At 42.5% G+C, this 72,089-nt stretch overlaps 3 protein-coding genes across 3 annotated transcripts; 2 read left to right on the top strand and 1 right to left on the bottom strand.

Annotated features, from left to right (window-relative positions):
- Positions 1 to 33,987: 33,987 nt before the first annotated feature.
- LOC135087103 (muscle M-line assembly protein unc-89) lies at positions 33,988 to 38,620 on the top strand. The gene is made up of 3 exons (XM_063981944.1): positions 33,988 to 34,071; positions 34,329 to 35,753; positions 36,811 to 38,620. The coding sequence occupies exons 1-3, from the start codon at positions 34,002 to 34,004 to the stop codon at positions 38,439 to 38,441; spliced, it is 3,126 nt and encodes a 1,041-aa protein (XP_063838014.1). The 5' UTR covers positions 33,988 to 34,001; the 3' UTR covers positions 38,442 to 38,620.
- Positions 38,621 to 38,629: 9 nt separating this feature from the next.
- On the top strand, positions 38,630 to 40,374 carry LOC135087105 (cytosol aminopeptidase-like). Its single transcript, XM_063981945.1, has one exon. The coding sequence runs from the start codon at positions 38,653 to 38,655 to the stop codon at positions 40,264 to 40,266; it is 1,614 nt and encodes a 537-aa protein (XP_063838015.1). The 5' UTR covers positions 38,630 to 38,652; the 3' UTR covers positions 40,267 to 40,374.
- Positions 40,375 to 60,746: 20,372 nt separating this feature from the next.
- Positions 60,747 to 68,575, bottom strand: LOC135087142 (glycosyltransferase 25 family member). Its single transcript, XM_063981981.1, has 9 exons — positions 68,225 to 68,575; positions 67,400 to 67,634; positions 67,085 to 67,200; positions 65,842 to 66,059; positions 65,023 to 65,332; positions 64,048 to 64,122; positions 63,399 to 63,456; positions 62,061 to 62,182; positions 60,747 to 60,948 (listed from the first exon to the last, which is right to left on the bottom strand). Exons 1-9 carry the CDS (start codon positions 68,416 to 68,418, stop codon positions 60,747 to 60,749), a joined length of 1,530 nt encoding a protein of 509 aa, XP_063838051.1. The 5' UTR covers positions 68,419 to 68,575.
- Between the last annotated feature and the right edge of the window lie 3,514 nt (positions 68,576 to 72,089).

Below are 72,089 nucleotides of genomic sequence, written 5' to 3'. Positions count from 1 at the left end.
TGGACAAGCGGATGGACACCATCGAGGTCTGCCTCACGGGCGTCGGGCACGCGAACGCGGAGCGCCTGGACGAGGTCGAAAAGAGGCTGGAGGCGGTGGGGCGCGTGCAGACAGAGGCGGGCACCGGCGCCGGGTCGGGAGTCGTCGCGGCGCTGGAGCGGACCGTCGCCGAGCTGAAGCTGGAGCTCAACGACCGCGACCAGGACGCGCTCCTCGCGGACCTGGAGATCGGGGGCCTCCCGGACGAGAAGGGCGAGAGCGTCTTTCACAGCGTCGCCGTGCTCGCCGGCCGCCTCGGGGTGACCCTGGAGGAGCGGGACGTCGTGTTCGCGGAGCGCGTGGGTGCGCCCCCGGCCGAGACCGGCGGGGCCCGCCCGCGCCGCGTGGTGGTGCGCCTGGCGCGCCGCCAGCTGCGCGACGACCTGCTGCGGGCCGCGCGCGTGCGTCGCGGCTCTACGGGCGAGGGCGGCGGCCGGGTGTACATCAACGAGCGCCTGACTCGTTCCAATCGGCAGCTGTTCTACCGGGTGCGTGAGGAGTGTCGCAAGCAGCAGTGGAGATACTCTTGGACGAGACGGGGACGTGTGTTCGTTCGTAAGAGTGACGGATCGCAGGTCTTCCATCTTCGATCCTTAGATGATTTCGCCAGAGTGTTTGGACCTCTTGTTTTTTGACTTTTAGATTTCTGGAAGGTGAAATTAGGGTTCATGTATTTTATGCATATTTGTCATGTATTCTATACGATGCACAATGTCAATGTGTTCTTGCGCGCAACATTAAAGTCGCTATATTATTGCTGTGTAATATCGATTGGTAACTGTAATGATAATCTGTTTAAAATAGCTTATAATAATAATTATTATTGTTATTGTATCTTGGCTGTCGGCACAGTGCAAACTTGTTTATTCAAATTCATTGCCTTGAACACCTTTATAAACTGGCGTCATGTCTCATTAGTAAAATTATATCTAATTAATTCTAAATTCATTCTAATATCATTTGCTTTTACATTTCAATTTGATAAGTGTAAATATCTTACATTTGGTTTCTTGAACCCCGGATCACTTGGAACGCGGCATGAGGAGTTTCTGGCTGCGCTGGAGAGTCATTCTGTCGATATCATGGCCCTGAACGAGACGTGGTTAAGACATGGTGAGGAAGGGCGAGCGCCGCTGCCGGCCGGTTATAGGCTTCGCCATGTACCGCGTCCCGCGGGTGTCCGTGCGCGTGGCGGAGGAGTGGGCTTTTATATCCGCAACGGTATCTATGCCAGGCAAATTCAGCTTCCACAGGGATCCACTGTTGAGCAGATGTGGCTGAGCGTCACATTGAACGGGGTCAAGCTGGCCATTGGTACCGCGTATCGTCCACCTTGGTTGTGCGTGGATACCTTTATTGATGCGTTGGCCGAATCTGTGAGTTCACTTGCCACGTTTGAACATGTTATACTTATGGGAGATTTTAACATTAATTTACTTGCTTCTAATGACCCCAACACCGCGAAATTAACATCTTTCCTTCAATCCTTGAGTCTCGATCAGTACGTTACCCAGCCCACCCACTTCACTAATCACTCTGAAACCTTGCTGGATATAGTTTGTAGCACCACTAGAGTTTTCGAGGTATCTGTCGATTATATACCTGAACTGAGTAGTCACGCTTTTATATCATTCAAGTTGCGTTTAAATAAGCCTAAATCGGCCCCTAAGTGGATTTCTTATAGACCGCTCAAAGACATTGATTTCGTAGAGTTTGACGCTCTTGTCAACACTATCTTATGGGATCGGCTACTGGGTGAAGATGTAAATGAGGCAGTTCCTTCTTTTAATGCATATATATTACACATTTTCAATATTTATGCGCCTGTTATCAAATCATGTATTAAAAATCGTAGTTATCCTTGGATAACCCCGACAATCCGAGAAATGATAAAATTAAGAAATAAAGCCCATGCTAAAAGTCGCAATACTGGGCTCGAGAGTGACATTAAATATTATAAAGAAATGAAATCTGTGGTAAACAAAGCTCTGCATTCTGAAAAGTCCGCATTCTTCAAATTTGCAATTAGCCAAAAATCTAATAATCCAAAGGAATTATGGAAGAACATCAAAACGCATATTGCTGATTTCAATAATAGATCGTTTTCCTTGCCCTCTGGTATCGGTGGTCCAGATGAAATTAATCAGCATTTTCTGAATATTCCTGGCAGCAAAAATGTTCCTCTTTCTGAACTTACCTATTATGAGTTCCATCGTTTCGGACCTGCGTCCTTCAGACTCTCTCCCGTTGACGAATCCTGCGTCTCCAAAATAATTATGAGTATCTCGTCTAATGCGGAAGGTGCAGATGGTATTACACGCGATATGATACTATTGACTTTGCCAAAAACACTTAAAGTTATTACCGCACTTGTTAATAAATCTATTCAATCTTGTGTTTTCCCTGATGTATGGAAAGAGGCCATAGTGAAACCTATACCTAAAAACAACACCCCTAATGAGGTAAAAGACCTCAGACCAATTAGCATTCTTCCTTTCATGTCAAAGATTATAGAAAAAATTGTGTGCCAGCAGCTAACGGAGTATCTTGACAGCAGCAACATTTTGCCTCAAAAGCAGTCTGGGTTTAGAAGCGGCCGTAGCACAGCCACTGCTCTGTTGGATGTTGTCGACGATGTCCTGGCTGCGGAGGATAGAGGTAATGGGTCTATACTTGCCCTTTTAGATTTTTCTCGCGCATTCGACTCAATAGACCATAAACTCCTTGTTTCTAAAATGGCATATTATGGGTTCCACCGAAACACTATTGAATGGTTCTCCAGCTACCTCACTAATCGTTCACAACGGGTTGAGATCTGCAGCGAAACCGGTATCAGATCGCGGTCCGAGGCTGCCCTACTCACCCGCGGCGTTCCTCAGGGATCTATTTTGGGGCCAATTCTTTTTATATTGTACAGTGCGGATTTGGTGAACTGTATAAGGCATTGTAATTATCATCTTTATGCCGATGATTTACAGATTTACCACTCTTTCCATCCAGATGGGACTCTTAATGCACTAAGCATTATTAATGAGGACTTGACAAGAATCAGCAACTGGGCAAACAATAATTCTTTGCTTCTAAACCCTTGTAAGTCTCAGTTTCTGGTGCTGGGCTCTAAGAACCAAATAAATAAAATTAACACGTTTCCTCTTGAGGTCAGGATTGGAGAAACTGTTATCAAACAAGTGACAGAGGCCCGAAATCTTGGAGTTCTTATGGACAGTCGTCTAAAATTTCACAATCACGTTTTGGTGACAGTCAAAAACTGTTTTTATAGGCTTAAAGTTCTGTATAGGATTCGTAATTATTTAGATATCGACATAAGAGTTAAACTTTGTGAAGCATTAATACTTTCCAAATTAAATTACGCAGATACGGTCATGGGCGAGTGTATTTTCGGATATACGAGGAAACTTATTCAGCGCGTCCAGAACTCATGTGCTAGATTCTGTTTTCACGTTCCGCCAAGGGCTCACATCACCCCATTTCTTAACCAAGGAAACCTATTGAACATGACGTCTAGGCGCTCACTTCACTTTGCATGTATGTTATTTGGTATTGTACAAAGGAAATCGCCGCCCTACTTGTATGAAAAGCTTTCATTTTCTCAACGTAGAATCAGACTTGCTTCTCGGATGGTTTGTCCCAGTCACAGCAGTGCGGCATTTCGTGGCAGTTTTCGTTATTCTGCCACGAAGTGCTGGAACAATATACCACCACCTATAAGGTGTTGTCCTAGTATCGGATCTTTTCGTGTTAGATATAAGGGTTACTTGCTAAATTTACAAAAGGAATCTTAAATTATTAAAAAAAAAAAGAAAAAAGGTATTTAGTTCAGTATATCATATTATCACCATTATTATTTTTTCTGGGACCTACCATTTATTATTATTATTCTTACGCATGAATATTTTGATTATTTTTTCGCTTGGTGTGCGGACGAAGGTGCATCGTGTTAAACGCTTTGACATCATAATTACTTTCTTGTGATGGGAGCTGTTTTGCAATCGGAGTGTGTAGCCTGATGTGCTGTCGACTGTACCTACCTAGTCTTTGTTCATTAAGTAACAGTGTTGTATTCTTCGCCTACCAGTAAGGAAATCGGTGTGTTTTTTTAGTGATAACTGTGTTACTTGTACTGCAACCGGAGTAGTATTGCTGTGTTATAGCAGTGCCTCTTGCCCTCCGAGTATCCACGGAAGACCAGCGTCGTGGTGTCCCTTACGACACCTCGACATGATGCTGAGTGGATACCGTTTCGGTGACACGCACATTTCCTACTCTCTTTACTTTTGTTAAATATTTTTGATTTGTGTCGCTGAATAAAATATTTCATTTTCATTTTCATTTTCATTTTCATTTTCATTTTCATTCTTTCCTCTGATTTGGTTGGGATATTTCAGTCATTCGATGACTAACCCGATTGAAATGTAGTAGGTATGTTCTAAATCACCTGTCTAATGCTGTATACGCCTCATTTGCTTAAGTATCGCTATCATCAGCCCTTGAGTCACAGCAAATAAAAGTATAATCAATGCATCAGAGTCTAAAAAGATCACATTACGCACAGCAGACGTTTATCCATCTGAAGAGTAATGAGCGTGCAAAACAAACGCCAATTACACACCGCCCCGAAATAGCCCGGCGAGTAAGCCCTTCGTGACAATGCGCGCTGAACAAGTGGCATCCATGTACAGTACACGACAGTGCCGATTATGAGGGAATCATGAGTCAATCAGTCGGAGGCTGATTTACGCGAGTTGGCCGCGGCCCAGAGGGACGGGGGAGGCGTGAGTTTGCTCCTATGTTTAGTTTTATTCACTCGTAAAGACGACGAGCCGGTGCCAAAGCGCGAAAAATCTGCCAAGTGTGACCTGATTGTAAACGCGATGTGTTTCACTGTGCGAACACTAATTAAATAATTAGTGAAGACTAGGTCAAACGCGCAGTATTCTGATTTCTTCAAGATAGTATGACTTTTCATCGGTTTTTCTTACTTAACGGTTAATTTCTGGCCTCATTCACAACTAGGGGCGATATCTTTTTAGTAAATATTATAAAGTTGAAGAGTTTGTTTGTTTGGTCAAACGCGCTAATCTCGGGATCTACCACTACTTACCAACCACTATTTGGGATGACCTGATGTTCGTGTATTTAGTCGCTTTTTATGACATCTGCGGTATGAATGGGAATAGTTTTACTACTCTGCTGAACTTGCACCTATGTATTATTGAAATAAGAATTGATAATAACGAGTTTTTTACTTGCCTGTTAGTTTGTTACTTTACGGAAAAAGTCAGTAATATTTTTTTAAAGAATTGAAACAAAAATATTGTGAAACAGGCGTGATAAATATTAAAATTAAATAATATTCCGCCTGGCAACAGTGGCAGCACGCCACTTGCCGCGGTCGGATGAAGATTTCTTCATTGTGTGCCGACTAAGTATGCACAGATTCGAGCCTAATCGGATTCGAGACTATTTTTGCTTAACAGAGAATACGTTTCAGGTGATTCGTTTTACCCTATGGTTCAATGAGTGTTGTATGCGGAGAATTTCGATTTTGCATTTATTTCTAAATTCGACCATGACTATACCTTTAAAATTCTCTGAACCTTAATCAGGCTTCAGGCCCATGTTCTGGGGGTTTTGCTTCAATGTGCAGAAAGTATCTTTAAACTTGTATACCCTCCAAACTTTCCATCTAAAGAGAAGGACCAATTTAGCCATTACAGTCGACGGTGGCAGCACACGAAACCCGACGCCAGAGCTGTAACATCCCACGTGAAACAAATAAAGAGGATTCAAATCCAAAAGCTAATCACTTAGGCGTCTGGAGAGCTATTCGCGCGCACAGGTATGCCACCGGTGTTACTGGGTGAGCTATTAATACCGCGCTATATTTACCACTCCAGCGCAGCATCAAGTTTCAGCGGCCACTTTGTTTTGCCACTTACGAATCATGATGTACGTGTTGATCTTGGATTGTTCGTAAATATTATTAGTTAGCTATCCCTGTTCCCTGTCTGTCTACTGTTATTTTCAGTAGTCTATTTGTTTAACTCTAAATTGTTCCAATGAATCTTTAAAATGAATAGAATTTCCCCGAAGAAAATCCCCAAGAATAACACAGATGGTGATACAATCCGTTTTGCGTCCTCCAAATCCATCGGTTGTCAACATTTTAAAGTAAATGTCATGTAAATAAAGTGAATGTTAAGAGATTTTAATTGTTGACTACTGGACCAACTGCTGAAACTAACAGGGTGTACTTGGGGTGTACCTGTACACTTGCTGAAGTTTCACACTAGATTGGTGACATTCACTTTCAGTCAGCATTTTATTAACACCACATAAATAAGTGTAGGTATAAGTCACTGCCCGCGCCACCATCACAATGTAAAGCGCCTTTGTAGCTTCTATCATAAGGTTGAATACCAATGCCCTAGAATAAAGGATTAATCGTATCTTCATCTGCAAATACATAAATCTACGCAGACAGCCTCGACGGACATGCACGACACTTGCAGATAGCTGACGCTCTCCTGGGAAATACCAGGGTGTTGTCGCATCACAGTCGACACCCCCACACCCTCTCGCACATTTGATAAAGGATCTAGTGCCGGGTCTGATCGCGCAGAATGATCGATCAACACAGCAAGGAAATAGTACCACTGGGATTAGGTGGATTACCTCACGTCTGAGACTCGCCGTAGGGCCGCTTCACACTGAAATGTTGATTTCTATTCAATTTTCTTATAAACTAAATGAAAACTACTAAATATAATTTAAAAACGACGTTTAAGTCGAATCTGTATCTCTTATTTATGTAACTTGGCTTGTGTTCTGAAAAATAAAGTTTCAAGTCTTCATCCTCAGACGCATTATAATACAAGCCTAGTCAACCAGTAGTTAAGACCTACTGGTCTTCTAATATCTTTATGCCTAATTCTTTCTTTTTTGGCAGCAAGCATTATTAACTTAGGACAAAGATTAGACAAGGTTTCCTTCTCCTTAAACTCATAGGAGTATGTACATAGTACATTTAGGACCTCGTTCACCATCTCCGAGAAAAGTGTCAAGTATGTAGGCTATTCGTTTCTTAAAGTAACGAGTAGCAATATTTATCGCATTTCACCATCTCTGAATAACGCTACAATACTTATTTTACTTGTAAAGTGGTGGTAATCAGGAAGTAACTAATTCGAACTGTACTCGGAGACGGTGAGAGGTCCTAAATGTATTAGGTGTCGGAGTCGGTGTAATCGCGCCTTAGTGCTAGTGCGCGGGAACTACTGCGCTCACTTATCATCATCAAGCCCGTCTTAATGAGCATCGGGAAGTCTGGAGCACGTCGTTTATCATTACCAGCGCTTCTCTTCATCGTTAGCCAATTGCAGTGTTGCTGAATGTAGCGCCAATATAGGAACTTTGTGGGAATAAAAGACTACTGCAGCAGATCACAGGTGATAGCGTATTGAACATAGTCCCCCTTATTACAAAAAGTTAGACTCTGGTTGAACTCTGGTTTAAATTGACATTTAGTATGGAAATGTTATTTTAAACCAGTGTTCGACCCGGGTTTAACTTTTTTGTAGTATAAGGGGGAATGTGATCTCATGTGGGTCGGATACCTTTCGCTTATCGAGACTGTTTTGGAAACTCTTGGCGTTGTTATTGGTGTTATCGTTGCCGTTAGCGCAGTAATAGCAAACAACCTTAAGGTGAATTCAGAAAACATTATTCAAATTGTGAGCTGGGTACTCAGTTATCATCATTAAAATCGCTGCAAAAAGCAGTCTCAAAGTAGTTTTATATGAAATGAAATGAAACGAAACGGCAGCGTGAAGTTTATTACTTCCAGATATAATACCGAGCGACGATGCAGCGAACGAGGCTCGCCGGGATATTGAAAGCAGGACGAGGGGATCAAAGCGACCGATGCAGGCAGTCTTTATTAGCCGACGATTCACGTTTCACGATCTGCTGGACTGATTCGCGATTATTGCTGAGAATTGCCCGAGTGCGTTTCCAGTTGACTACTGCGAACGAATAAATGGCAGATTAAAATGTTTCAATGTAACAACTGAATTGCATTATGTCACATGCTAATTTACATCTTGTTTTCAAAGCGTATTTTTAGAGTTCCTGAAAATTCTCGGTATAAACACCAGATAGACATTTTCACTTTGTTTGGTAATTTATCCTGTTTGGACATTGAACTTGAATCATCCTGATGAATTTTATCTTATTACCATGCATACCTACTTAACTGACGAAAAATGCCTATTCAGGTACTTATGGTGAATTTTATATCTCAGTAAACGGTAACTCGATACAGTGGAAATTACATTTAATCGGCCATATTTGTTTAGGCAAACAATTTTAATAGCTAAATGCTACTTAAAATAAAGAAACAGATGATGACACTAGATAGTTAGTAATCAACTAGTAATTTCCTACTCGTTCCTACTTCTGCTCTAATACCGATTAAAATTATACGTACCTGCATACCTATCAACTATTTTTATGATGTCACAAATAGAATAATTCCAAGTCATATCGTTAAAAACTTGATGGAAAATGTCCAAACTTACCACAAGAAGTCAAATCTTCTATTTACTGCAGCGGTGCTTAATTGGATTTGTTCGGCGAGTCTGAAAAAAAAAACGGAGCCGACGAATGGAAACGAATCCTAACGGGATTAATGTGGGTAATAGCGAGCGACCGTCGAGCGCTCGCCGGCTCCGGCTCACACGGCTCCGGCTCGCACGGCTCCGGCTCGCACGGCTCCGGCTCGCACGGCTCCGGCTCGCACGGCTCCGGCTCGCACGGCTCCGGCTCACACGGCTCCAGACCTTTGTCGCACCAATCTGCGTGGCGGACGGGATTGCCACCTAACGCAATTGCGGACACCTCCCGCCTGCCACATCTGCACTAACTACACTTGCAAGATTTGTGACGTAACAACTGGTGGAATATCTTTTACGTCGTTCTCGCGTACTTTATGAAGTCAATGAAAAATCTTCTAAGCCTGAAACTTGAATAACAATAGCTTTGAAAGAATCTTTTTAGGTAACCAAATTAAGATATTCAATTTCACAGGAGAATACGACCTGAATCACTAGGTCTCTACTTAAAAGAGGCGACTAATTAAAAAATTGAAAAGGTTTCGCTGTTTAACAAAATGCGCAGTTACCCAAAACATATTACGCCTGTTACTTTCAAAAATAAAGTTCAATGTGGGCAGCAGCAATAATTAGCCATAGATGACATTGCCTGTGTGAGCTAACTAAATGAATGTCTCGTCCGGTCCATAGGTCCGTCGCTGCAGAGCCCTAACTTGATAACGACACTTCATCCCGGTTATCATCGCTGGCGTGCTAGGTAACGAGTTTATCTAATTGCACGCGTCGGCCGCCCACTCCGGCGTAAGTGGTTAGCCCTAACTCGATACTTCAGCTTGAAAGGCCGTAATCGAGTGACGCTGCGCGATGGCCGCAAATTAAGTTGTTGACGTCTGAGGACGCTTAACAACTTTCGAGGACAACCAATTCGATTACGTGTTATGAGAGAGAGCAAATGTACGTAATTTGCTTTTTACCACTTCAAACTGGCAAAGACACTAGTTAAACGTGATCGAAGCAATTACACCATGTATAATACTTGCCATCAGTTCACATACTTACGTATTATTAATACAAGTTCGACCACTTAATGGTAGTGGCACTGCATTTGAGCCTTGGTTAAAGACCCTGGCTACGCAGTTGAGAGTTCTTCCGCAGTACCTACTCTCTAGTTTCTCCTGGGAAATAAATCCATTGATAGTCACATCTTACTTAAGGAAGTCTTTTATTTTCTTAAGAAGGTAAGTTACAATTTGAATGTATGGTTGACCACAGCATCTGTGCAAATGCATCGAGCAGACATGGATGATCCATCAGGATATTAATAAAGTTTGCACATGCTCGGGGCTCTCCGGCCCGAGTTATGAGCAGGCACGGCGGGACGAAGGAAGGTTGATGGAGTGCGCGTGTTCCTACTCTTGCAGGACTAGGTCTCGTCCACATGAAAAAGTTCAAAATCTTTTGTGTATTTGTTACAGAACCAAATAAACATATGAAATGTAATGCAATTCGTTTGATAACATTTTATCTTCCTATTATATGTATTGGCCGCACATGCTACGGTCCAGTTTCGAATTCTAATATTATTTATTTATTGTTTTGTTTAAAGGCTGAAAAATATTTTCCGAAAAGAAATCATGACGAAGTAGATCGGAGGCCAGCTAACGGAAAATGGATATTTCAACGGATTTTGCATAATGAAAATGTTGTTGTTACAAGAAATGTAAAACTTTTTTAAAACTCGTATTTTATCAGTGTGTTGAAAATTCATTGGAGACGTAATTTTACCTCAAATGAAATGTTTTAAGTAAATGAAACTCATTAACTAAAGTAAATTAAAATCTAATTACTACTTACTTACTAGAAAGGCGTGTCTGTGAGGCAAAGAGGTGAGGATGCTGGCCGCATTTCCTCGCCGGATAACCTTTGCCTTTGCGCGAGGAATGAGCCTGCATTTTCATTTTCTATTTTGGTGTATTTAAAATAAAACTACGAACAATATTTTTTCGGTAAAAGTTATCTACTCGTTTAACGGTGGATTATAGGTGGGGCTTTTGAAAACTGTTAAATTAATAAGGTACCTATTATAAAGTCATACGTCTACAGCAGTGTGTGCTAAATTGTCGGAAATACTTAAAAAGCGAATTTGAATCACTTTGGCTCGATCCAAGTAGTGTCTCAATCTCAATTAATGTATGTTTTATGTTACTCTGTCTTACCCTGCAGCTCTGTGCTCGCCTTTACCGCATTAGGCGGCGTCACGCTCGTCCCAGCTCACGCAGCACGCGAGGAGCTGTGCGCGCTGGATCAGCGACGACTCAATTAGCTTCAATTACTCATGCGCCTCCAATTAGATAACTCGTCGCTTCTCTCGCCAAAAATAAGGAATTACATACAACTACCAATGAATAATTTGTGGTGTTGTACTTAGTTTTGGTAGGGAAAAAGGTAAGCACCTACTTACTTACTCATTGTCTTACTTATCGGGGATATTAGATTGTGATGCAACCTGAGTCGCCTGAACAAAACAATTTCGGTGTAGGTAACAGCTCTATCTTTCCTTTCACTTATGGCAAAATTCCGTGTGAGGGATAATAGAGGAGATATAACCGCATAAATAATATCTAAATTGAGTTTAAAATTAACTTACATTAAAAAAATTATCGAGTCTTTCCCATTAAAATGTCCTCGTATCATTAAAAAAAAATCCTTTTATTTTGCCGCCATGTATCAAGATCAGCCGGGTGTTCAATATTTAAGCGTTAAGCGGTTGTTTACAGAATAAATTCCAATAAAGCGGCTGTAAAAAATCGCTGCAATAATTTAAATTTGCGCCGAAGTGGGCGCGGATGTGTTTATTGCACTTCTAATCCAGCATGCAGCTGGAATGTACATTACGGACACCTCCCACTGCGCGCGCGCACTCCCGCTGACTTTGAGGCTGCTGTCCACTCAAGTTATTTTGGATATTTAGTAACTATTTTTTTCATGATCTGCAAGTTCTTATTGGCCATTGTTTTTACCACAAACACTTTAAGGTTAGTTACCCTACTTACTGAGAGATGTCTTAAATTTCTATAACTTGGAGCATTATCCAATACCACGGTCTCTAAGAGAAAATTGTGAGATTTCACGCACATCTTTTAAGAAACACGCTCATCGAAATCTCACAATATTACCGGAGAAGTGAAATAATTACTCTAAAAACGTGTCACCTTTAAAATACGACCTTATGAAATAATATTAAATTACCGACCCATCAACTAATTGAGAACTTCAGTATCGCAAACAACAAACAATTTTGTAGGTACTCAACTATATCTTCATTCTCCCAGCTGTTTGTAGACTAAGTAATACAATATGGTCTCAGTGTTAAAACTATCTTGGATTTCATAACTTTGGTATCCAATAATTAATAAACAGCGATTTTGTTTCGTAGAGTCTCGCGAATATTTAGGGTAGCCAATGCCATACTAGCCATACTTACTAGCCATAAGATAAGTGAGCAGACGAGACGTGCAGTTGTTAGCGCACACCCGGTAAATCCTCCACTTCCCAGTGGATTATTCCTTTACAACGGTTGTTCGCCTGTGCATTAGTTTCAGGCCGGTCTAGATGTTTCAGTTATCGCTATCGGCGAGCGGGCGGAGTGCTGGTGTTAACACGTCCGCTGTCTCGTAGTCGGCTCGTAGCCATGCATGACATCTAGTATTGAGCTTCTGGGAAACATAGATATTATTTACCACATCAACGCACCATGTTTATATCCACTGAAAACATTTAATTTTAAACCTATCGCTTAAAGTAATCTATTGATTTAATAATTGTTTTCGTTCAAGAGAAAGTAAAAAAGTAATACATAGCTTTACACGCCAGTGTTCATCTATGTCGAAATTTAATTAATGATGATGTTACCCACTTGCTTGATAATAAAGATAATTAACTAAATATACAAAATACAATTTATAATCGTCGGCTTGTCCAGTGGGAGGCAGTAAACATAGCCAGTAATTATTTTGTTTTCGTTAATTATTATTTATTAGTGTTGCTAAATCAACTCTTCCAAAGCGTGATAACTCTTCTAAAGTGTTAACCATTATGCCAAGTGACTTCTTATTTACTCGCTCTCGTCACGATCAATGACTGCATCGAATACATCAATGAATCTTCGCATGTAACTATTATTACAATAGAACTGTAATTTTGCCAAATACTCGCGTCATACGTTGAGTCACTTGCTCTATTATAATGTTTGTAAAACGCAACTTATAAATATACTTTAGTTCAATTAATTATTAACTCTCACATTGTTAACAAGAGGGTGTAAGCTTGCCACAGTTAAAATTCATTAAATATCTAGGCAACTAATTGGGCGAACAGAAACTTAATATGAAAATGAATATAAGTTTGGTATTAATTTCCACAAGTAACGTCGGTGCTCGGCGAGCAACCGCGCCCGCCGCAGACCGCCGGCAAAGCTAACGCGACCTCCGCCGCCCGCCCGCCCGCCCGCCGCGCGAGCTATGCAAGTATTCATGCTAAACTTCCAACAACGAAAATGCAACCATAAAACTAACGGAATTCATTTCGGTGGTAATGGCAGAGGATTATTGTGCCGTTGTTTTGCCAGAGAATACTTTGTTCTATTAATTACGTGAGAAAATCTTTCAAGCATAGCTACTTATGTAACTTGAGAAAGATTGTGTACTTATGAATACACATACTCGTAATATTAAGAGGAGATCTTTTCAACGAGAGGGCTTAAAATAAAAAGCAATTGTTGGACTCAGAATTGTTATACACCGTCGTTAGTCACTACCGAGATATTCTTTCCGTCTTGTCAAAAAGCCAATTCATTAAATAGAAAATAGAGCGAACACTATGTGCAACCAGGTGAATAAAAATTGTGTCATCCGCGTAAATAATTTCTCAAAAGAAGGTGACCCGCGGCGTTGCGCAAATGTTTACAGCGCGTTACTCAGGCGGCGTGGGCGCACCCGAAATAACGCCGCCCACCGCCCCACCTGCAGGGGTGTGCGGGCTCACTCGGATTTCACTAAACAATCAATTACTAAATCTTCAAGGTTCATATTGTTACTTTATTACAATCAACCAGGTGCCAGAGATATAATTTCTCAGTGTTCTTGATGCGACTTTCTCAATTATAAATACATACTTAGTTACTAAACAAAATACATAATCGTATGAACAGTCGATTTGTACGGCATGCCAATAGAAAGAACAATGTTACAATAGGCCTAGATAAAAAGGAGAGTGCAGAAAAAATATAACAACAAAAGTCACAAAAAATAAAACGCACTGTTTTGCGGCAGATGCAACACCCGTATGTTATAAATCGTAAATTTTATTTGGGTCATTTTCCAGTTGCGAGAACAGTATGTGCTTCTCAGAAAGTCACCTGTAAACTGTCACAGTCAGTGCCATGTCACAGTCGCGACGTTTTAACTCCGCGTCTTTCTGCGCCTCGTCAAACAATTTATCAGTAAACAGTTTCCCGAATGAACTGACAAACTCTTTAATTTAAACATGACTACTTTCACTTATTGCAGTTTTATTTCAACTTAAGCGCAAATAATAATGTACGAGTATGTCTATGCTCTGAGATCGCGGGTCCCGGTTACACTGTTGATACATGATCCTTGTCACGTATTACTTATTGTTTGGCACCGCATCTGTATTATCCAGACAATTACATTAATAGTAATTAAATAAATTCCGTCGGGCAGTTAATGTTTCTGAGAGATTCTTCATACAGTTTTCACAACATTGTGCAATAAGAAGCGATTCAACGACACGCTATTCCTGTAGAATGTATTTATTTCTGTCCGTCGTTCTATTAGAAGTTTAATACGCAAAACACCTTGATATCAATGATTCTTGAATTTCGTAAAATATTGGACGTACGAAATACATAAGTACCTACCTACATATTGAGATCGATCAAAAGTTGTTTAAAATCATAATCCGTTTTACTAGCAGTGCCTGTTCTTCGTTTAAGGGAAAATTGATTTTTTCGGTTAAGTATCTCCTAAAGTCGGATGTCTTCTGATTAATTCACACTCGTAAGTCATTCTCAGGTCCAAGAACTAAGAAAACGGGCAAATCAAAGAATGAATCAAAATAAAGGCTTCGATGTTATCACAAAACACTAGTTTTTTTTTAATGGCAGTGGTCTAATAAATTCCCATCTTCAATGCCAGCAAATTGTTATTGTACCATTATTCAGAAACCCGTTGGTGCGCGTTCTCGGCGAGCAGCGCTATAACTCAATGTTATAATTTGCGGCATAAAAACGTCGCGCCTTAGCGACACATTTTACAGCTAAAATTAAAGTGGTGCGGCAATGTGACCTCTTTGCAGCGAGAAGAGGACAAAGACTGCCCTGTTGTCTGACGTCTATTGCTTGCCGCAGCTCGCTGTGGCGGCTTTGTGCTCTGACTGCGTTGCTAACACAGTTTACGTTCTTTGAGGTTGCTAACTACATTTTCGCTGCCTGAACAAGAAAACTAAGAAGTAATAATACTGATAATAATAACAACTGAGTCTCTATTAAGTACCTACTTAATTGTCATGCGGTTTCATATTCTGAACCCAGAAGAGACTTGGTTAATAAGAGTATGTAGGAGTAGGTACTATTACCATAAATTGCATAAAATAAAAATCCGTAACAATAAACTAGCAAAGCAAGTAACAAAATAAAAGCTTCGATCGCTGAGTCCATCAGTTTTAATAAGCGGCATATTGGCCGGCCCTTTGTTTGTCGTCGTCCGACGTTAAAACAGTAGAGTAAAACCAACGCTGAAACTCGTTAAAAATTTCTGTTAGCTTTACCCAGTGGTGTGAAAACTGTACAGCAGCATAGTGCACAGTTAATAAACGTAAAACAACGCCCACCTTCGAAATTGCGCGCTGCGGTCCGGCGCAAAACAAACTTCCATAAAGCCGCGGAATGACATCCTCCGTTATCAGGAGTTTGCCAGCGGCGCAATAACTGGGCTATGGCGGCGCGAATGTCCGACGCCGGACGCCGGACGCTGCGGCCGCCGGACATGTGGCGGATAAGCAATAAATGCGTGCGGTTGGACCAGGAGGATTTCATTGTATCATTCATGTTTTGGTAACCTCGCACTACTCGTAAATATTTTTAAAACAGTCAAAAATTGTTTTGTATGTTTTGACTATTTTATTGCCCTATCAAATCGTCAAAGTTGAAAGACTCGAGAATAAATTATTACTAATTTTAAAAGTTTAACGTTGCACTAAGGTCAGCAAGCACATGAAAAGTAGAAGCTTCAAGACAAACATTTTTAGTCAGAACAAGAACTTCGAAGATGTGCCGTATGAAAGTCGGCAATGTTAACAGAATATAAAAAGGAATAACAGAAGTAGATTATATTTATTGATTCGGGGACTGTTTTCTAAACTAACGATGCGCAAACGAATGTGAAAGAATACGATCGTAATTCAATCTTCCCAACAGTTATTACTATTTTACATCGGCCATCTGTATTGTTCAAGAAATTCTGATGCACAGCTGATTCGTCCGAATGTTTAATTGTGCGCGGCGCATGAGATCACTTGCGGCGGGCCAAGGTTGACAAACACCCCGCTGACGTTAACTGTGGCGAAATAAAAATTAGTAACACAAACTTTTAAAAGTTCTCTCTTATTTTTTCTTTGACATATTTTGTTACGCTTCCTCATCTCTGGTTTTAACTTAATTACTTATTTGATAAAGCCAAAAAAGTTTTGCATGAAAATTCAGCTCGGGAATATCAAAAAGTCTAGCTCATATTTTCCAAGAGAGGGATAAGTGATAGATAATAACTGTTCATTTTTAATTGTTAACTTTTCCCCCAAAATCTTTGAAGCACAGCTTACTGGTGAAGATTTTCCGTTTTGAGCATGTATACCATAAAGTTTCATCCGACCATCGATCCATCGCCATCGCCATAAACTTTTGCGTTTATGATACTATAAATCACTTACACGACATACTTACTAACTACAAAAATATGGTTATTTTCCAGTGACTACAAGCAAATATTCGAATAAGCCGATTCTAAATTCGACTCAGGACTGACCTTATTTACGCGGACGATGAAAAATTCCTGGACGTCCCAAAAATAGGCCGCAGCCTCCAGATGACTCCTGCGCACAGTAACGGCTTCATGCATGCCTGCGCATGCTTTTACGAGCTTTACGATCACGGCATAATCATAATCAGAAAGATTTTACACATAATAAAAAGTTGCCATTTCTGTTTAACAGAAAGACAGTCTAAAACTAATAGCTTTGCTTGATGCCAATATCAATGACGAGAAAATATAACAGTATTTAACAGTTGTTTCCGAATAAGCGTAGATCACAATAATAATAACTCCTCAAGTACGACCATGAGACCATTTAGGCACGAGATAAGCAAAAAGATCCTTTACCATATTTTGCCCATCTGTCTTGCACCTTATAAAGAAATAGTTAGTAACTAACTTATTTTCGTCAAGTATCGTCGTACATATAGTTTGAAATCATTGTCAAATATAGGTACTTACAAGATAAACAAACAATAAATATAATAAACATACACAGCGAAACACCATTTCATTATTAAATGTCCAGTGGACGCCAGTAAATTAATTCGTGCGCGAAAATCAGCAAAATTTTGCAGTGGCTTTTTATCAGCAAATATTTTCGACCGAATAAAACGGAAGTGTAGGCGGCACTTAAGTAAAATGCGCTGCGGTAAATATTTGATTGTGCGGTAAATATTTCAATAATTTGAAGTGCAGGCTGCCTACATGCCGGTGGATGGAGGGATAGCTAAAAAAAGGGAAACAGCTCAGAACAATAAAATAAGACTAGTTTCCAAAGACTGCTTCTTATAATAGGCATGACAACATGTCAACATTTTCCCTACTTCTTAAAGGATAATACTTTTCACGCGATCAATATAATATACTGGCGTGGCGGTGCTAATAGATAGTCGGGCATTACGTGTCCACGCTGGTATACTTTCCTCTCCGTCCTACAGTTTAATTGCCGCGGCAATTTCCGAATTCCGATAATTGGGCGCATCACCGCCGCCGCAGAGGCCTGCAACACTGCTGCTGAATATTATCTCCATTAATGAACGGCACTAATTACCCGGGAATATATTCAAAAGTGAACTAACTTATTTATAAAAGGTGAACGATCTCGCTTTGAAATACGCGGCTACAAAACGAGAAGTTTTCATCAATACATCTCCTGAAAAAAGAAAATTCCACACAGATTTTACCCAAAGGACGCTGGCCATGCACAGGAAGCCTTTTAAACTCTATTCACGGCCAGTTCGTTCCGACGCTCACAAAAAGAAGCTTCGTCAAAAAATACTAGCAACATTTTTGCATCATCTTTTTCCATAATTAAAAAGATGGAAGTTGTTCGAACGGGCCCTTGTCCTAGTTTAAAAACGAATGTTGTTGAAACTCGACTGGAATTTCACAAAGGCCATTTCCGCTCGTCCTCTCTAATTGAAACATAGTTTGATTCACGTTGTGATTTTCTAGTGTTATTTGTCAACTACAAAGGGATTTCTCGTTTTCAGTTGCATATGCGCGCACAGTAAAGACTGAGTTCCACTAGATGCAAGATCATACGTTTTCATACTAAAGCTGTACCCATTGGAGAGCTTATGTTTTTTGCCACATCAAAAGCTCCATTCAAACATTATGAGTATTCTCGCGAAACGGCACCTTTTCAGTTTCGGTTCTTTTCAGTGAGAAATCTTCTGAATTCCCCTGGAGCTCAGTTCAGAGCGGTCCAGATCATATCATTACAGCTCGCACTCAGCTGTTGTTTACTCCATACGTTAATTAACACAGATCGTGTGTTAAATCTGTCAGTCGGTTAATCAGCCATCTCATTACTCGTACAAAGTCGTCTCTATTTTAGATTGCTTCAACTAAATAATGCCACTGAGCATCCAGCTGCGAAATGCGTTTTGCATTTTCAAATATTGTAGAGGGAAAATGTTATGAAGGGCATCTATCCGCTATGAAAGAAATTGTTAAATAGAATTTAGATAAGTATTCCACCTACAGGCTGAAACCGAATTTTCAGTAAGTTTATATTTCAAAGTAAAGTAAAAAAAACTGTAGGTAATATGTACCAATCGAGCTTAATTATGCACAGCCATCGAATTTCTTCGAACCACATTAATGTAGCCGTGTCCTGCAGCGCGGCCGGTGCGCTGGACAACCGCCTCGTGACCGCCGCCATATTTGACACCAGCCGCCATTGGCTTGCCTCCGGAAGCCGCCCCGTGTCGGCTTTGTCACATACGAGTATTGTTTGCATGCTGTCGCCGGTCATTTATTTACCCGAATGTACCTGGTCACAGCGAGCTTTCAGATAAAAACAAAATACCATTGTGCCAGAGGATCGAGTGGCCAAAAGGTTTTCAGTCACTGAAAACTTTTGTACGTAGTGTAATATGAGATAGCGTTCGCGTTGTTAGATTTTTTACAAACAAACTTTTATATTTACAATTATCTCTTTCTCCGGCCAGCTACTTCCTGCTTACTCGTAGAGTTGCATTGTCGTCAGACTTAAATAATTCTTTGTCCAAAACATTTGATTACAAAAAAGTCATTTATACATTATTTTATTAATTTAATCACATACAGGATTTCCTGGAAGCATTTCATTTTCGTTTATTTACTATCGACAAGTTTATAGAACGTCATTATGGCAAATAAATAAATGAAATCTCTGAAAAAGTTACGTAATTGGTACGTTTTATTAAGGGCCCACTTAATTAATTAAATTTATAGCTGTGTACTCGTTGTATAACGAAATATCTGTGTAGATACATGAGCGTGCGCCGAGCTTACAGCGGAGCGTGAGGCGGGGCGTAGGCGGACAGATGAAACACAGAGTACAGAACTGTAAGGAGTATGAATAAAATTTATATTGTAATTACTGTTATTAATATTCCCGGAATCGAATTGCCGACCCTCGAATTGGTAATCTGACCCTGACATAGTGAAGTTATTGCCACTTGTTTGATATGTTGATGCCGCGCACTTACCTACATGACCGCCATTTGGTCCGCTGCGAGCTCCGCGTAAACTGTAAACGTGACCTAATGATCGATCTCACAGTTAAATTATTTTTTTAGGGAATCACCACAAATCTCCAATCCGATTTTCCCTGAAAAGTAATCAATCGGCATGTAGTCCGAATAGGGACTTGTGAGACTTCTTGCTAATAAGTACTCCAGCATAATAAAACCCAAAAAATCAGTTTCTCGTTTACATTTTTCACGATGAAATTAATCAAATAAATTGCTTATAGGATTTTCCTGCCACTGGAAAATAGAGATTTTATTTCCAGAAAACTTTATGATTGTTCGTTCATGAGATTCACCACACAAATCTGACATGGCTTAATCTCATGAACATCTGAAGTACCAGAAAAAAAAAAGATTTTCTACTTTGTAGGTATGTCCTAATTAGACTCAAACTCTAAGCTTCTAGTTCAGGAGCTCAAAGCGACTTCAGCGACTTTACGAAGCTATTAAATTCGAACTCTAGGAATCTTTTTGCAAAAAAATATCGCAATAAAATGAGTTGTAGAATTCCCGGGCGCTGGTTAAAGCAAACTGTTGGCCTTTGAGCGACATTTCGACGTTGATCGGTGAATTATCGCGACGTGGTTTTAAATTCAATCTACGGTGTCAATAATTCTCGTTTTCCAATATTTTTATTCCCCGCATTTTTATTGCCGCGATACTTGGATGTCGATTTCTCGCAATAAGATATTTTCACCCTAGATTAAAATCTAGCATTGGAAAATTGCCCGTTTACTTGGCATTCGTTCAAACTATTTTGCGTTGTTCTGAGGTGGTCCTCTAAAATTACTTTAATGTTTTGTCACGAACGTTATTCCAAGAGATGTAGCGCTTTCGTGAACGATTGCTTCATTTCAATGTCGAGGTGTTCCCAACAGTGGAAAAGTAATTAGGGTAATTTGTCATGTTATTTTTTGACAAGATGCATTTCGTCATCCCAAATACTGTACGGTTACACAGTAGTAAGCATTGTTTGAATATTAGGTAACGTTGGATAGATTGACATTATCCAATTCCTTCGAACATACACTATGTTCCTGAGGCAATTTTCATCAACTGCGGGATGAGACCTCTTCACACGGTTTAACTATAGTATTGTACGAATAAAAGTGTATTCATAGGATGACCGTTGATGCTTGTGGTCACGTCAGGAACCAGCATCGCAGTGCATTTTACTAATGTCCTATTTCATATATGAAAAGGAGATGGTGCTGGTTAAATCACTAAGTTTTGATTTAAATATTAGATTAAATTTTGAATAACATTCTTCTATTTCTTTGTCGTATTCTTCAATCGCGCGATCTATTGCCTCTTTCAACTAATAATGTTCTCTATCTAATGAGTTCAATAATATCATTCAAACGCTACTCACTTATCTTCTTGGCTTCTAATTTATTGTTGCAAAAATGTTTGATATTTTAAGAGCGTCTTGTCTTTCAGGGCACAGCAAAAGCAAGTAGTTATGTCGTGCAATCAGATCAAATATAAAGTAGGTGGGCTAGAACTATTCAACGTCCAGCGCAGCAATTACTGTCAACTACATATGAGTAGGTACAACTAAAAATGTATCGTTCGTTCGTTTCAGCCAAATGACGTCCACTGCTGGACAAAGGCCTCCTCCAAGGTTTTCCACAATGCACGGTCCTGCGCTGCCCGCATCCAGGCTCTTCCCGCGACCTTTACGAGATCGTCAGTCCACCTAGTAGGAGGCCTGCCCACGCTACGTCTTCCAGCCCGTGGTCGCCACTCGAGAACTTTTCTGCCCCAACGGCCATCGTCTCTACGAGCTATGTGCCCCGCCCACTGCCACTTGGTTTTAGCAATTCTGCGAGCTATGTCGGTCACTTTGGTTCTCCTGCGGATCTCCTCATTTCTGATTCGATCACGCAGGGAAACTCCAAGCATGGCCCACTCCATCGCCCTTTGGGTGACCTTGAGCCTTCTTATGAGGCCCATAGTAATGTATATTTTCAGTTATTAGCCTTAGGTTAAAAACTTTTTTTTTGTAAGTCTTGTACAATGTTATCACCATTCGATTTGAATACTTCACGATTATTTTCAGGCAAGCTATAAATAATCGGGCGTTTATCATCGGTACGCTGTTTACACAATCTAACGTTCGTTAGGATCATAACATTCTCAAGAAAGCTCTCGATAAACAAAAACTCCAAGCTGTTGGAAATGACGACGAGCGTTAGAGCTTGCGAACTACAAACGCCATCTAGTTGCGTTCGGGGGAATCGAAAAGTTTGTTCGGGAGAACTACATTTCCAGTGTCCCGTTTATTTGTGAAGTTTTCCTAACTCTTTTTAATTAGAATACTTTTAGTTGAAGAAGGAGTCTTTGAGAGGACGAATGCAATTATAAATGAAAAGTAGTTTGAACAGTTTTTAAACGATCTTTCTTTGCCTTTTTAAAGCTTTATCTTTTAAATTCGTATGCTCCTAAAATAATTGCCGCAGAATGGAAATACTGATGGATACGTTATTGCGGCTCTCAACCACATTTCAATTAATTTATCATTTTACAATAAACGTTGAGCATGAATATTTGGATTTACCAACTAATTGAGTAAAATGCTCGGTATAATTAATTTGTGTTCAGCAACGATATTACTGTCGAACATTAATTAGGTATTTACTCGTATAGAGTTAGTCCAATTATCGTAGAACTAGTTGGATACCAACTTAATTATCAACAGGTACGAGCAGGCACTTCGGCACCAGTTGAAATTCGTATCATTATCGAAAGTGACGAAGGTGACCGTTATATTATTATGCCTAGAACTTGAATTGCTGAGCGCTAGGTCCCGTGTATAACTAAAAAAATAAACACAGTTTTCATTAGACTTTATTCATAACAATCCTTTGACTGGGAGGTATTTTTGTGGAATTCATATCAACAACATTGTTTCACAGCTTTGTGGTTGAGGATTCCGGTTGAAGCTCGCTCTCGCCTTTGGCCTGTTCATCACTTTCCATCAGATGAGATGCAGGCAAACCCTCCCTACAATGACGCGGAGCATCAGGAATCACTTTCCACGTGGCCATTATACCGGGGGAAACAGTTATTTGCTCAGGAGGTGCCGGCATCGCGCGCCCGGAATGCCCCGGTTCCAGGAAATAAGAATGCCGTTGTTGCGTCTCGCTCCCGGGAGCGGATGCAGCGCTGAAGTGTGCTGCAGTGCCGGCGCGTGCAGCAGGGCCGCTACTTTCTAAAGTACGGTCACTACACAGTCACGAAACTGGTTCCGTTTTTTAAAAACAGAAGCCTCCAACTGCATTTGTGAACAAAAGTTGTCTTTTCAATCTTTCCAGTTCCTTTATTAAGTAACAATTTATCAGTTTTTATAGAGTCGGGGGAAGTTATTTAAATCATATTTTTGTAAATGAATTATCCTCTTACCTACTTTTTTATTTACGTAATACCAATATCTACCTATTTTTTCATTCATTTCATATCATTCCGGTCCTGCCCTGCTACTTATACAGGGTGGCCAGGTATATTAATTGTAAAATGATTCGCAGGACACGTACCATCGGTCCTGTTTAGCCATGTTGAATGTGTAACTAAGACGACTCATACATTCTGAAATCAAGGTCATGGAAACAATGATTATGACAAATACAATAGAAGAAGTAACAAAAACTCGTAGATACTTCTGTGCCTTACTACCTTGTGTAAGCAAACAACTAAACAGCGCGCGTGCCGCGGGAACACCTCGCGGGTGCAGCGAAACACGTTTGGAAAATGTTTTATTAATGTCCGCACTCTTAAATGTAAAATTTTTAAATAATAGCGATAGTTCACAGCTGCTCCCATTGTATTTAACAAACAAGTCTATGTTGGCTGCGGGCCAATTTCTAGAGGGATCCCTGTAAACTAGTTGTCTGATCGTAAAGCAAAATCAATTCGTAAGTTGAAAGTGGGCCAAGTAATTGTTGTTTGTGCAATTTAGTGTCAGTTTTTCTGTTAGGAGCTGAAGTAAACTCCTGTTCGCCGCCTCAAGGAGCTATGCGATGCCGTCCAATACGAGACTGCACAACATAATTGGATAAACGGGTAGATGCTCTCAAACTGTTCCAAGCCCCTTAGTGCCACCACTCCATTACTGGCTTCGTCCACAGTCACCTACCTTCCTTAGAGCCCGCTCCAGAGTCCAGACCCCTTCAATTCAGAAATTCGCTTGCCAACTACTTCAAAAATAGACGAAATTAATTCTTGAAAATACTTAAGATTATTAGTTAAAAGTAAAATAATGAAAGGTATTTTAGTTTTATTTTCTTTAAATTGTGCTAAGGTATGGCATTCCATTCCTTAGACATCGTCTATATTAAAATTTAAAAAAGAATATGAATTTTAACAAAGAAAAATGTATTTAGATTTTTTTAAATATAGTAAATAAAAGATGCTTATTAAATAAGTGACATTTTAAAACGTCTCATGAAAACTCTTGTACTTACATAGAATCTTGAAAATTATCTTTTCGTCATAATTAACATGATTAATTTGTATGTTGAAGCTCATCAGCATTCGCTTTGTCGTCCACAAAACGCAATTAGGGACAAGCAATTCCCGGCGTAATGGCAGCCATTATACGCACGTAGCGATGTCCGATACCAAATTAATGAATAGTATGATGATTAGCGCGCTGCACTGAATAAACACGCACAGAAGTGTATAGTGCGATGCCTACACTTATTTTATTAGATTGACATCTTTGTGAAGGGCTAGTCTAAAGAAGTCTAAAGAAGAAAGCTTGACTGAGACTGTAAACCCTTGAAAAAGAGGCTGACAATAGTGGCTTACTTTCTTGCGCTGCTTCTTCTCAGCACTGGCCCATTTCTTGTCCCGAAACAGTGGTAGGGTTAATACTGGGACGTGTAAAAGTGCTTTTTAAAAGCCTACTTGCAAAAGTAAATGAGTTTTATGAGTTTTTAAAGTGTGAAGGCCATCACTTTCAAGGATATTTACGATACTACAGGCCCTGTATGCCTGGCGAGGAAAAAGCACAGGTGCAATCGTACGTAACCTGCATGAGATATTTTTTACTGCACTTTGAACTGCATGACTTATCATTTTTGTTGTTTGATGAAACTCGTCTCGGAAAGATCGCTTGAAAGCGGTCGCTTGAATACGACGAGAAACTGATTTATTCGTTATTAGACACTCGCTTAGATAAAAGTAATAAATTGTAATTATTATATTAATTACATTAGTCTCAAATGTGTTGCCATTCGTTTCCTGTTTTAATTACCCGTTGCGGGCTCAGGCACAGCTGCCGCGATCACTATTCTTAGCTACTGTGTCAGTAACTTGATTTAATTGCCCAGCTGTGAGCGTGTGACTGAACTCGTTGACGTGTATTATTTATTGCTATTTATATTTAATCCTTATCTCAGCCTCGCTCGTCTCATGAATGTAATGATCTACGCACTATGTAATCATTGATAAACATTTCTTCAAATTATGTTACTTTAATTATACTAATATGGATTTTTTTATCCTAATCCTAAGAATATGAATTAGGCAGAAAAAGTATAACTTCCTTAAGTTTTTAGGTCCAATTAAGTTACAAGTAATTATTTGAAATCGGTGACGTATATTCCTCTATAATAAGAACTGTATGACTCGGTCCTTCTGTTTTTCTTTATTCCCGCGTAAGCCGATTAAATTATGCCCGCTACATCAATGGTATTTGCAGGTCGATCCTCTCCGCACACCGGCCGGAGATATAATGGGCTTAATAATTAATGCCACTGTCGCCGGTGCAGGCATCTTGTCGTTTGATTCCCGATTAATTAATATAATAGTAATAACAATAGATCGTAAGGCAGAAGTCTTTCGATGTGCTTTAATTTCCTCAACGTACCTACCTATACAGGGTGTTAGGTAAATGGGTATATGAGCCGACACTAGCCCATGTTAACATGACCATATAAATGGTATGGTGAAATCAGAAATTTGATATCACCATTTTAACTTTTTTAATTTTCATAAAAAATAAATTTTATTAAATCCGATTTGTTTGAAAATTAAAATGAAGATATCAATTTTCTGACTTCACCATACCATTTATATGCCCATGTTAACATGGGCTAGTGTCGGCTCATATACCCATTTACCTAACACCCTGTATACGGTGTCCTTCCGACATCTGTTTTATTATTCCTAAAAATCAATTGCGTTACAAAATCCACAGTGAGAGTACAGAGTGAGGTTGCCGTCAATAGTTTTTTTTTCTATTTTTAATCTTTATAAGGAGCTTGATCAACATTAAGGCGACCATGTCACTCCGTAAATGGTCAAATTGTGGTCAAAAACTGCGTAGAGTCCGTGGCAGCTCTTGACAAATCACCCTCAGATATAATTAGTCAGTTCTGGCATCCACAGAATACCAGTGGTCGTGACGCACTCTCTGCCGTCACGGCGCATACTGAGTTGATGCCATTTTGGTGCTTGTACCCGTTCTGTTGTCTAGTTTTAGTTGTTATCTTGTTGTGTACTTGCATCGAATAAATACTTTTCTTTCTTTCTTTCTTTCTTTCAATGAAAAGTAAGACGAAAGCTTACTGGCTCTGACTCGGCTGTGGTTCCAATCGATACTTTATTAAAAAGCATCTATCTGTTCCTCAGCTAATTAGTTCGAGCTTGGTTCCGACTTCAGCCAATTAGCGTGCAAACTAACAAGGGTCTTATTTCCTTGGCAAATTGAACGATGCAAACCTCTGAGCTAAGTAGCCTTTAAAAGGCGAATAGGATACACAAAGTAGAAAGATTTAAAAAAAACTACCTTACCTCCCACTTTTCTCATCTACTTCGCTTAAAACCCTCGTTTTTTAAATTTTAATTAACTGGACATTATCTTTCTTTGATATTAGTTCTAAATTAAGAAGCAAAGTTAACTTTAAAAGATCAATTTTGCGTCTATCGGGCATACTCGTATTACCAGATATTACTTAATTATTATTATTATTAAGGGTGTAATGAGTTTTTAGCGACATCAAAAAATGCATGCATGTCTCCGATCTTGTCAAGCTGCACAACGCGAACGGTGACTAAGTATTGACAGCCCCTGGTGTTTCTTGTGCATGGCAAAATCAGACCACCGCGATGGCCCCGCGCTTGCCAGAACATTCAACATTCAGAGACAACAAGAAGTATCTATCTAAAGACTTACTTTAGAACTCCCTTAATCCTCACCTTACACAGCTCTTCGACAGTGCGATTATTTCGGGAATTCGAAAAATTCACCTTTCTCCGATAACTCCCAGAAAAGGATTACCTACGAAAATGTAACAATATTAACCCTTAACAAGTAGGTAAATGTCCATATCAAACTTTGAAAACAACTTCTTACATCGGCATATTATTTATTATATTATCGCCCCGTTTATCGCAAGCTCATTACCGCAAAAATAAAATCGTCTATACTCTTAATCACAAACCAACACATAAATCAGATCCGAGTGGCGTGGATAAACATTTTCTGCACTCGGTGAGCGGATTCACTTATCTAATTATCCAAATGCCAAAGCGGCCTCCATGGCGTTCCCACCACCACAGCGTAGGCCGCACCGGTAGCATCTCCTTGAGAATAATTACCATAAGGACAAAATATTTAGCATTCTTAGGATTGATTTTTTAATCCTCAGATAAGTTTTATCTGAAGAATAAGTTTGGCACATTGACAGTTCCAGTAAATGGGAAATATGTCAAAATGTCAATTTTATTCTTCAGTTAAAAATTATCCGACGATTGAAAAATCAGCCCTTAGCAAACAGTGATGAAGTATAAAAAGGTATTAGTATAAAAAGGTAGAGTCGTTTTTATAAAATAAAACTAATTTAATGCTTCTTCGACGCGGGTTCCGTAGGTAGACCAATGACCACGTTGAACTCAAACCCTCTCTCACCCAGTATGATAGTACAGTTTAGTACACTGTAGATACTTACCACTAACTTTTTTTACTTTTTCAAACTCCTCCTATGTTCTTCTGATTAATTTAGTTGCGAGTCCAACGACAGTTTAACTTTCCCGGGGACAAACTTGACCTTCACTGGTCCTGCTAGCTACACAAGAGTTGTGCAGCGGTGGGAACTGGGAACAAGAGGTGGGAATAGTCTCGTTTAACTTTTTACTGTGCTTCAGATGAGAAATAGCTCGCATATTTTTTTTTATAAATGCGCGAGTCTACTGTGTACCGCTGTTCTGGCTCGCGGTAGTCCATTAGCGACTCGCCGCGAGTTCGTCAATGGATGCAATCCAGGATTCGCAATTAGCTGCGGCGGTAATGACTCCCGCAATCCCACGTTCATTTCGGCGTATCATCCCGGGAATATTCGAAACCTTCCTGTGACTTCGCTGTGTACGCGCCTGTTTGCTTGCATGTGATTTAGCCCTAGTCCACCATAGTGCGGTAGATACTTATTTGTATTTATCAAAAACATTTACATTACATCCTTCATGAATTTTGAAATAAGCGTTATGGATAAATTTTGTTTTTTTTTGTTACCTTGCAATGGGACTTAAGTTCAGTTAGGTACCTAATAATAATTTTACAAGTGGTATATTTTTTTGTAAATGCTTAAAATTTTATTTGTTTTTAAACACTGTGGGGTTATAAAGACAGCGATAGTCAATATAGTATCCTAGGTAATATTATGGCGTTGGTCATTTTATTTATGTACTATTTCAGTATTTTCAGTCCCATTTCGCCCAAGGTGTAGCCTCAGCCTTACTTTTGCAAGTTTTGAAACGAGAATATGAGGCGATGTGGGGAACATGCGGCCGTGATGCGGTGCTGCGCTGTTCGGAAACAGAATGCAATGCTCAGCAATTTTCGGAACGGGCCAATTTGTGAAATACCTGCTAGTTACTCGAAAATTAGTAAATTAATTGAAACGCTGTGCATTTCGGCGCATCATACCAGCAAAACTCCGCATTCATTGCGGAGTTTTGTCTGAATTAGGAATGGCACGAATTCCATTTGCTGTTCCAATGTGGAATCTAGCGAATGTTTCCGTATGAAACTATGTGCTAATTGCAAAATTGAGATGAGCGCGATTCGAATTCACATTAAGGTTGATTTGGCACAGCTTCGAATACTTGTCTAGATTAATAAAGTTCTATTTCATTTATTGGATTATATTTTATGAGATGATAACAATTATACCTACGTCTATATTATTCTGACGTAAAAAGTGTTTCTCGGTTCCATTTTTTTCTTTAGCTGTTCTATATTATAATATTCGTTAGTAACCTGTCCCACACTAAACTCGGACCAACAATAACGATCTGTTGCCGAAAATGTTGCGCAATCCACCAGGAATGCTGGCTTACGCCAAATTAAAGCCCACCAGGCTTGGCCAGCGGTCCACGGGAAACAAACTTTGGAGAAGCGGTGACACTGCGGTGGACACGCCAAAATAAAATAACACTTTTAATTAGTTGCGCTGAAGCGAAGCTGGGTGCTCTTTCATTTTGCTCTTATTGCTTTACTCAAACCCTCTTTGAAGAAGGAAGAGTTAAGCTTCTTATTTTTCAGTGCAGATTTTTATTAATGTTTTACCAAATGCCCATCTAAAAATTATAGTTCCTCCTTCGGAAGAATATTAACTTTATGGTTCTATATAGATTTTAAGAGACAAATTAATCCGGAACTAATTAATCTGATTTCGAAATCGGAACTTTAGTCTTTTGGACCTTATCGTCCGGCGTCGATCCGTCAACTGTCAGCAACGAAGTAACGTGGATTTTAGACTGAATATTGTACAGAGTAAGGTTGAGTTTGCCGCTTCGCGTGAGCAATGTCACCTTGGGCGGGCGGAATGCGCTGGCGCGGCTCCAGCGCGAAGTAGGGCGGGCGGTGCACGCGAGCTGCACGCTACTACACTTTTTCTTTTACTATTGCTACTGAGATTATTTTGATTGAATATTTTATTACATTTAATAAAACAGGGATTTGAAATCTTATTTGCAAGATCATTACACTTATTTTCTAGTTATCGACCCGCCTCAATTCTACAGACCGCTGACTGGCTTTTCTCTTAACGCTTTTGCCAGCTTCTCGTTAGTTAATGAGAAAAGACCAAGCAATTTCTGTCGCCGGATTTAATAAAAGAATAACTAGACAACTTGCAGAAGATGCAGATATCTTTTTTGGTAAATAATATTCCATCGTCCCACTTTCGTGAACTTCTTACTTTGGTGGGTACATTTTTATTATGAAAAAATCATTGCTAAATAATGAGTGATTATTATTCATGTAAGCGGTTAAGTGTAGAGATACACGTATAAATGATAATGACTAAGTAGATACCTAATATCTCGACTCGACACTATTTTCCGATTCAATATCTTACTTTGATAAAAAAGTAGGTATTGAAATAAATCCACGCTTCTAAAAGATTAAAGTAATTATTTGTGATGGCCAGCTACCGGGAATTCGTGTAAATTGAAAAGCGATGGCGACTACAAGGGGATTAATATTTTCAATGGACTTTTTATCGCATTAAAATGGAGCTTATTTTTTACGTAACATGCAGGCAACGCTGTTGTCATCGAATCTATTAAGCTTAATCCTACCATTACGAGTATTATGCTTTTAGAAATATTACTGATATTACTCCGTTGGAAAATAAGCACTAGACTATATGCTTACATCATTACTACATTAATACTTTTAATTAAAACGAATTTATTTAATTATACGATTTGCAAAATATGTTTACCTCAACATATAAAACCTAATTAAATATCGTTTAATACAATTCAATGTAATAGCGTAAGACTGATAACATTATTGACTGTAACTATGTCAGTTGTGGTAGTGTAGAGGCATTTATCAATCCTAATCCAAATCCGTCCGTCAACTGTCAAAGTTCATTTCAATAATAAAATATGTTTTTGGTCAAAATATGTGCGGTTTTCGATGTTTTTACATTTTCATATTGTCTAAGACTATTTAATTAAACAATATAAAAGTGTAAACGCATCGAAAATTGTGGATATTTGATGTAAAACTGAATTTTTCGATAGTTGAAATCCGGATTTGAACAAGAATTGAATATGGGAAATGGGCGTTAAATTGTTGAATCAGCTTCGTTTATTTCAATACAACAGCTGGCTCGTGTCACCGCCAAGACACCCTTCCATCAGTTCCTGAATTGGATGGTTGAATTCTTGTCTGACAGTGACAGAGTCCACTCCTTAACTTCTGTCCTGCATTAGATCCCAAACCCGTCTGACCAGCGTGGGGTGTGGGCCTAATCCTCCATTACCTTTAGTCTAAATTAGAGAGGGACGTGCTCATGGAGTGGATACTTACCAAATGGTTTTACGATGCGATGCGTAATTCCACCTACTGTAGATCAGAAAATTCTGTGGGTGTTCTATATTACAAGAGTCCCTTCAAGCCTAGGAGCAAACCACCGACTTTTAGTTGGCCGATAGTAGGGCCCAATTTTAATTTATATGAAGAATCGGTCGATACCAACTCGGTGTAGTGTGCGCACTTTCGTACGTCATATTCATAATGATTGACTGCCCGACTAAACTATCGGCCAACAAAAAAGGGTCTGCGCCTAGGCTAACTTTGACACGATTGCAGTTTCTTTAGTTTGGAGCGAAGCTCGTCCCTACAGTTCCAGGTTCAGAAAACCAGAAGGCTTGTACGGAGGCTTCCGAGATCCGGATGTTTTATTATAGATGGCTCGAATTGCTTGTATTTGTACCTGAGTATTTCTCAAAATAAATGTAGGTAAGTATATCTTTGAAAAAAAAAGTGTGCTTTGAAACAGTCCAAAAGTTTTATTTTAAAAAAAACACGATTTTGAAGGATGAATATTAATCTTTAAGATAACGAAGAATTATAGCTATAATCCTACTTATTACCAAATATTTAGATATTTTAAAAATAGTCCTTTTTTACCTTCCATACAAAAACCTGTTTGCCACCCACCTTTTTCATGTGTTTTTGTTTCTTAAAATGCTATACGTAGGTAACTAAAATTGTACTTTGTATTATCGTTCTACTGTAATCGCAGTTTCTGTATCAAATTGATTTTCTACGGTGTGTCATAACGAATTGGCAATTTAAAGCAAAAAAAAAACAAAATGAGTCGCTCTCATTTACTATTTAGTTATTTATTTCTACTTTCCCATGATTTCTGAACGATTCCGTATTTTTTTTACACGGACAACACTGGCTACACGCTGAATGGCTGTTGGTCTGACGTCTCCGCCATTACATCTATCGCGAAAATCAGTGAAAACGTGTGTGTTCCACAAAGGGATTACTTTTTCGAGACAGGAAGTAAATTCAGCAATTTTTCATAGAACGGTAAGTCTTCATTAACCCATTTTTTGTAATACGTATGGTACGAACATTTATTAAGCTTTTATATTTGCTGTTAACAGCTTTTATAACAAAAAAACACTTTATTTAACCTCATTTTGTCTAATATTTCGTAACGTTTTTTACGAATTTCGTTACGTAACGAAAAAGTACAACATAATGCTGAGTGCATACTGACATAGTATATTCACTACTTAATTTATTTAAAAAAATATAATGCGTCAATAACAAAAGGATTGGATATAATATCTGCTTTACAGAAGTGCCACCAGCAAAAAATAATCATATAATTTAGATTACGTTTTTATGTGACTTAACAGCTTTTTACCCCTGATATTACTTACATAAAATATGCTTAAAAAAAGGAGGCAGTTCTCAATAGAACTTCCTCATTTTTGAAGTCGGTTAACAAGCCTCGTGACTGTTTCAATTCGCTTGAGAATATAATTATACCGATTATTACAAATACTTAACTCTTGATAATGACACTTCTGTAGAGATGGCAATTATACTTGTTGGTGATTATTTAAAACTGCACAACTGCATTACTTCTTTTGTTTTTTTAGGAATGCCGCCAAAAACAAATGCCGAAAGGCAAAAAGCTTACAGAGAACGACTCAAAAAGGATAAACCAAGTAAATATGAGGAAATCCGTGTCAAACATTTGGAAAAAGTTAAAGAAAATATCAAAACGAAAAAAGCAATTCTTACAGAAGAAGAAAAACAAGAGCTACGTGCAAAGTGGAGACAAGCCAATGCTAAAAGAGCAGAAGAAAGAAAGAAAAAGGCCTACTCTACGACAAAACAAAACAAAACATTAGAAGTAAGAAAAAATGCGAAAAATAATACAACAATCCTAAAGGAGAGACTACAAAAGCTTACTGAAGAAAATACTCAATTAAAACGACGAAATAAGAATTTAAGACAGACCTGTAATCGGTGGAAAAAGCGAGTGGAAATACTGCAAAAACGACTACCCCAACAAAGTAGACCTGATGATGATGCTATTGAAGTGACGTCACGCGACATTTCAACTCAATATAATACTGTATTTTACTGTAATTATTCGATTATGAAAAAAAATAAAAAATAACGGTCCTAATTAATTTTTATCTGTCTGACGGACTAAATAGAATTTCGATTTCATTACCCAGTCATCATACCTATTATCAGATAATTATCACTGCGGAACAAAAAAAATAAAAAATCTACGCCATCTATTTTGTTAATGGTTTTTTGTTTGGATTGACTCTGTTTCTTGAGATAAACGAGACGCACAAAGAGAGCACTAATGACATCTGTGATTTTCAACTGAAACTGTGATAATGCTTAATGCTAGTAAAAGCGACTACAGTAAGCCTCAGACTCAAACCACAACTCCGTGCATGATGCCAAAATTCGTACGGTAGTTCCTCTTGTACATGGTAGATGGCGTTAGTAGTCAACAGGTCCGGAAAAACTATTTTTGTATTGCACCGTAATATCTAAAACATGCAATAAAATACAGCAATGTTTCCATCATAATTTGAACATACTTTGTCGGTTACTCAATCGTCTGTTACGGTAATTAACAGCTACCTTGTACGAACGCTAACACCTAACATAATAAATCGATCAAAGTCGCATTTGGCAGATGCGTCAACAATAAATATGATCATCAACAATGCGTGTGCCAAAGGTCGCCTCCGTTAGACGATGGTAATCGAAATCCTATCGATCAATCGGATCGGGAGGTGCGCGGGCGCGGCGCGGCGAGTTATTCCCAGCGCGGGGGGCGGGCGGCGGCGCGGGGCGCGGGGCGCGGCCGGCGCTCAGTGTGCGGGCGCGCGTCGCCGCCGCCATGGGCAACCAACACTCCGCCTCGCACGCCACCCTCAAGCCCCGCAAGAACGTCCACTGGAAGTCCGCAGGTAACCCTCGCTCCACCAGCCGCGCCGAGCGCGCGCCGCGAGCACGCCCGGCCCCCGTCCTCCGAGCTATTTTTAAAAACACTGCGCGCTCCACGATTCCTAAAGCGTGGCACAACAAAACAAATCGTAAGACCAGTCGCGTTCATGTAACGATAATTACGCGTCTAATTTTGTAAGGAGTTTTATGCCAAATGACTCCCATCCCGACGCCGAGGGGCACAACGGTGCTACTAAACGATGACCGTATGTTATTCCAGGTCGGCCCGCGGTGCCGGGGAAGCCCGACATCATCCCGATCTTGTCGGACGACGAGCCGAACGCGATCACGCTGCGATGGGCCCCGCCGGTGCACGACGGCGGCGCGCCGCTGCACGGCTACCAGGTGGAGTGCAACCGCCTGGGCTCGCAGGACTGGATCCGCACCTCGCCGCCCGTCGTGCTGCGGCCCGAGCTGGTGCTGTCGGGCCTGGAGCCGCCGCACCGCTACCAGTTCCGCGTGGCCGCGCTCAACGCCGTCGGCCGCTCCGACTACAGCGAGCTCTCCGACGTGCTGACCGTCAGCTTCGAGCGCGGCGTGCAGGAGGCGCCGGTCTTCCTGCAGCACCTCGAGGACGTGACCGTCCTTGAAAATGATAAAACCGAATTCCGCGTCGCTTTCTCCGGGACGCCGACGCCCACTATCGCCTGGTTCAAGGACGACTACGAAATCTTCAGCAGCCGGCGGACTGCGATCACCACAACCGACTCGTCCAGTGTGCTCGTGTTCCATCAGACGTTGTCGAGCGACGAGGGCGAGGTCAAGTGCACGGCGACCAACCGCGCCGGCCACGCCGTCACCAAGGCGCGCCTGTCGCTGGAGGCGGCGCCCAAGCTGCGCTACCCGCGCCAGTACGAGGACGGCGTCCTCTACGAGATAAACGAAACGGTGTTCCTCAAGACGACGATAGTCGGCAAGCCGACGCCGACGGTCGAATGGCGGCACGACGGCCAGATAATCACTGGGAACGAACGCGTCGAAATTTCGAACACGCCCAAGTTTTCGATGCTAAAAATCCACTCAGCTCGCAGGAGCGACCGAGGGGAGTACCAAATACACGCCAGAAACAACATCGGGGAGGACACGGCCGCCTTCCTGGTGACCATAACGGCGCCGCCCGACCCGCCGCGGAGGGTGTCCGTCACCAGGCAGGTCGACAAGTCCGTGACGCTGGACTGGGAGCCGCCGGAGGACGACGGCGGCTGTCGCATCGGCAACTACGTGGTGGAGTACTACCGCAACGGCTGGAACGTGTGGCTCAAGGCCACCACGAGCCGCAAGACGAGCGTGACGCTCTTCGACCTCATCGAGGGCAGCGAGTACCGCTTCCGCGTGAAGGCGGAGAGCCCGTACGGCATGAGCGCGCCGAGCGCCGAGTCCGCGCCGGTGCGCATTCCCGGCCGCTCGGTGGACATGGAGTTCCTGGAGGTGGAGTCCAGGATCATCAGCGACGTGCTGAAGAAGGAGGACGGCGTGGAGGCGAAGGTGTCGCCGATGCCGCGCCGCAAGCGCCTGGCCGCCGAGCCGCCGCCGCAGCCGCCGCAGCGCGTCGCGCGCGCCTCCTCCGCGGAGCCGACCAGAGACACCCAAAAAGACGAATTCATGCTCGTTCTGTACCCTGACAACAATACGACTGATAAAGCTGGTAAGCATCTTCTAAATTTTTTGGAAAATGAAGCCTGTACTAAACTACTGTCGGTTTACCTACTTCCTGTATGAACTTGTCCCGTAAATGGCTCTCAAATGATGACGAATTGTTTGAGGTTAACATGAATGAAAAATCTCAAATTCTCAATCAATAAGTCGTCTTTGAAGTGATTGATTTGTAAAGAAATTCATCCCGAAAGTGTCGTGTGACTAATGGCAATACCTAAGTGATGATCCCGAATACTAAGCGAATGTCGTTTTGCAACCTGATAAACCTATTTTATTCAATGCACATGTTTGAGCTCAGCGAATGTTTATTATTGTTTACTAAAACACTTCGCAGAAAATTGGAAATACCTAAGAATCTACGTCACAGGACATTGAACAGAACGTTTCACAGACAGCTACGCGTTTGGAATTTGTCAAATCTTTGGGTTCGGTTGTCATTTATTTCCGGCTATAATTATATACGGAAGACTGAAAATATCCATAAGATAGGGCCAGATAGTAACGGCGTGAAGACGGCGCATTCTGGCCTATAAATACACGCACGTGCGCTCGCGCAGCGTGCTCTAACCTCGATAGCGCTTCTGCGAAATCACCACTATATCGCCTTTAGCGAATTAACCCAATATAAACATTTTCACAATAAACTGAAAAATGTTCACCCAGCTAACTGCGTCTTTCAGCGAGTTCAATGAACTTGGCAACTAAATCGTCGGACGTCGGCTGGTGTGTTATGCCAAAGGTCACGGGTTCGACTCCCGGAACACATGCAAACAAATATAACAGAGGCTGCCTGCCTGGCGCTTCACCGCATATTGTGATGCCAGTAAAAATACATTAAAGACTACTTTTCGAGCTAATGAAGTGTACAAAACTGACATGACTATTTCAATTCTTATAAAATGTACCGCACGGGTTTCTATTGTTACGTATGAATCTGCGAAATATTCTATTGCACGAGTACCCAAGCTGTTCCTTATAGCATTTTCCATGCCCGTGAAAAATGACACCGTAAATCACGAAGTAACGGTAAAGATATAATTTTCCAGAAAAGCGAAAGTCGTTCCAACTGGAGCTGGAGGACGCGCTGTCGCCGCCGCCGCTGTCGCTCAGCGCGCCCGAGCTCAGCGCGCGCTGCGTGCTGCCCTTCCGCGCGCTGCGCGCCGCCGTCAGCTCCACCGAGCTGCTGCACGAGCGCGCCATGGCCCGCTTCTACCGCGCCGTGGCGCTGCAGGAGCAGCAGCGGCACGACACACGCGCGCACACCGACATTCCGCACAACACTAGCCCCGAGCGGCCGGCCCGGCCGCCGGAAACCTTCAAACCGCCCGAAATCGTCATCAAACGGGACTCCGTGGACAGCACGGGCAGGGCGGTGGTCAAGCAGGCGTCGCACGACTCCGAGGCGTCGGACGGCAAGTGGCAGCACATGTCGTTCGACGAGGACTACACGGCCAGCACCGTCTCCACGGACGGCGACTACTCCGACGAGGAGGACGGCAGCCTGGACGGCGACGAGCGCCGCCGCAGCCCGGACGACGAGGACACCTACCACCCGCGCGACAAGCTGGCGCGGCCCTCGCCCGTCAAGGAGGCCGTCGAGGAGGAGCTCGAGGAGGAGGAGTCGGAGAGAGAGGTTCTCAAGCCGCTGCCTCTTCCCGACCCCAATTTCGTCCCGAAACCCATTCTGAAACGAAGGGAATCGGGATCCACCGACTCGAACACGACCATAAAACTTGATAATGGCATAGCTAAACACGAGGAAGTGGAAAAACCTGAAATAAAAGAAAAACCCAAAAAGGAAGAAAAAATGACGATATTCAAAAAGATCACCAAAATGCCCGTGCAAAAGAGCTTTCCTTTCCCGAAGATACTTAATAAAAGCAAAGAAGCCGACAAACCGCCGGAACCGCCCGTTCAAAACAATTCTCAGGTCACTCCCAAAAAAGTAGAAAACGTCAAAGACAAAGTGAGCGAGGAGGGAAGAACTGTAATAGATTACTACACAAATATCGTCAAAGAGTACGGTAGTCATAAAAAAGCCGCCACTCCTCTGTATTTGAACACGGAGGATCTAAAAAGTGTGGCTGAGAAGCAGCAGCACGACTCGAAAGATAAAACGCCTAACGAGAAGAAACCCGTCAAAACTAAGAAGGCGGCTGCGACCAAGACGACAGACAACCAGCTAGCGGTTCCGAACAAAGTCAACTCTAAGCAAAAACCCAACTCCAAACCTGCCAAAGTAAAGGCACAACAGAGCGCCGAAAAAGCCAAGACCCGATCCGTGAACAGGGTGAAGCCACAGAATAGCATCGAAAAACCGAAGCCCGACAAAGGAAAAGCGATCGCCAACAGTTCGCCGCCGCAGGAAGCTGCGACCAAGAAGGGCACCCAGCAGATCGTGCTGAAGAAGACCGAGCGCGCGACCGTCGTGATCCCCATCGACTACCAGGAGCTGGAGCAGCAGGCGGCGGTGGCCGTGCGCTCGGCCGTGGACTACGCGCTCGACCTGTGCCTGCTGCTGCTCGCCTTCTGGGTGTACTTCTTCAAGGACGAGCGCCTCGCCATCCCCTTCCTCGTGCTCATCATCTACCGCCAGCTCCAGGAGACGCTGCTGTTCGACGCGCCCGCCCTCGTCGCGCGCTACACCCCCGGCTGGCTCAAGAAGAAAACTTCTTGACCTTTCCAAAAGACATGTTGTGTTAATCTGATCGTATCGTGAACTTGTATGTTGTGTGATCATGTGATTTACTTATTTAATTAAAATGTTACGTTTAATGTATTACAAATTTCGTTCTAATAAACGTGAAGCTGTCTAAAACTAGTTGGCGATGCCGTCTCGCCGATGAGTCGTTTGAATTTTTGGAAATTTATTTTTTTACAAAATTAACATGTTCGATTACCGATCCACTCTCTCCGTGTTCCCGGCGTGCGCCCGGTTCATCTCCCAGTTCCGGGTGCCGCTGTCGGACTGCACGGGCGGCGCGCGCGCGCGGCGCGTGGTGGACCCGCGGGCGTGCGCGCGCCGCGACACCGGGCTCGTGCTGGGCGTGTACTTCAACGAGAACGTGCGCGCCGGCGAGCCCGCCGTGCTCACCGCCGCCGCGCAGGCCTACGACCGCCGCTCCGGCGGCAAGCTGTGGCGCCAGCTCAAGCTCGCGCCCGCGCCGCGCCTGGGCGAGTGCCGCGTGTTCTACGACGTCGACCCGCACTTCGGCTACGTCGCCGTCGCCGGGCTCGGCACCGAGTGCCTGCGGTACAACTCCGTCGAGAAGCTGGACGAGAGCAAGGAGGCCATCCGCGTCGCGGCCGGCGTCGGCGCCAAGGCGCTCGCGAAGTTCAAGCCGTCCTCCATTCACGTGGAGTCGTTCGGGAACGCGGAGGCGGCGGCCGAGGGCGCCGCGCTGGCCGTGTGGCGGTTCGAGGAGTACAAGTCGCAGGAGCGCGGCCGCATCGTCCCGAAGTCGCTGCTGCACCTCTACGAGGACTGCGACGTCGACGGCTGGAACACCGGCAAGATGAAGGCCGAGTCCCAGAACCTGGCCCGGTTTCTGCAGGAGATGCCCGCCAACCGTCTGAACCCGACCGAGTTCGCCAAGATAGCGGTGGACCTGCTGTGCGAGATCGACGTCAACGTGGAGGTGCGGACGCAGGGCTGGGCGGCGGCGCACGGGATGGGCGGCTTCGTGGCCGCGGGCAAGTCGTCGGTGCAGCCGCCGCTGTACGTGGAGATCAGCTACTACGGCGCGGGCGAGCGCGCGCGGCCCGTGGTGCTGATCGGCAAGGGCGTGACGTTCGACAGCGGCAGCCTGGACCTGAAGCCGGCGCGCGAGCTGCGCCACATGCGCGGCGACATGGCGGGCGCGGCGTGCGTGCTGGCGGTGACGCGCGCGGCGGCGCGGCTGCGGCTGCCCGTCAACGTGCGCGGCATCCTGCCGCTGTGCGAGGTCATGCCCAACGGCGGCAGCCCCAAGTTCGGCGACGTGGCGCGCACCGCCGGCGGCCGCTCCGTGCACATCCGCCTGCCGTCGCGCGAGGGCCGCCTGCTGGTGGCCGACAGCCTGCTGCACGCGCGCGGCTACTGGCCGCGCGTGATCGTCGACATCGGCACCATGTCGCGGGAGCTGCTGCACACGCTGGGCGGCGCCGCGTGCGGCTGCTACTCCAACTCGGAGGAGCTGTTCCGCTACCTGGAGGCGGCCAGCGGGTACACGGGCGACCGCGTGTGGCGCATGCCGCTGTGGGGCTTCTACGAGGAGCGCGTGCGGAACTGCGAGACGGCGGACGTGGCCAACACGGCGCGCCACCGGTACGGCGACTCGCCCAACTGCGCCGCCTTCCTGCGCCAGTTCGTGTGCGACAGCCAGTGGCTGCACCTCGACACCTACAACGTGGCCTACTCCAAGGGGCTGGACTTCCCCTACCTGCAGCGCGGCATGACGGGCCGCCCCACCCGCACCGTCATCGAGCTCATGTACCAGCTCCTCGCCGATTCGAAGCTGTGACCGTTCACTAACATGTGCCGTCATTTTGTCCTATCTATTCGCGTTATTGTAAGATAAAAATTTTCGAAGTTTTTATTTTTGACGTTCAATAAACCTTGTAACATAGAATCTGTTTTTATTTCGATTTCCAGATACAATTTTGTAAAAAACACTCCGAACCAGTTGGAAAAGTGTATCTATCAAAGAAATACTAAAGAAATTGAATTGAGATAAACTCTTAACAGAAACAATTCAAACATTGATTTATTCGTTACATATTCCGTTTAGTTTGATCGTCAAACTGGCGCATTACAAATGTTTGGTTGTGTAGTCGCGCACACACGCAGCGAAGCGCTGCACGGCCGCGTCACAGCGGAGCGTCTCCCCGCGGTGGCAGCGGTAGCAGGCGGCCACGGCGCGGCGCTGCGCCTCGCAGGCCCGCCCCGCGGGGCCCCCGGGGGCCTCGGGGGCCTCGCAGGCCCTCCCCGCGGGGCCCCCGGGGGCCTCGGGGGCCACTACCTTCGCCATCCCAGCCACCGCGGACGCACACGCCGCCAGCTCCCTGTAATGCTCCCTCAACTTCAAGCGAACTTCGTCGACAAAAACCGCATTATCCTCCTCTCCATGTAAACCCTGAAGTACGTCTTCAGGTAAATCATCCTTCTTATTGCAGACTTCATCCTCACACTCGCACATCAAAATAATTTCGATATTGAATATCCTAAACAGGCATGACTCGGGTGATGCGACTGAAATCGCGGTGGCAATGAAACGCTAAGTCGATTATATACGGTTTATTAGGATAAAGACTATGCCATAATTAATAGAACTAGAAACACAATGGCACCAATTGTTTGTTAATAAAATTTTAAAATATATTAAAACAAAAACGTCACAATGATACTTAAATATAAAATAGGAATTTTGTGATTTAACTTAATTACTTTCAAATTAGAATACTTATAATTAATAAATGCACGTATAGCCTGACCAGGAACATAAAAACCCTGGCATAGAGGCGCGTCAATTGCATTTGATAGTGCAACACTGAGTACAGTCGTACATGTGTTAAATTAATAGGCTAACTTTATGTATCAGGATTCAGGATTACGGGCTAATTTGATATTTTCATGAATTAACGAAAAAATATTATTATAGGTAACCTGGTTTTAATAAATTAAATGAAAACATCAATCGAGCTAGTAGGATTTATTTTATTATTCATCAATAATCAAATTCAGAACTTGAATATTCAACTGCAATGTCTGCTCATGAACGCTTCAAACTCGGTACTTCTTTCCCAATTCCATAAAATTCAACACTTAGAAAGTGACAAAAAACTTTAAAATAGGTAGTTGAAACAAACCACAGCTAATTTTCATAGTGGACTGTACTATACGATAAACATGTCAGTCAATTTGACACCCTTGTCGGAAAAATTATTCAATGAAAATATTGTCCGAACCCTTAGTATTTCTCTTCGACAAATACTTTAACACATTGTGAACCACTTTTCTTTCACGACTATAAAAAGATTTCAGCAATTTAATTCACAAAATCAATTGCGCACATTTAAAATAAAGTTTGTTTACACTTTGACAGCAATAGACTGACATGCAAGATGACATGTCAATGAAGTTTTCAGTTACTGTTGCCATTAAAAGAAATTAGTACCATTAGTTTTCCGCAACATGGCGAGGGTTTTTATGTTCCTGGTAAGGCTATAAATTACAAATTAAACTTAACTTTACAACTGAAGACTAAAACATTTTTGGTTAAAGAAATTATACAAATGGCAAATTAGAATACGTACATGGCACGCATCACTTACGGCTAATTGATTAGATACACATAGCACTACGTGGGCGTCGGACGCTCATAAACTCAGTCAACATTTCAATTTGGATATGTCACCAACCAATTGTAAAAATAACATTAATTTTTATCAGATCCAAAAGCGAACATTAAAACAATGGGGTCTCTCAAATTTGGGCTGTAATGTCGTAATTAAAATTTGTAAATGCATTATTGAAATGCGTGGGAGGAATTTAGGCTTACATTTTAAAATCCAATAAATATGACGTACAGCTATATCGACATTAGTATTAATTACATTGAGATATTATTTCAAATTAGCCCAAACGAGTACAACGGGGTCCGGGTTCGATTCCTGTGGATCATAAATGAGATGTAATCGTTTTCCTCCAATTACCAGGGCGGTGCCAGCGGTGTAACAGTCCAACCAAGCCCGGCCAAACGCGCAGTTATAGAAGCTCGCGCCGGGCGAACAAAAGGCTAGTTCCGACACTGCTTATCCCAGTGTAATTAATCTAATGTGACCATAAATGTGGATTATATTAAATACAACATCAATACATCAAAGAGTTAGTATGAGACGCTACAGAGTACGGACACGGGCAGTAACAACCCGTGCGAACTAACTCGAGACCCCTCCGAATCGGATAGAAACCAGCGCTGCAGCGGTCGCGTTTTCGAATCCTGCATGAAGCCAAATCTTTACAGTTCCCCGGAAGCAGTAGTGCGTCAATTGACAACCTTCCATATTCGTATTCATGGCATCGAGACGATGAGAATTTTGGCAAATGCTTCAGGTGTGCGGTGGGTGACGACTGGTCACTGCCTCACTACAATATGGCGGCCTGCTTTGTTTTATATTGAGTATAAATAGTAACAAAATGAGTTATAAAATTATTGAATATAATAACGAAATTCCATAGTTTAAAGTAGACTTATAAATTATACTTTGTGTATTACACTGAGAAGTTACCCGTTATAAATACAATGAAAAATACAGTGTGAGTCACGTTAAAGTGTACATATGAAAATAGACGAAACTAGACCTATTTTTATCGACAAAAAAGAGGTCAAAAATTTTTTGAGATTTTTTTTTAATTTTTTATAGAATTTTTTTTCTTCAAATTACTTATTGTAAAGAAAACGTAATAACTTTTAAACTAAGCGGTATATCCTGATAAAATAAAAACAGTAATAATGCTAAATAACAGGCGATACTAAAAAAATACATAAAATACACAAAAAATGCCAACAAATAATAAAAAATTATACTTTTTGAAAAAAATCTGCTTAAAAATTCGTGTTTTTTTTGGTTATTTTATAAATTTCTCCAAAAAATGCCCCTATAACCGGTGGTTTTTATTACTTTGTATTATTTTCTATCGTATTATCTTTTTAAAACCAAAAATCGCATGTCTCTATCCCTATCACAACATTTGCTATGATCGTTTGAACAAAGGCCTGCCACAACATTATTCTCCGCTACAGGTAGAGACAATTTTAATTTTAACTAAAATGCTTATTTTACTTCGAAATCTTTTGTTTTTATTTGAAATCTAACTTGTCTTTATCAAAATTACAAATCTAGAGCCATTTTCAGTTTTGTTGTTAACGAAGCGTTGAATGGCGCGCCCGGAGAGGCTTAGTTCAAACGATCATTGCAAATGTTGTGATAGGGATAGAGACATGCGATTTTTGGTTTTACAAAGATAATACGATAGAAAATAATACAAAGTAATAAAAACCACCGGTTATAGGGGCATTTTTTGGAGAAATTTATAAAATAACCAAAAAAACACGAATTTTTAAGCAGATATTTTTCAAAAAGTATCATTTTTTATTATTTGTTGGCATTTTTTGTGTATTTTATGTATTTTTTTAGTATCGCCTGTTATTTAGCATTATTACTGTTTTTATTTTATCAGGATATACCACTTAGTTTAAAAGTTATTACGTTTTCTTTACAATAAGTAATTTGAAGAAAAAAAATTCTATAAAAAATTAAAAAAAAATCTCAAAAATTTTTTGACATCTTTTTTGTCGATAAAAATAGGTCTAGTTTCATCTATTTTCATATGTACACTTTAACGTGACTCACACTGTATATAGACCGAAAACAGTCAAGATTTTACCTAATACAAGAGTCCCTCGCGGGCCATTACATACCTGCGTCATTTATTGTTACAAAATTCGAAAAATTTTGAAGTTATTTGATATTTAGTTCATGTATTAGGATGAAACATTAAACGATCTTGCCAATTTGAAAGATTTGTCTAACAAATATTTCGAATAGCTGGACGTTGTTATCTAAATACAAGACCTAATATTAGGACAAACTTACGTCTAATAGTGCTCGAGAGCAGAATAGTGGTGCCTTGGCTTGATAGGCCCAGCTTCATCGTTCCCATGGGAACGATGCAAAAGGTGTAAAAGATATATAAAAACGACAATGATAATGAGATTCATAAAGAAATCGGATGAAATCGATTACCGAATTAACATTTTGAAATCATATACAGGGTGTCCCGTAATGTAACGTCAAGCCGGAACTGGGTGTAGAGGCAAGTTATGCTGGTTATCAGAAAAATATTTAAAAAAATCTATGTGGTATTTTGTCAAAATAATAGGCATTTAAAAAAAAACAAAAAATTCTACTCCCGGTGACGGTCTTTTTACTCGTGTTGCCACAAATCTTCACTTTTTCCAAAATTTTTTTTTTGTTATGTAACCCTGAATAATGCTTCTCTAAATCGTTATCAAAATTACAAAACCAGCTGCTCCAGCTTGGATGAAAAAAATACATTATTCCCAAAAAAATTTTCAAAATAAAAATTTTGCCTAGTTTAAACTGACTGTACTGAAAAAAAATTGTACAACGCGAGTGTGGCAAGTGACGTCATAATTTGGCGCATTTAGTAAGGATTCCAAAATGGTATAACACTTGGTAAATTCTTGCTGTAATTGTCGACAATTTTTGGTTTTTTGGAAATAATCCCGTTTTTAACTTTATCTACCTTGGTTAAAAATTATTATTCTAATGTGCCCAAAATTCAAGTTTCTGGCTTAAGTGAGGTGGAGAAGCCATTTTAAAATGTATGAGCGGGACGGAGAGGGTTATCTTACCAAGCAGGGATGTTATGGATATCCGTAACCGTAACCGAAACTATCGGATATCCGAAATAAAAAAATATCCATAACCGTAACCGAAACTGATTCAAAAGTTACGGATAGTTTCGGATAAAGGCGGAGTCTAAGGGTACAATTATTCCAAACTGCAAAACTCTATGAAATCTGCAGTATACACGCCGCAGGTGCAATGCCGCGCTGCCGATTTCATAGAGTTTTGCAGTTTGCGGTCTGCGGCCCGTCTTGGAATTGTACCTTAAATCTTAATATTTGTTACCAACTTGTCTGGCATTCCCTGGCACCATCTAATATGCCAGCCTGTTTTACCTTTATCATACATAGGTGTCGTCTTAGTTGGTACATAAAGTAGCTATGTGGGTCACGCAGCATCTTGCTATTTGAATTATACCTACATTTTTGAAATTCTAATAATTCCGTAACCGAAATTATCCGAAACTTTCGGATAATCTGAAATGATTTCATATCCGTGACCGTAACCGAAACCGGTATAATATTATTCTAATATCCGTAACCGTATCCATAACCGAAACTTCATATCCTTATTATCCCTGTTACCAAGTAGAAGTGCAAGCAGAGCAGGTAGTAACGGCGCGCACGCACGGGTGACTTTTGTCACAGTATGTCAACTACTAATTACTGTCATGGTGACAAAAGTTTCTGTGAAATTGTCGACAATTACAGCAAGAATTTACCAAGTGTTATACCATTTTGGAATCCTTACTAAATGCGCCAAATTATGACGTCACATGCCACACTTGCGTAGTACATTTTTTTTTCAGTACAGTCAGTTTAAACTAGGAAAAATTTTTATTTTGAATTTTTTTTTGGGAATAATGTATTTTTTTTTATCCAAGCTGGAGCAGCTGGTTTTGTAATTTTGATAACAATTTAGAGAAGCATTATTCAGGGTTACATAACAAAAAAAAAATTTGGAAAAAGTGAAGATTTGTGGCAACACGAGTAAAAAGACCGTCACCTGGAGTAGAAATTTTTGTTTTTTTTTAAATGCCCATTATTTTGAAAATATGCCACATAGATTTCTTTTTATATTTTTCTGATAACCAGCATAACTTGCCTCAACACCCAGTTCCGGCTTGACGTTGCATTACGGGACACCCTGTATATCAAAACGAGGAATGTAACGTAAAATAGAAGTTGATTTTAATTTGAGTCAGTGTTGTCAATCATTGTTGGATGTTATGGATATTTCTAACCGTAACCGAAACTATCGGATATCCGAAATAAAAAAATATCCGTAACCGTAACCCAAACCGATTCAATAGGTTCGGGTAAAGGCGGAGTCTAAATCTTAATATTTTTAATATTTGTTACTTGTCTGGCATCCCCTGGCACCATTCTGATATCAACACAGGTACCGTCATAGCACATAGAGTGGCTATGTGGGTCGAGCAGCATCTTGCTATTTGAATTTTACCTCTTTAAAATTCTAATATCCGTAACCGAACTTATCCGAAACTTTCGGATAATCCGAAATGATTTACTATCCGTAACCGTAACCGAAACCGGTATAATATTATTTTAATATCCGTAACCGTAACTTCATATCCATAACATCCCTGTTGTCAATACTGTCTCGCTTCGAAGCCAACTCGCCCGTTGGGATCACGCCGACGCGGCTACAGCTCGGCTCGCAGCTTGCGGGCGGGCAGTACCGGCGAGTCCTCGGTGTCGCTGATGTAGCCATCCTGCCCGGTGTAGTGCGTCGGGTGCACCAGCAGCGGCGCCGCCGACAACGCCACCAGGTCCCGCCGCGGGAAATGAGCCTTCCACGTCGCGCTGGAACAGGGTGGAAAAAATCACGATTTTTTTTATTTTAATAAAAAAAATCGTGTTTTTTTTTTATTTTTATTGATTTTTATTACATTTTGCAATCATTGCCTTAGTTTTTCATGCAAAAACATGTTTATTTAGGTACAATTTGAGGTATATAGTGCTGGGAACAAGCTAAAAAAAGCGTTTCATTAATTCCATTTTCAGACATTGATGTAAATCAGTGATTTTTATTTAAAAAAATCATGCAATAAAAATCGTGATTTAAATCATGATTGAAATCAACTTCATTTAAAATTTAAATCATGCAACCCTGCGCTGGAACACACACGTGGGAGTGTCAAACGGAACGTAAGGGACTGAGTGACAAGGAATGAATGAGTCAGTAAGAAAGACGCGATTTTGGAAGAAGACAGAACAGAAGACGATTGTATTACGACGGAGCGAGGACTTTCCCTTTTTTTTTTTTTTTTTTTTTTTTTTTTTTTTTTTTTTATTAGGTCTGCAAAACTGGTTTTACAAAGTTACATACATAAAATAAACTTAACTTAGTTGGCATTAATAATGTAAAACCTCCTAGATGCAAACACCGCATGCATACAATAATATTGTGTAAACAGAAAATAAAGTTATTAGCCTATGTACTTAAAGTTTCATTTAACATTAGAGCAGCAATAAAATTTACTTAGGTTGTTTTTGATAGAGGCGATAGAACCGTGAAAAATATCAACTTCGGTGCGAACAGAATTACAGCCCGACGCAATGCGATAGAGTGGTGAATGCTGACCGAGATTGGTTTTGCATAGAGGATTTTCGAAAGTTTTCCGATTCAGTAGGCGGCTGCTTGGGCGTGGGACGGAGAGTGACAGTCGCTCGAGGGTGCAAGAAGACTCCAAAGATCCACGAAGCAACTTGCAGGCAAAAACTACGTCAGACTTTTTACGTCGAATGTACAGTGGCTCCAATTTATAGTGCGAAAGGCGTTGAGTGTAGGACGTTAAATTACGGCATTTGTTGTCAGAATACGCAAGGTGGTATAGAAAACGTCTTTGAACTCTTTCCAATCGATCAATATGGACTTGATAACAGGGGCTCCAGACAACACTGCAATATTCAAGAATACCTCGTATCAGGGCGACGAATATCTTAATCGTCAGAGAAGGCTGGTTGAACAACTTCATCTGACGATTGACAAATCCAGAGAGTCGAGACGATTTGGCGATTATATGATCTAAATGATTTCGAAAACTAAGCGAGCTATCAACCATAACACCTAAATCTCGAATAACCGAAACCTCTTCTAGTTGAACACTTCCAATTGTGTATGACGCGATTTTCGGTATTTTTCTTCTAGTAAGTCTTAAAAAGAAACATTTGGTAGGGTTAAGACGCATGTCGTCAGCTTCGCACCAATCCATTATGACATTTATATCGTTTTGCAATATAGTAACGTCATGTTGATCCGAGATTATTCGGTACAGTTTAAGATCGTCTGCAAACATTTTAAAATTGCTCTGTATTCGAGTACAGAGGTCGTTGATGAAAATTAAGAAGAAAAGTGGCCCCAAGTGAGAACCCTGGGGCACCCCCGACGGTACAGGTGAAGCCTTCGACGAAAAACCAAGAAAAGCCACCAGCTGTGATCGATTTAATAAGTACGACTCACACCAACGCAACAAGGAGCCATGTATACCCATATTGGCGAGTTTCGTAAGTAATAGATCGTGGTTAACTAGATCAAACGCCTTCTGAAAGTCTGTGTATATCGCATGCACTTCCTCCTGATTGTCAAGAGCCTGCGAAACATCGGTAATATATTCGACCAAGTTGGTGGAAGTTGATTTACGTGGGAGAAATCCATGTTGATTGGGATTTATCTGTCTCTGGACGTGAGGCAATATCTGTTTGTACACTATTGATTCCAAAATTTTACCGCTTATGGAGAGTATAGAAATGGGACGGTAATTTCTGACACTATTCTGGTCTCCAGACTTGTGAATGGGAGTAAGGTGGGCTAGCTTCCATTTACTTGGAAAAACCCCAGTCTCTAAGGACTGTTGAAAGAGTCTTGTTAGAGGCTTGCATAGGTTGTCTGCACAATTTTTGAGGAAAATTGGAGGTAGAAGATCTGGCCCAGGGCCCTTATTGCAGTCTAAATTCTGCAGAGACTTCAGAACCTCGTCCTCAGTTATGATGCATTTACTAAGAAGGAGAGGGCAATTATTCTTCAGCTCTTGATCAGCAATGATGGGATGAGTGGGTAAATTGTTGTGTTTTGTTATGGTTCCATACACAGATTGAAAGTAGTGAGAGAAAAGATCTGCCACTCCTTGTCCACCTTTTGCCACAACTTCATCGAGGCGCATCTCATTTGGAATGGAAGTGCAATTGGATTTCCTCTCCTTCACATATCTCCAAAAGTATTTAGGACAAGATCTCATATGTTCGTCGGCCCGTTTTTTAAAAGTATTGTAACAATACTTTATCATTGCGTCGCAGCGTTTACGTAGGAGTGAGAATGTCAGTTTGTCCAAGGGGTTGCCATATTTCTTGAATCTCTTATGGTACTTCTTCTTTTCCTTGAGTGCTTTTATTAGCGGAACACTGAACCATACTGGGTATTTCGTGTTACTTTTTGCACGCAAAGGTGTGTGTTTTTCTATAATGGGCATTGTTAAGCCATAGAATAGATCTACGGCAGTTTCAATGTTTTCAGCGAACAAAACGGGACTCCAATCAACCCTACATAGGTCTTTGTTTATTTCATCGTAATTGGACATGTGGAAGTTGAGACTTTTAACCATTTTGGGCCTAACAAAAGCCCTGGTGGGCCTTCCCAACCGAATAATGATACCGGGATGGTGGGGATCTATTGGAACTATAGCAGGTTCAGCCCTGCACACGGATATTAATGCGGGATTATTGAAGAGTACCAGATCTAGAATTTTTCCATTTTCGTTTTGGATGTAATTACACTGACGTAAGTCGTTAAAAGATAGCGCGTCCACAAAACTTCCTTCTGTAGTGCTAAGTGACGACCCAGCCGAAGAGTAGCCTGGTTCGGAATCGTGGAGCCAATTAATATTAGGAAGATTGAAGTCCCCTATTATTATGACATTCGAAGAGGCATTTATTTTATTTTGAATTATATCAGTAGTGTTTGTAAGAAATACATCAATTTCATCAAGTCTTACTGGAGGGGGGATGTACACACCGCAGACGTGAACCTTAAAGTTTCCATCAACCCTCAACGACAACCACAAGTCCTCACATTCAGTCTCCCATATTAAGTTACGGATTACCTCATGCTCCCTCAGGACAGCAATCATCACGCCGCCACCCTCTCGTTTTTTAGAAGCAGTTGCAGATCTGTCACGTCTAAATACGTTGTATCGCTGATCCAACAATTCATAATCAAAGACAGTACAATTCAACCAAGTTTCAGACAAAACAATAACATCGCAATTACAGTGCAGCACAGCGGCGTACAACTCCTCAACTTTGGTTCTAAGGCCTCTTACATTTTGATAGTAGATCTTAATATTGAATATTACAATTAAAGCTTCAGCCTAAATTAACAAAAACAAAGAAAGAAGTATCTAAAATGAACTTATAAAAGAGAGTTCAACACAACGTCACTCGTTATACGGTGGATTTTTGATATAGAGTCTTTACGCATAAATATGCGTCCGCTGCGAACCCACACAAATTCGTACTTATTTTCCTTGGCAAACTTCCTGGTTGCCGCGTGCAGTTTCTTATTTTCAGGCGAAAGATGCTCTGTTACATAGAATGGTTGCTTTTTTCCAGGTATTCCGATATGCGCAGTATTCAGTCTATCTGTCCCACGAGACTTGTTGAACTTTTTGACCGCTGCTAATATTCCGTCTTTTATCCTGGGATTTGCGAACTTAACCAAAATGCTGCGGGGGCGAGTCGATTCCTGGTTCAGTTTAGGTATTCTGCAGTAGTTAATTATATCGGATTCAGCCAGTGGGAATGAAACAACTTTGGAGAGTTGTTTTGTAAAAGTCAATATGTCCTCGTTCTTGTTTTCAGGAATACACTGAATTTCTACATTACATGCTCTTGATTGTAGGTCTATGGTAGCTAATTTATTTTTAATGTCATTAATTTCCACAGTTAGTTTGCAGTTTTCGTTTTGTAGATTATCGATGATTTTAGATTTATCGGACACCAACTTGTTGAGGTCTTCGTACTGAGCGCTTAAGAAAGACACGCTTGTCTTTAGCTCTTCGATTTTCCCGTTCACAGTCTTTATCTCAGATGACAATGCGGCCCTCACGTCAGATAGGATTTTAGTAGTTGCTTCCTTCAATTTCTCGTCGATGTACGATTTAAGCTCTTCAATCAGCGTGTTACTAGTCAACAACTGGCAACTATTACCGGAGGATGCCGATTTGGGGGATTCCGCTTGTTGTGCTCTTATCGGAGTGTGAGTGTTGTCACCCCGTTTTTCTGATGCTTTGCAATCCGGACATTTCCATACAACCTTTGTTGACTGTTTTAATTCCTTTGCATAAGCGGCGGCCGTAATACCCAAGCACAAATCCGTACCGCGCGGGAATAACTTGACATGTCATTTTTGCGTACTTTTCAGGGGAGCGATTTTAAAGTTTAGAGTTCTCTGGTAAATCGGAATTAATGATAATTGATATTTTTATGATTGAAATAAGCTAATTTGATGCATATCTTTCGATTGGCGTAAGAATTTGATTAAATTATCTTCTTAATCTATTAAAAAAAAGACTTGTCAAGTTGTGTACCGACGACTTGTCAAGTTATTCACCAAAGAAAAACAAATATTTAAGGTGTAAAAATTGGATTTAAGTTAATTATTTGGAATTAAGTTTAAGTAAAAAAAACAAAACATAAAAATAGAACATATTTTTATCACTTTTGCAATGAAATAGTAACAAATTTATTAGAAAAATCAAATATAATCGCAGATTATGATCGCTTTTGATCAGATAATTGTACATTTGCTTAAAATTAAAAAAAAGACAAATAAAAGAACAAAAGCCATGCTTCATAACAAGCACAATTAATTTTAATTATTTTAAGCTTACCATTAAGCTTAATATAATTAAAATTAACTGGATATATTTTTGCGTAAGGTCGACACGCCCTTTCGCGTCCATCGTCCAGTTCACGTCCAAATGAGGGATCACTCTAGAACGAAAGCTATTGCTATGATTCCCTGAATGTATGACAGGTAAACCCAAATTAAAAAAAACTTATAGCATGCTACCGTTTTTGCCAAAAATAAATCCCACGTGAGCAGGTGCGCGTTTTAAGGTAAGTTTTTAATATATTTAGGTCTAGTTTGGGATTTACAGCAGTCTCTAAGCCTTAACCATGAACCATACAATACGGATAATGATATCGGTGATTGTACTTTATTAAATGACACTTAAAATAAGGTGGATGCGAATTTACTACAATGCAATTACCACTTTGCGTCAGAAGTGATCGCGGTCTGGTCTAACTGGGTCAAAGATATTAAAATATACAAAACAATGCATGTTTTATATCATATAAAACGTTATTAACATGACGTATCGAACACAAATATTTTTTTCAGTACTTAGGCCTTTTCCTGGACGCTAATACACGCTCCAAATGTAGCTTACCCTTTGTGATAGCCAATTTGCGTCCACATTATCACGACTATTTTCTAAATACAGACGTTGTAAATAATTTTAAATAGCAAACTGTGCCTAGAGAAGAGACCATATTGCAAATTGAGCCATACTATTGAAATTTAAAAAAATGAAATAAACTAAAATATATGTATGTATGTTTATAATTATTAAGTGTGATACCTAAATATTTTGAATACCAATTAGTAAGATTTTATTTATATTTTTTTTATTTAAATGCTGTTATTAATTATTAGTGATTTTGAATGCATTTTTTCTATATTTCATTAATATTACAAAGATAATATTAAAACTTCTAATGGTTTAGAGCAAGTTTAATACTATACTTATAAAGACTAAAGGGAGCATAATGACAACAATTTTTCGTTCAAAATGATTACGAAAAATTGTAGGGTGGGTGTACCAGTAACAAACCGAATAAGCGAAATTTTAAAAGTAATTTTGATATTGTGACTCAATTATTACAACAATCATTGCAAAAAAAAGAATTCACTACGCCTTATCTATCATAGAATCAAGTAGCTTATTCCAATTTTCTTAATAGCTGTAAGGTTTATTTTTATTTAACAATCAATGTGGAAAGTCGCAATGTGCCTAAGGTTGACCAGATCGTACCAAGTCGTGTTTGTCGCTTTTATTTATGACTAATGATTGGTAGAAGTACGGCAGTGCTACCAAACGTAACAAAAGTGGCGGGAAATTCGACAGATTGTTAATATTTTGATGTGAAATTAGAAATGGTGTACTACTGGTTCCTGGTGTGGGACTGGTGCACCCACCCTATATTATTTTTATTCCTCAAATCTATCAACTCACTAAAGGACGAGATCTGGCGTATCGACCCTACTTACTTTTACCGCATCATTATTCCTAAATAATGTCATTGAAGTCAAATAGACTATAATAATTATCCGGAACTTAAAATTGACCTAAAAGTTTATTATTAGATTTTTTACTTAAATTCTGTTGTCAAACGAAATATTAGTCTGTTATGAAAAAACATTAGTAGATAGTACCTACCTATTGACTAAACATATCCTTCTACTTTGAACTTGCTATTTAAACGTTAATTTAATTTTAAACTATTGAAAATAGTAATAAAAGTAATAATTAACGCTTTGATAAGTAAAAAATATATAAAGCTAACAATGTTATATTTTAACAACTGCTAATGACACATATAAAAATATGATTATACGAAGGTAATAGCTGGATAACTCCAAATATCCAAACTCTTGACAGCGTGCATAACTAGACAACTGCACATATCTTGGATGTGTTTAGTACTCAGAGGGGATCATAACTTGATAACTGTTTTTGTCAAATTAAAAACGAAAATCCATAAATGTATAGGTCGAGATATTAATAAATACATGTTCTGACATACATTGATAAATCGAAATATAAATGTTTGTACGAATAATATTAATTGGATATATCGTTATGTCAAATATTTATTGCCTAAATTGTAGATATTTACTTATGAACAAGAGCTGTATTTCAAGTATTTTTGGGTATTTCGAGTTGAGTTTTTTATACCAGTAGGGTATAAGGTAGAGGAAGCGTTTAAGCTAATAAAAAAAAAAAAGTGCACGTCGAGATGTCAAGTTATTCCCGCGCGGTACGGAAATAATGGTAAGTGCCCTCGCAATGTGAACAAGATTTCAAGTCGGTATTTTTTAATACCTTCTGACACGCTTTGCATCGCATATTTATTTATTTTATTAAATCGAAGAAACAAATTCACAGAAAAATATCAACCCAAAAAGTCATCGGGTATCGGGTTTTGAACTCGGGTCACAGCGGATACGCACCGCGCTTACAGCCACAAGACCAGTATGCTCATTACGTCATTGAGTGAATAACTGACACTGTTTGGAACGGTTGTATGAGTAGTAAGATGATTGTTTGTAATAGTTTTGAGACTGACCACCAATCGGTTAATAATATTTTTGCACTCAAACGAACTACCGCACTGACACTGGGTTTTAGGAGTTATTCTTCAGTAACACTTTATAGTTTATAGTTGATTTTTGCACACGCGCATCACAAAAAGTCTTTCGAACAATTACTTCACACTTATGTTTTGAATTTGACGTTATTGATTGCGTTATGAATTTATTTATGCGGAGCTGATTCAAAAGCGTCCGACCGTCACGCCATCTTGCTATCCCTTTCTTGTGTTATCCCGAAAAAATCAAATAAAGCTGGAGAAATATTACCGCTTTTCAATTCCTACACACATGTTCGTAGAAGCAGAGTTAGACAAAATCTATGCATATAAAAGAACTCACTCATTGCGAAACAACAAGTGCTATTAGTCTCATATTTTGCACGAGGGTTCGTTTTAGAACATAGGTGCTCACTAAGACGGGATTTTGCAAAATTCAACCCCTAAGGGATTAAAACGGGATCCACGCGTACGAAGTTGCGAGCGACCGCTAGTATTTATAAATAATTGCACTTTTAACTTTTAAAAAAGCACTTTTACCTAAGTTTCAAAATGGAGCGATAAAATATGTCACCCCTCCCGTGCCGCTCCCGATACCTCAGGCACGGACTCAGTTAAGATAAACCTATAGAATCTGTCTTTAAGTTAATAAATAAACGTAATTGACGCTTTTTATCATAAAACCAAAAACTATACAATTCCTCAAACACCAGATTAACCCTTAATTTCTATATTGAGATTTTGGGCTTGAGCGTGTTTATTTTCTACCTAAACCTTATTTTATAAACTTAAACACGCTCAAGCATAAAAATACTCAATTCAGAAACTGGGGGTGATTTGGAGATCATTCAATTAAGAAAGGTCGTTACGTTAAACTCGATCAAGAACAACAAAATGACACTCGTTCGAACCACTAAAAACCAGTGAAGTACCCAAAATTGCCAAAAAGATCGCAACACGTCTTTGTTACAATGAGGGTTTTCGCGTTTGAAAAATCCGCCAGATGGCAATACGTAGACGCGAGGTCCAAATGCTGCATGATTGGTGCTGGTCGTTACATTCCCTATAATATGGTCGAGTGAAGCGATGGCTGGTTCACACGTCATGTCTGTGAACAGGCGCTGCCTTCGGGGACTGGTCAAGTAAAGATATACCTGACATAAAATATATGTATCAAAACGCAACAATTAACCTAGAAATTAGCACGGCACTAAAGAAATATATTCAAAACTGCCAGGCGGTCTCGTGCTAGATGGGCGTCTTAAAGGCCACCTTCTATCAACGGGAGCGCGTGGTAAGTAACTTGCTTCTGAATGTATATAACTTCCTACTTTTTTATATTTTTTTATATTTTTAAACCGGCAGACAGTGGTGACTGAGTTTGTTGCGGCGCTTCTTCTCAGCACTTGCCAAATGTTTGTCTCGAAGCGCTGGTAGGGCAAAAAATAGAATGAGACATGTATAGGCTCCTTAAGAGCATTTGACGATTTGCAAGAACTAATTTAATTAGTCTAAACAAATAAAGATAATTTTGATTTTGATATTTGACATATCTGTCAATGTCATTTCAAAAATAACCAATCATGCAGCATTTGGACCTCGCGTCTACGTATTGCCATCTGGCGGATTTTTCAAACGCGAAAACTCTCATTGGAATAAGGTTGTGTTGTCAACTTAGCCATTTTGGGTGTCACGAACTATTTGCCGCTGAGGCTACAAGACGAGCCACTCACTTGGGGTGCTGGTCGAACATGATGGGCAGGAACTCGTCCACGGGCAGCACGCGCGCCAGCGGCTGCGCGGCCAGCAGCTTGGCGGCGCCGCGCCGGCTGAGCAGGGAGCCCGCGAGGCTACCAGACGAGCCACTCACTTGGGGTGCTGGTCGAACATGATGGGCAGGAACTCGTCCACGGGCAGCACGCGCGCCAGCGGCTGGGCGGCCAGCAGCTTGGCGGCGCCGCGCCGGCTGAGCAGGGAGCCCGCGAGGCTACCAGACGAGCCACTCACTTGGGGTGCTGGTCGAACATGATGGGCAGGAACTCGTCCACGGGCAGCACGCGCGCCAGCGGCTGGGCGGCCAGCAGCTTGGCGGCGCCGCGCCGGCTGAGCAGGGAGCCCGCGAGGCTACCAGACGAGCCACTCACTTGGGGTGCTGGTCGAACATGATGGGCAGGAACTCGTCCACGGGCAGCACGCGCGCCAGCGGCTGGGCGGCCAGCAGCTTGGCGGCGCCGCGCCGGCTGAGCAGGGAGCCCGCGAGGCTACCAGGCGAGCCACTCACTTGGGGTGCTGGTCGAACATGATGGGCAGGAACTCGTCCACGGGCAGCACGCGCGCCAGCGGCTGGGCGGCCAGCAGCTTGGCGGCGCCGCGCCGGCTGAGCAGGGAGCCCGCGAGGCTACCAGACGAGCCACTCACTTGGGGTGCTGGTCGAACATGATGGGCAGGAACTCGTCCACGGGCAGCACGCGCGCCAGCGGCTGGGCGGCCAGCAGCTTGGCGGCGCCGCGCCGGCTGAGCAGGGAGCCCGCGAGGCTACCAGACGAGCCACTCACTTGGGGTGCTGGTCGAACATGATGGGCAGGAACTCGTCCACGGGCAGCACGCGCGCCAGCGGCTGGGCGGCCAGCAGCTTGGCGGCGCCGCGCCGGCTGAGCAGGGAGCCCGCGAGGCTACCAGACGAGCCACTCACTTGGGGTGCTGGTCGAACATGATGGGCAGGAACTCGTCCACGGGCAGCACGCGCGCCAGCGGCTGGGCGGCCAGCAGCTTGGCGGCGCCGCGCCGGCTGAGCAGGGAGCCCGCGAGGCTACCAGACGAGCCACTCACTTGGGGTGCTGGTCGAACATGATGGGCAGGAACTCGTCCACGGGCAGCACGCGCGCCAGCGGCTGGGCGGCCAGCAGCTTGGCGGCGCCGCGCCGGCTGAGCAGGGAGCCCGCGAGGCTACCAGACGAGCCACTCACTTGGGGTGCTGGTCGAACATGATGGGCAGGAACTCGTCCACGGGCAGCACGCGCGCCAGCGGCTGGGCGGCCAGCAGCTTGGCGGCGCCGCGCCGGCTGAGCAGGGAGCCCGCGAGGCTACCAGACGAGCCACTCACTTGGGGTGCTGGTCGAACATGATGGGCAGGAACTCGTCCACGGGCAGCACGCGCGCCAGCGGCCGCGCGGCCAGCAGCTTGGCGGCGCCGCGCCGGCTGAGCAGGGAGCCCGCGAGGCTACCAGGCGAGCCACTCACTTGGGGTGCTGGTCGAACATGATGGGCAGGAACTCGTCCACGGGCAGCACGCGCGCCAGCGGCCGCGCGGCCAGCAGCTTGGCGGCGCCGCGCCGGCTGAGCAGGGAGCCCGCGAGGCTACCAGGCGAGCCACTCACTTGGGGTGCTGGTCGAACATGATGGGCAGGAACTCGTCCACGGGCAGCACGCGCGCCAGCGGCTGGGCGGCCAGCAGCTTGGCGGCGCCGCGCCGGCTGAGCAGGGAGCCCGCGAGGCTACCAGGCGAGCCACTCACTTGGGGTGCTGGTCGAACATGATGGGCAGGAACTCGTCCACGGGCAGCACGCGCGCCAGCGGCCGCGCGGCCAGCAGCTTGGCGGCGCCGCGCCGGCTGAGCAGGGAGCCCGCGAGGCTACCAGGCGAGCCACTCACTTGGGGTGCTGGTCGAACATGATGGGCAGGAACTCGTCCACGGGCAGCACGCGCGCCAGCGGCTGGGCGGCCAGCAGCTTGGCGGCGCCGCGCCGGCTGAGCAGGGAGCCCGCGAGGCTACCAGGCGAGCCACTCACTTGGGGTGCTGGTCGAACATGATGGGCAGGAACTCGTCCACGGGCAGCACGCGCGCCAGCGGCTGGGCGGCCAGCAGCTTGGCGGCGCCGCGCCGGCTGAGCAGGGAGCCCGCGAGGCTACCAGGCGAGCCACTCACTTGGGGTGCTGGTCGAACATGATGGGCAGGAACTCGTCCACGGGCAGCACGCGCGCCAGCGGCTGCGCGGCCAGCAGCTTGGCGGCGCCGCGCCGGCTGAGCAGGGAGCCCGCGAGGCTACCAGGCGAGCCACTCACTTGGGGTGCTGGTCGAACATGATGGGCAGGAACTCGTCCACGGGCAGCACGCGCGCCAGCGGCTGGGCGGCCAGCAGCTTGGCGGCGCCGCGCCGGCTGAGCAGGGAGCCCGCGAGGCTACCAGGCGAGCCACTCACTTGGGGTGCTGGTCGAACATGATGGGCAGGAACTCGTCCACGGGCAGCACGCGCGCCAGCGGCTGCGCGGCCAGCAGCTTGGCGGCGCCGCGCCGGCTGAGCAGGGAGCCCGCGAGGCTACCAGGCGAGCCACTCACTTGGGGTGCTGGTCGAACATGATGGGCAGGAACTCGTCCACGGGCAGCACGCGCGCCAGCGGCTGGGCGGCCAGCAGCTTGGCGGCGCCGCGCCGGCTGAGCAGGGAGCCCGCGAGGCTACCAGGCGAGCCACTCACTTGGGGTGCTGGTCGAACATGATGGGCAGGAACTCGTCCACGGGCAGCACGCGCGCCAGCGGCTGCGCGGCCAGCAGCTTGGCGGCGCCGCGCCGGCTGAGCAGGGAGCCCGCGAGGCTACCAGGCGAGCCACTCACTTGGGGTGCTGGTCGAACATGATGGGCAGGAACTCGTCCACGGGCAGCACGCGCGCCAGCGGCTGCGCGGCCAGCAGCTTGGCGGCGCCGCGCCGGCTGAGCAGGGAGCCCGCGAGGCTACCAGGCGAGCCACTCACTTGGGGTGCTGGTCGAACATGATGGGCAGGAACTCGTCCACGGGCAGCACGCGCGCCAGCGGCTGCGCGGCCAGCAGCTTGGCGGCGCCGCGCCGGCTGAGCAGGGAGCCCGCGAGGCTACCAGGCGAGCCACTCACTTGGGGTGCTGGTCGAACATGATGGGCAGGAACTCGTCCACGGGCAGCACGCGCGCCAGCGGCTGCGCGGCCAGCAGCTTGGCGGCGCCGCGCCGGCTGAGCAGGGAGCCCGCGAGGCTACCAGGCGAGCCACTCACTTGGGGTGCTGGTCGAACATGATGGGCAGGAACTCGTCCACGGGCAGCACGCGCGCCAGCGGCTGGGCGGCCAGCAGCTTGGCGGCGCCGCGCCGGCTGAGCAGGGAGCCCGCGAGGCTACCAGGCGAGCCACTCACTTGGGGTGCTGGTCGAACATGATGGGCAGGAACTCGTCCACGGGCAGCACGCGCGCCAGCGGCCGCGCGGCCAGCAGCTTGGCGGCGCCGCGCCGGCTGAGCAGGGAGCCCGCGAGGCTACCAGGCGAGCCACTCACTTGGGGTGCTGGTCGAACATGATGGGCAGGAACTCGTCCACGGGCAGCACGCGCGCCAGCGGCTGGGCGGCCAGCAGCTTGGCGGCGCCGCGCCGGCTGAGCAGGGAGCCCGCGAGGCTACCAGGCGAGCCACTCACTTGGGGTGCTGGTCGAACATGATGGGCAGGAACTCGTCCACGGGCAGCACGCGCGCCAGCGGCTGGGCGGCCAGCAGCTTGGCGGCGCCGCGCCGGCTGAGCAGGGAGCCCGCGAGGCTACCAGGCGAGCCACTCACTTGGGGTGCTGGTCGAACATGATGGGCAGGAACTCGTCCACGGGCAGCACGCGCGCCAGCGGCTGCGCGGCCAGCAGCTTGGCGGCGCCGCGCCGGCTGAGCAGGGAGCCCGCGAGGCTACCAGGCGAGCCACTCACTTGGGGTGCTGGTCGAACATGATGGGCAGGAACTCGTCCACGGGCAGCACGCGCGCCAGCGGCTGGGCGGCCAGCAGCTTGGCGGCGCCGCGCCGGCTGAGCAGGGAGCCCGCGAGGCTACCAGGCGAGCCACTCACTTGGGGTGCTGGTCGAACATGATGGGCAGGAACTCGTCCACGGGCAGCACGCGCGCCAGCGGCTGCGCGGCCAGCAGCTTGGCGGCGCCGCGCCGGCTGAGCAGGGAGCCCGCGAGGCTACCAGGCGAGCCACTCACTTGGGGTGCTGGTCGAACATGATGGGCAGGAACTCGTCCACGGGCAGCACGCGCGCCAGCGGCTGGGCGGCCAGCAGCTTGGCGGCGCCGCGCCGGCTGAGCAGGGAGCCCGCGAGGCTACCAGGCGAGCCACTCACTTGGGGTGCTGGTCGAACATGATGGGCAGGAACTCGTCCACGGGCAGCACGCGCGCCAGCGGCTGCGCGGCCAGCAGCTTGGCGGCGCCGCGCCGGCTGAGCAGGTAGCCAAGCGTCCAGTACGAGTAGCGCGGCCGCGTCGTGTGCTGCGTCACGTACGACTCCTCGCCGTTCTGCAGGATCTTGCGCCCGATGTAACTGGAATATTATTTCAATAACTAGCTGTGCCCGCGACTTCGTACGCGTAAAAAACCCGTTTTCGCAACATTTTCATTGTTGCTCTGCACCTATTACTCGTAGCGTGATGGTACATAGCCTATAGCCTTCCTCGATAAATAGGCTATCTAACACTGAAAGAATTTTAAATCGGACCGGTAGTTCCTGAGATTAGCGCGTTCAAGTAAACAAACAAACTCTTTAGCTTTATAATATTAGTATAGATAAATCCTCCGGAATTTTGAGCGGGTGGACCGACGATCTGGTGAAGGTCGCGGGAAAAACCTGGATGCGGGCTGTGCAGGACCGGTCGTTATGGAAAGCCTTGGTCAGGCCTTTGTCCAGCAGTGGACGTCATTTGGCTGAAACGAACGAACGAATAAATCCTCACAGGACAAACTTGACCTTCACTGATTGGGTTTTTATTGGCGGTCAAGCTGTAGACCTGGCCACACAGGGGTTGCAGCGGTGGGGACGAGAGGTGGAAATAGTTCCCTGAAACCCTCATGGTAAGCTAAAATATGCTTGTGTTATGAGTGGGTTCACCACAATAGCCACACGGTAGCGGGGATCGAACCCGCGTTCCCCGGATGACGAGGAGACCAGTCTCACATCGATGAACGATGAACGTTCGGCTATCGTCGCGTCGTCGATGTCCAATCCAATAAATAAACTTCAGGGTAAATTTTAAAGTACATTTTATAAATTGCTTAGCAAATTCGGTGCGGATTCCAAGACCATTGGCCCATCTATTATCCCGAAGCAGTGGAAGGGATAAAGTAATACTGGGCTTGACTGAACTGAGTATTAAAAAGCGCTTTTTAAGTATATTTGCAGAAAATAAATGACTTTTATACGCCATCCCGGGTACTACTCAACCCCTTCACTGGTTGCGATCAATCGAGGTCAAATTGTAGATAAATACTTTACAGAAGTTGCAGTGGTGGGATTTGAGAAATTAGGTGACACTAGTCCTTTTAGTTTTCCTTTCTTAATAAATGGTTCTTTCCAACACAAAATAGTTCTTCATTTCGAACCAGTAGTTTCTAGGATAAGCGCGTTCCACAGAACAATAGAACTTAAGGCCAACTTACACCAGATCCCAATCAACCGTCTTTAGCTCCTCCATGAGCAGCGCGAACCGCTGGCGGAAGTGCGCGACGAAGTGGATATCGTCCTCGAGCACCAACGCCACCTCCAACTGCTCCGACACCACCTGCCCATCAAGAAAGAAAGATACATTTATTACAATGGACATCACACAAATACAGGCAATTACATAGACATGACAGTGGCACATAATAATGGAAGAAGAAAAAATAAAAACAAGAGTAAACTGAGCAGTGCCACCCATCCACCAACAAGATGCCCACTGCAACGGGACCCCTCTCAGCATATGCCGTGGCCCACGGTGACGAAGGCCACGGCGCTGGTTTTCAGTGTGCCCCATGCCGAGTGAGGGTCACGGACCATTGGTAAAATAAATAAAATACTAAGCTGCATAAAATTGTCTAGATAAACATACATAAATAGTAATATTAGTGCACAGATAAATACAAAAGGCGGGAAATCGGTAAGGAGCATCACAGCTGTAACTAGCCGAGAAATAAATTATTACGCAGTCTTAGGCCCAGAACAGACGGTGAAACGCAACTGCAACGAAACTGCAACTTTCTGATGATTCTTATGAATGAAACTGAAATTTAAAGTTTCAAACTGGTCGCGTCATGTGTGGTCTCTCAACGGACGCTATGGCAGAAACTTAGATGCAACTCAAAAGTAACTAGCTGTTGCAGTTTCGTTGCAGTTTCGTTGCAGTTGCGTTTCGCCGTCTGTTCTGGGCCTTATTCGACCGCTCGCAGGGCCGTCTTTAAACTACTGAAGGCCCTGGGCATTTAAGAACCAAAAGGACCTTTTCCTCTAAGGAGTTTGCCCCCTTGATGGCGGGGCCCTGGGCACTTGCCCAAAGTGCCCAGTGGGAAAGAGGGGCCTGACCGGGGCTTTGATGGGTTAAGAAATGTGCTAAAGAAAACAGATGTGAACTGTTCAGACTCTATTGACCTTGGTATTCGATTGACTGACTTCCTCTGAAGAGGCGACGGAGACTATTTTTCAGTGCTGGAAATATGTATGTCCGAAATTGACTGTTCTTTACTAAAGGACAGGCTCAACTTAGAGCTGTTTTGTTAATTATGCCAATACGAAGGCTACTAAAAGAATAGGTCGATGTTTACTTGATAAGGAATAGCTTTCTAAGGCATATCTTATAATCTGTTAAACCGTCCTTGTTGCCAAATAATTTGTCGCTCAAGTCTTTACAAGAGCACTACTAATCACCTCAGCCTATGCGAACGCGATAGACAGTAAAAAAAACAGAACTTGAACCGGTACATTCGAACTTTGCACGTTAAATAAAGGAATATGTTATGTACCTGGTTCCAAATCATGTAGTGGCTCAAAAAGCACCCGATCTCACCCGCCTTCATGGGCCTGAAACAAAAACATTTCAAATTATACAAATTAAAAACAAATCTCATACCTACCACACTACATTCCAGTCATCATCATCAATAACAAACAATATACCTATTATTACTGGACGTGAAGTATCCCAAAAAGCCTAAACTTATAATCTATGCTGCGACTTATATCACGCATGCGCGTGCAATATCGATCGGTCGTTGCCGTGGCCGCCATTTTACAGCGCTTGACCTCGCGCCGCGCAGACCTCAGTGGCTAAATTAATTAAGCATCTGGCAGCGATATGCGTGGGCAGGAATCTTGCTTAGCCAGCTATCTTATTCCCTTTTTATTTGTCTATTAAGTACCGTTTTTATTTTCGAATTCATCTGCTTAGATTGTACTAAACAAAAGAGCTTAACTATATGCTTTTATGCACTTTATTGTAGAGACAACAACATGTCAAGTCACGTTCTAATACGTGCGATTATGCAACAAAAATTTTAAGCAGTACCTATTCTAAATGGTTATAATTTCTTCCAAATTAATGCAATACGTCGTAAATTCGCCGGTGTTTACCTGGAAAAGTTTTTTTTATAAGGATATAGATTGTATAATCACCGTTTGTGGTAGGGGTCTTCGTAGCCCGGCATGAGCTTGATCTTGTGCTTGCGCAGGTCGTTCATGTCCAGGGTCCTGTAACAACGATACAACTTCTTCAAGTAACAATAACACCGGTCAACAAAAAAAAAATTTTTTTTGCGCATGGATTTTACTTGTTATATTCTGATTATATAAGCAAATCTATATAAAAAAGTGCGATTACAAATCGAAAATATTTGCTTTTAAAAAAGTTATAGCGATTTGAATTTTCCATCTTCATAGTAGAATGTCTCTAAAGATGCACGTCACATTCTCATTGGGATACATGTATAGATAATTATGGGGGCTTATTCGCAAGAATAAGGGGACGCTTTCATCTAAATATAGTGGGATTTGAAAGACGACGTTACCAAGGCCAGTATACTGAAAGCATGATAGAGTTAGGTTTTTATGAGAAAAATCTTCTATGGAACAAGACAGTAAAGTAGAACTTTTCATTTTTAATAAATAATTGGACTCTATTTTAAAACTTATCTTGTGAGAATGACTCTTAAATGGATGTTTGGTATATTTTAATAATTAGAAAGAAAATAAAAAAGAAATTTAGCAACAAATTAAATCATCTCTATGTCCATGTTTCATACATTCATTGATATGAATTTTCCTATTTTTTACACATAAAAGCAAATTCAGAACAATTTTTTGTTGTTATTCTTGTTTCTAGGTTATAAAGCAATAAAAATAAGCTATGCATAACCCGTGCGCAAAAATACTGTAGACAGTTGTAATGTGCTGTTATTTATTCTCGCTAAGCTCAGGATTGCGGGTTTTTATTTAATTCAGCATTAGTCTTCGCTGTGCTGCATTTAAAAATTTGACTTCGCTTGCATTTTAGGACCAATCTTGTACTGTCGCGCTTAAAAACTCAGCCAGTTCGCATTGGGAGTGACGTCAGCAAACAAAAAACGACGCTGATTTCCTTGGTCGCCATACCTTCCATCGACAGCCTTGATCAGCGTGACGTCCATTCCGAGCTCCTTGAAGCTGAGCTCCATAAGGCGGCGTCGCTCGGGACGGCGCTCCAGGTTGATCATGAATATTTCGCAGCAGCCGAGCCGGGCCGGCGGCGGGCGGCGCACGAAGCTTGCCAGCAGAGGATCCAGCGGCAGCGGCGAGTGGCGCCCTAGGGCCAGCAGCTTCACGTTGACCGTCAGCTCGCGCTCGTCGTCGGCGTCGTCGGTGTCCGACGCTGGAACCGGCACGAACCCGTACTCGTGGTCGTTGCAGATGTGCATGGCGATGCCTGGAGTTTCAAAAGTTGAGTTTGAAAAGATTGTTATATTCCCAGACCTAGCTAGTCTTATGGTGCGTCCACACTGGGCGAATATGCTCACGCGGCAAACTCGACATCTTGCTCACTCAAGAGCAGGGTGAGCAGGATGTCGAGTTTGCCGCGCGAGCATATTCGCCCAGTGTGGACGCACCATAAGACTAGTGAAAATTTTGACTAGGTACGTTACAATTGTTAAAGAATTAAAGTGACTGGCCTAAACATCTTGACTAATACTAGCTAGAATGCAACTGGATTGATTTCCAATAAATGATACGCTATAGTAGAGCGACTGATTTATATGGGACCCCAACCACAAGAAAACAGAAAGAAATTCTAGAATCTAGATTCAGGAATGAGAAACACTTTTGATTAATGGCTCCATCAACTCTATACTATAACCACGGTAATACTTACCGTGCTATAACTCTTGACTTTGAGAATAACAAGTTACAAGTTTTCCAAAGAATTTTCAAACTCACTGTGGTTGTTGGCGTTGACCGCGAACGCGATGATGTCATCAAGCGGACCGTCGTAGCGGGCGGGGCGGTAGGAGAGCGCGTCGGACGCCTGGGCCTCGAGGTGCACCAGCAGCGCCGAGTGCACCATCGGCACGGCGAAGCACCCCTGCGTGGCCCGCTCCAAGATCGGCGTGTAGTCCTCCGTGCGCTTGTAATAGAAATCATCCGACATACCGCACCTATAATCATGACACAGAACTATTATTATCGAATAGTTACCAAGAAACAAGCATGCAAGACAAAAACGCAAACAAAATCCAAAGCGAGCCAAGCTTGATCACAGGCATGCCCTATAGTCTGTTTGTTTGCAAGGGGCTTGTAACTGGTTCGATGATAATAGAATTAAATACTGCTGCACCAGGCCATGGATACGTATTTTTACAAATAATTCGCACAAATAGCTGACGTACGCTGTCGTTCAACAGCGTACGTCAGCTGTTTTGACCAATCGTATCGCAGAATCGAGAAGCGTGTCTGGATTGTAGACGTTAAAAGTTACCGTAATCGGGGCTCTGGGCTAGACAGTCTCCCACTCATTGTAAATTCTATTAGAAAGCCTTGTGGAGTGTTGCAAATTATAATTTGGTATTAAAATCTATGCTAACATTGTGTGCTTGTTACATTTTCACGACGTATCTGTTTACCGAGCAGTGGACAAAGCAAATCCTTTATTTATATCATACATTGTATAAGTACTGCAAATGAGGTTGTGACGCGGCTATGGATGTCTCTAGATGTCATTACAGTGCGCCTGGCGCCCACAGCACACGGCTGCGCTAACAAACGATCGATACGGCCTTTATCGCGTATCGCCGATAGAATACATTTATCACCAACATTTAAAATGATCCCCCATTTCTGAAATTAATTTCAGGAAACTTTGGATTTGCAGCTTCATCATTCATCTTACTTATTTAACATCCATGACAACAAGATTCAAACTTACAGTCAGACAATGGTATTATTATGTGGAAATGCAAACACCAATTTGATCCTTTATGATATGAAAAGAACAGTGAGTGTGTTTAAATGAAAAATTGTTTTTTTGTTATCAGTTTATAAAGCATTCCCAAAACATGATTTGTATTATTTAACATGTTTACTAGTGTTAATTAAAAGAACAGCCTGAAAGCTTCACAAATGCAAATAATAAAAGCTTGGAACATCCAGACTCGAAACATGCTCATAAATATATGAGTCTAACCAAAAGTTTGAGTAGCTGCCGTCTGAGATGAGCATAGGAGCTACAATGGTGAGGTCTTTTTTCACCAGAATTTTAAGCGTATCCTTGTTGGTAAGAAACACGTCGGCATCAAGCATCTGCGGGAAAGTCACAGATTTCAGGCAGGCCAATAAATACATTACAATAGTCTTTTTTGTTTTCTATTTATCAGTTACCAAAAAATCTATGAAAGATTTTGATGTTATGTACAAATTCAATTATTACTGATTGATTTCTTACTAATGTCGATTCGCAATAAAAATATTTTTACAATTTCTATAGTATTGGTGAACTTACAAATATGTAATCCGCCCATATCTTCCGCATGTAGTCCAGTGCTTCTTCTCTTAGGTCTATAACGTGTGCAAAGCGTTGTTCACTCCAATGAGTGGAGCGCACCTCATCAGGAAACAATTTTCCTGAGGTGGAGCTGTTCAAAGATAGATGTATGCCATTGTATTCTAGACCATACTGCTCGACCCATTTGTCAAGAATCTTATCGCTATCATCCTCATTGTGATCACTGCTTATCCTGTGGAGAGAAAAACATGCAGTGAGATGTTCCAAGGGTATTGTAGTGTTATTGGACTGAGCAATTTGTAGTAAATGCTTCCTGTTGTGTTCAGGTGCATAATATGTCACTGGCCATTATGTCCAGAAAGACTGAATTACAAGTGTAATATTATAAAGTCTAGTGTGGTAGTTATCTATTATTGAAATTCTACATGAAGGTACATAGCCCTGAATCTAGTTTACAAAGTTTTTCTAACTGGATGTAGTTACATATGGCACTCCTGTCCCGTTTACAATATGACGGATCAGTTAGATGGTGAGTTGCAATCATTATCGGTCACATAGATTATGATGGCTATCTGTAAAATTTTATACCTAGGAATTACTAACAGAAAAAGGACATTGTAAATGACTACAAAGGTATACAAATATACAATGCCATTTTCAGGTCCCAGTCATGACTAGGCGAAAATATGATTTACGATCGTCAGGAGCATGCGTCGACGAACTTTATTAGGGCCGCGAGAATTAGGTCATAAAGTATTGATCGCCAGACCCTAGACAAAGGCAGGCTATAGATTTAAACTTAAGTACTATGTAGGTACGTACCAGATGTAGATGCGGTCCTTGGGGTAATCCAAATTATACAAACAACTTAGGAAATAAGGTAGAGTGTGGGCTTTGTTCCGCACAAGAATTGAAATGCCCACAGTCGGCCATTTCAAGATAGTTTCGGAAGCGGCAACATAGGAACTAACTAAAGAGATTACCAGAACAGAATGAAGGCTAAGATAACAAAACATTGCGCGTAAAGAATATTAATCACTGTGGGTCCTAAATAATCAAGCACAGGGTCTGGTTCGGGTTCCGGCGGCCCCTCACCATTATAAAAATCTTTATCAATACGGGTGAACATGCAGATGCAGAAACTTGCACGACTGCCGACCCGACTGACAGGGTTGCCAGATATCAGCTAACTCAATTCGCCTAATTTTTCCTACCGAGTAGCCTAAATCGCCTAATATTTTTTTTTTCCTGAAGTAGCCTAATTCGCCTAACATTTTGAGGTAAGTATACAAAAATACATATCAAATCGACACATTAATGACAAACAGCTGTTTATCTCTTTCTAACTTACCCATGGTGACGTATGAAAAAAAGATAGATAATGTTTGGTCAGCCTACTCATTCTGGCAACATTTTTATGTGACGTCACTACCTGACTTGTGCCGAGTACATACAAGATTTAAGAAATCAACATGGCCGCAATATAGGCAATCAGCTGACAACTACACACACACACACACACACACACACAAAACCTGTCAATTCCTATATTGCGGCCATGTTGTTTTCTTAAATCGTGTATTTATATTGCGTGTTAGTGTGTGCGTAATGTATGTGTTAGCGGCAATTTGTATAATTTAGGAATTCTTTACAATCCCTAGTCAATGTGTAAAATCAATGCCTGGGGCGCGTAGGCAATGTATAAAATATTATTGTTCAATAAATACTTTACCTAGGCAGGTGTATGTAATTCCTAGGCATTGTATAGAATACCAGCTGGCCCACCGGTAATGTGTAAAGTAAACAGATTTTGATCATTATTATTTATGTACGGTTAGGGTGTAGCAAAGGGGGTGCAGGACTTAGCCGAATAACCGATTTAATATGGAGTTTGGACTTTCATGGAGTAGTAAAGGGGGTAGGGGTCATTTTAAAAAACTAACTGAATTACAAAATACTGGGTTAGGATTTATTTTTTCAAGGTAATCCCGAAGTAGCCTAAATAGCCCGATCTTATTTTCTAGGTAGCCTAAATGGCTACCGGTAGCCGTTTGCATTTTTTAGTCGCCATTTGACCCCCAGAGGTAGCCTAAATGGCGATAATTCGCCTAATCTGGCACCACTGCCGACTGACAGGAGTGACAGGCAGGCAAATTTGCGAAGGATGAAGAATGGCATGCGGGAGGAGAGTGTGACATAGTGATGTACTCAATACTCAATATGTTTATTGCTCACTAACTGTTACTAGTACTAGTTAGTTATTTAGACACGGCGCATTACAAGTAAGATTAGATTTACTTTAAAATTTGCTACAATTAATTAAGAACGTAAACCGCATTTGTTCTTATTTAAAGTCTTGAAATTAGATGACAAAGATAGTCTGTCTCATTATGGCAAGAGGCAACTGAGATTAGGCAATCAATATCCATCATATCTGGAGCGGCCATAATGCACTATAAAGTAGAATTTATTATATTCTATGCATTATTTATTGGGTATTTCGCCGAAACAGTAAATTTTCTGTGTCCAGGCAGGCGAACACATGTTTTTTTATATTTAAATGTATAAAACTATTTTTATGGGAATGTTAATCAAAAGTTTTATCTGTTTTTGCTATTACAATAGCAGAAACTACAAATAATACCGTAGAAAAATTTAATCAAAAGTCGTTTTTCTAATTTCCTTGTTATGTCCATTACTGTTGTTTGCCGAAATGAAGGCACATTATAACAAATTGAAGCGTAATTTCATTCTAATAGCACTCTCTTTATATTTGAGAAATGTTTGGCTATCGGAAAATAAAAACTTTAAATGTCAAATACTTAAAGGAAGGAAATAAAGTGAAGTTAAGTTCTTGTCCGAGTTAAAAGTATAATTTCCCTGGGTCTTCTTTTCGACTATTGTAGTAACGAAACGAAAGAACTTAGAATGTAATGCATGGCACCGTTACACTCGGCCATTTCGTCCCAAGAAGCCATCGAGGCAGGACAGTACTTCGTTGAACAGTTTCGCGACAAATCGCATAAGTAGGTCCCTCCTTGGGTTTTTGTTTACTAAAAAGTCAATTTCTTTGGACGGTTTTTTGCAGCTAAACAATGGATTAATTTTATTGTTTATTTACACAGATGTAGTGTCTGTAGGGGTAAACCCATGATTTAAATAGTAAATGCATAGGGTAAATAGGTTTTTGTCTGTGGTGTCTTTTAGGCATAAATCTAATTTCTTTGGCCCTAATTTCCTTGTTTTCCGTGGCATAAAAAGGCCTAGGAAATTATAAAAGATCATTTTTAATTCGTCGTAAAGTCAAATTTTGAGTATTTCTTTATTGGAATAAGTTTAAAATTTACATTTTAAGAAATGGGTATCAGAATAGATATAAAACAACTTGTTTTTAACTCTTAACTCAATCTACTGAATTTATCTTCCTTAGTTGTGTAAAAAGGTCGTAATGATACAATATTCATTGGTATGTTTGCTTGCGAAGGTACACAAAAATGGGTCGAACAAAAAAAAAGCAAACCACAGAAGAAAACTTAGAGAAAAAACTATAGGTGTACCAGAATCTCATGGCAAACAAAAATATTGGAAAAGTGTGTTTTTCATATGGCAATTGTCTATGGTTTAATTGTCACCTGTCAAAGAAAATTATGAAATCTGTCAGCCGCTGCAAAATTTTTGTAATCTCTTCTTGACTATTTGTTATTTTTGTGAAAAAGTCGAAAAAGTTCAAGCAAGGCATATTGTTTTCAATGTGAATTGTAAAATAAGGCATAATTCAAAGTCGATCTTTGATTCTAAAGCGCGTCGTCGAGTTGACAGTAAGTTGGACTGAAATGTTTTGATACATTTAGTTTATTACCCAACTGTGTCAGAAGGAGGGTTGTGTTTTTTTATATTATTCTTACTTAATAGCTGCTTTATCGGGGTTTTCAGGTATATCTCACAAATTGGTGCAGATGTTATGACCATGTAAAGAAAATTGAAAAAGATTTCATAAAGCAAGATTGAATAATGGAGAAGTTTCCAATTTTTTCTTTGAAATAAACTTGAAATAAATATAAGTAGAACTAATAGTAATTGTGAAATAATCATGAAAATATCTCTACAAATAAATAAGTTACAGGGCCCTAAAGTGGCGCATAACTATTCACGCCATTTTGATCGGTGTATTCACACAGTCATTCGGAGTACAAACAGTAAATCACCCCTGATCCAGCCAGTTCATTTTTTTTTAAATCTAGCAGTTTTTAATTTTTCAGCTAGGGTCACTCAAGATTCTTTCTTAATAAAATGTAACCTTTTTTTTAAATAACCCAGACCTGGCCATATACAAAAAGAACGGCACCGCCTATGTTTCAGTTCCACGCGAAAATATGTAGGTAATTTAAATAATTAATTTCTCAGACATTTCTTTTCTCACAGACGATTTATTTAATTTCCAAGACATTTTCCTATGTTAAAAACCTGATGTATAACAACATTCTTCCACCACACATACCTACCTAAAATGTATATTCGTACTTCATGTTCATTAATATTAGTCATAAAAGTAAAAAATTAAACAGTATCAAGATCGTTTATTCCAATTTCCCCAGTATTGCTCTCAACAAAGTTTATTTTCCCTATTTGCCATGAGATTCTGGTACACCTATATTTATAATAATTTCCTTGGCTACCAAAAATTCAT

This window comes from Ostrinia nubilalis, chromosome Z (assembly GCF_963855985.1).
Source record: "Ostrinia nubilalis chromosome Z, ilOstNubi1.1, whole genome shotgun sequence".
Taxonomy (NCBI): Eukaryota; Metazoa; Arthropoda; class Insecta; order Lepidoptera; family Crambidae; genus Ostrinia; species Ostrinia nubilalis.
The sequence above is the reverse complement of the archived record's forward strand: the minus strand, read 5'-3'. Positions and strand labels throughout refer to the sequence as shown.

Bases quoted from the DNA above. Each gene is read 5' to 3' on its own strand.
- LOC135087103 (XM_063981944.1), top strand. From the start codon at position 34,002: ATGGGCAACCAACACTCCGCCTCGCACGCCACCCTCAAGCCCCGCAAG. The intron at 34,072-34,328 runs GTAACCCTCGCT...ATGTTATTCCAG, and splicing joins CGTCCACTGGAAGTCCGCAG to GTCGGCCCGCGGTGCCGGGG. The intron at 35,754-36,810 runs GTAAGCATCTTC...ATAATTTTCCAG, and splicing joins CAATACGACTGATAAAGCTG to AAAAGCGAAAGTCGTTCCAA.
- LOC135087105 (XM_063981945.1), top strand. From the start codon at position 38,653: ATGTTCGATTACCGATCCACTCTCTCCGTGTTCCCGGCGTGCGCCCGG.
- LOC135087142 (XM_063981981.1), bottom strand. From the start codon at position 68,418: ATGTTTTGTTATCTTAGCCTTCATTCTGTTCTGGTAATCTCTTTAGTT. The intron at 67,201-67,399 runs GTAAGTTCACCA...ACTTTCCCGCAG, and splicing joins TATGGGCGGATTACATATTT to ATGCTTGATGCCGACGTGTT. The intron at 63,457-64,047 runs GTGATTATACAA...TTTTTGTTTCAG, and splicing joins GAAGACCCCTACCACAAACG to GCCCATGAAGGCGGGTGAGA.